At 41.6% G+C, this 72,089-nt stretch overlaps 2 protein-coding genes across 6 annotated transcripts in view; both read right to left on the bottom strand.

Annotated features, from left to right (window-relative positions):
- Window positions 1–3,911, bottom strand: part of MMAA (metabolism of cobalamin associated A) — a 9,381-nt gene extending 5,470 nt beyond the window's left edge. The window contains exons 1-4 of the mRNA XM_041411882.1: window positions 3,718–3,911; window positions 2,643–3,118; window positions 1,501–1,623; window positions 268–438 (exon numbers count right to left, since the gene is read on the bottom strand). Of these exons, the coding sequence (XP_041267816.1) occupies window positions 268–438; window positions 1,501–1,623; window positions 2,643–3,118; window positions 3,718–3,911 (964 nt within the window). The remainder of the gene's footprint in view (window positions 1–267; window positions 439–1,500; window positions 1,624–2,642; window positions 3,119–3,717) is intronic.
- A 16,100-nt stretch (window positions 3,912–20,011) lies between these two features.
- Window positions 20,012–64,586, bottom strand: SMAD1 (SMAD family member 1). 5 transcript variants are annotated; one of them, XM_041412158.1, is made up of 7 exons: window positions 64,424–64,586; window positions 43,520–44,143; window positions 31,362–31,619; window positions 28,639–28,755; window positions 24,874–25,095; window positions 22,629–22,885; window positions 20,012–21,231 (listed from the first exon to the last, which is right to left on the bottom strand). In XM_041412158.1, the coding sequence occupies exons 2-7, from the start codon at window positions 43,917–43,919 to the stop codon at window positions 21,088–21,090; spliced, it is 1,398 nt and encodes a 465-aa protein (XP_041268092.1). In that variant the 5' UTR covers window positions 43,920–44,143; window positions 64,424–64,586; the 3' UTR covers window positions 20,012–21,087. The 5 variants fall into 5 exon arrangements, with proteins under 5 accessions (XP_041268092.1, XP_041268093.1, XP_041268094.1 ...); XM_041412159.1 differs by lacking the exon at window positions 64,424–64,586 and adding an exon at window positions 64,169–64,298; XM_041412160.1 differs by lacking the exon at window positions 64,424–64,586 and adding an exon at window positions 64,173–64,288.
- Window positions 64,587–72,089: the final 7,503 nt, after the last annotated feature.

Raw genomic sequence — 72,089 nt, 5'->3', positions numbered from 1 at the left:
AACTTTCAGTCCCATTAATGGCAATAATTGTGACAGATCCCAGCACTGTCCCACAAACAAATCCCACTAACAAAACAAAGACAACAGGAAACAGAACAGTTTAGTAAAAGACATACAGGACTAGAAAACAAGACAGAATGAGCATTTGTGTTCAAGCAGTTACCATGTATGAAAACATGGGTAAAAATCAAGGCAGAGGTATGCAATTATTAGCACAGCTTATTTTCATATCACAACAGGACATCAAAGCAAACCCTAAGCACATACCTACTGTTTCCACAAGAACAACATCGTAACCTCCTCCTTCACAGAGCAGAATGGCTTCATTTGTGGTCCTTGTGACACCTCCCAGTGTCCCACTGGTTGGAGATGGTCTGATGTATGCATTCATGTCCCTTGACAACTCAGTCATCCGTGTTTTATCACCCAGCAGGGAACCTTAATGTTAAATTATTTCAGAAGTACAACAAAGTCAAACTCCCCCTGCTCCCCACCAACAAATGAGTGAGAAAAGACAGGTCTCTTGTACAAAGTCAGCCAAATAAGAATATCCTATTCTTATATCAGCTGCTCAAGACTTAGCTGAGGACTAGGAAGCTACTGTCTGCTTCTTCTACTTCTCAGAAGCTGGAAAGGCCTCACAGGCAGACCCTACTGCTACCAAATATGAAGAATCTGTGCTAGGTCAGAATGAATTCCACAACTCCTGAATGGCTTTTTGAAGCCTACACACATCAGGCCACGCAGCTGACTCTTGTCTGCTCCTGTCCAAAGGGACAAATCTCTGCATTATGATTCTGGCTTGCCTTGATGCAGGATGTTCTGTTTTAAGGGAGCTGACATGTGTCCCTGCCTTCCTTCTACTCAAACAAAGTAGAACAAAACAAAAAAAATCTGCAAATCAGATTCAGCGAGATCTACACACACTCCAAAAGATGAGAGATGCTCAATTCACCCAACTGTTGCAGTCTTGCTGTCACATTTTGCTCCTCCTCTGATGCATCCTGAAGGCATGCATCAAAGAACACAGTCCATCTTAGCTCCATGTCAATGCTCTAGTTATTTCTTTATAAATAGTTACACACCTCTAACAGCACAGAAGCTGGAAAAATTAATGCCCCTTATGGAAAGATCAAAATCAAGATTGTATTATTTGTATCAGAGATACCAAGAATCAGGTATGCTCAGCTTGTAATTTCCCTACAATTTTTTACTGGAGAGTTACAGATCACAGTAATTCTGAACAACTTCAAAAAAATTCAAATTTAGCAAAATAAATTGTAAGGCAACATTTGAACACTGGAAAAGAAGAAATCCGAAAGAATTACAACACTGATACATATTTTCCAATTTTGTATCACATACGAAAAAATATGAAAACTTGATTTGTTTTATATTTTACTGTTATGGGCACCAAATTTTCTTCCACTTGGCCCAAAGAGATACCTCAGTAGTTAACAAGGTATTAGAAACTTGACTCAAACTTCAATTCACACTCACCACCACTTGTACTAGAGGAAGGGTCTACAGCCAACACAGACACTTTGTGGTTTCTTTCCGTAAGCATCTTCCCAAAGCATTCTATGAAGGTCGACTTTCCAGCACCAGGAGGACCAGACAACCCTAACCAATCACATTAGGAAGAAAAAAACATTTTGTTAATCAGATAAATAATACATCTCATGAATATCATCAACATCTAGTTCATAACAATTAATACTTTAACACAGCATCACAACAAAAGCAAATAAAAGCTATGCCAAAACAAACTAGGAGCTTGGCAACACAATAGCACTTCACCACCCCTCATCCTATTGACACTAACATAACACTGGGTTTATTCACATCTATTTCTTCCCCTCCAAATAAAATTACTTCTACTGTATGACTTATCCTTCAGAACTTTCAAAATGTTATACACTAGAATTGGATTTTTCAGATTTACTACAAAAGAAACACTCCAAAAGGAAAAAGCAAGCCTGTACCTTGAAGAGCTCTTCTTTCCAAAAAATAAGGCCACTTATTTGCATGTCAAAGCTCACAAACTAAGATTAGCACCAAACTTCTCTCACTCCCATGCCCCAGTTCTTGCTCTTACTACCTTTGAACAGACAGGAGAGATGACAGCAGGGCATGACACATGTTAGCAGTCCTTCGCTTTGTAAGGGAAAAAATATTTTACGGCTTCCAGGAGAAGCAGGTTCAAGTCTCCTTCAGCTGAAAATCAAACTGCTTAACAGAGAGCCATAAAACAGGAAGGTGCATGTTCTTATGAAGACTAAAAAAGGGATTCAGGAAGTGTTCAAGAAAACACCTTTGGGAAAAGACCAGGTGTGCTACACAACATCTTTCCCTAAGTGCAGGTAACATCTGCATCAATCTGCAAACTAACTAATGTTTCACCTTATAACGGTTGCACAACCGACCCTGAATAACACACTCCCAAGAAGCAATGATAATTTCTAAAGCATTTTCAAAAGCATTTTTCATCTCAAGCCATAATTCCACCGGACAACAGAAGTAATCTAGATTGGTTATAAACCACAAAAAAATAACAATCCAAGACTACAGACCACAAACAACAGTGATAATAAAAGGTGAGGAGAGTAAGCAACTACTAGACAAGACATAAAAGGACTAACCCACTCTAAAGGCAAGTGGCTTTCCTTGATTTAACTTTTCTTGTTCCCTGTGGTAGGATAATACCTTCTGAAGGAGCACCTGGGCTACTTTCTTCTTCCTACTCTGAGTTGATTCTATGAGTGTAATGGCTTCGGCTAAGCAGGCTCTGTGGCCCTGGATTAGCCCCTGGTAAAGTCTGTCTACAAGTCTCTGCTCCCGGTCAGAAAGTCCCTCTGCTTGCTGCTCAGGGGCTGCTTGCTGGCACAGCGCTCTCCTGCAAGCATTTGATGAACAAATCCATTTTGTATGACAGCCGTGCACTGGCCCAAGAGACTCAACGCCCAGGAAACCTGCTCGGGAAGCGAAGCAAAAGTTCATGAAGTAAGTTCTTCTGGAGAAATAGCAATGAGGGAATCTCAGCAGCAAAGAGGGGATCTTCATCTTGTTTGGAGCTAAAAATACCAGAGCTGTCAGTTCAATTCTGTTTGCAGACACCCTGAAGAGAAGGAAAAACATTTTTACTTTCCTCAAAGCACTTGTGAGGACTCAAATTAAATTTATGCACACCCGTGATCATCAGCTTTATCTGTACCCACTGCCTCCAATAAAAAAGATGACCGTCCTCTTTTCCCACCAACCAAGACACAATAAAAACATGCTACAGAATGAAAAGCACAGCATCTCTTTATTAACATACTTCATAAATGAAAATATCAAAAAAGCACTTTTAAATAAGCCTCTGAGAGCACACTACAAATCCAGGAGCAATTAATCCTTACGCTTATGGAAACCGCGGTACATTCTAGTTTGACGGGCCATTTTTAGGCCTGTTTTTAACAATTATTCGGGATGAGGGCATTTTGGCACTTATATCCATCAGAAGGAGGAAAAACGGTGGGGTGGAGGAGAGCTCGGACACAAGAACATTTAGCAATAAACAGGAGGAACTGAAGCCTCCCCGAGGCGCCCGGGCGGCCCCAGCCCCGCTCCCGCTGCGCCACCTCCGCCCAGGGCGGCCGCTGAGGGGACCAGGGCCCGGGAAACGCCGCCATTCCCGGCCGCTGCCCGCCATTCCCAGCCATTCCCGGCACCTACCGGAGCCGCCCCGCTCCGCCCCGGGAAATGACGCCCTCAGGCTGAGCCGGAACCAGCTGCCCCGCCGGGGAGGGCCGGGAAAGGCGTGAATGCAGCCGGGAAAGGAGGATGCCGAAGCAAGGAGGGACCCCGCCATTGCCCGGCCTCCCAAAGCGAGGGGTCAAGGCCTCAAGGCTCGGGTCTGGCCATTCCATGAGTAACGCAAACTTCCATGGCCGTGGAGTCACAGTCTGCCTGCCCTGACCTTGCAGTGATCGATGTTTTAAATCATCTTTTCCCTCTTGATTTAGAGGTATCCGCTCTGAATCCAAGCATGGCGATTACTAGTCCTCCCCCTTCGTTTCATACACCAGGAAGGGAGAAGAAATGCTTAAATCCCCACACGTGCTTATTTTCACGTTTATTTTCAGCCTTATTAAAACCTCCTCTTTAAAATTTAGTTTCCTGTCGTGGAAGGTTGCTTTATCGTGAGACGGGGTTTGTTTTGCTTCCTTATTTTTTTTTTTTTAATTATTACTATTTCTCCAGTCATCTCACAACCCTTTTTTCTGTCCATCTTCTTGTTACACAGATCTATTTCCAGTGAATGCAAACACACAGAATCCACTGGCTGAGCTGTTCCCAGTGCCTTGCACTGTCCTGCAAAGACTTTTTCAGTGTCATCACAGGGGCAGTGAAAGTGACAGAGTATTAAATAGCAGAAGTTTTATTCTGAACTGCTGAATGCACAATTTAATCTCGCTGCTGTTATTCCGGTCCAGAAGATGATGATACAGAGAGACCTGAACGCTTCAGGGCTAAGAAAATATGCAATTTTGTGTGTCTGTCAGCATAGGATGAAACGACAGCAGAAAGAGACAGGAAGTTCAATTTCAAAATACCCTCATGAGGTCTTTCTGTTTAACCAGGTCTTTATTCACCAGAGTTAGCCTGGATCACTATAATCTCTTCATTAACGAGCTTTCTAAGGCTCTCTGTTTCAAGTGCTGCACTTACACCTGGGTAGCACGTCCCCACTACTATTTTAATAACAGCAGAAACAACAAAAAACCCATTCTACTACTGCTTAGTTGATCCTTCAGTTTATGCTCCTTTGTGTTCTCCCAAATTGAATGCTTTTGTCAGTGACCTTCATGAACAGGCATGGAAAACTGCACATTTCATCAGTGCTGAAAAGGAGAGGGGATTGTTCAGTTCTCTATGATAACCTTGTGGACCGGAATAATAGGAGTGAGATTAAAGTGTGTGCTCAGCAGTTCAGAACAAAACTGCTGCTCTTTTATACAGCCCATCAGCTGTACTGCCAATCTGATATGGCCACAAACAGGCATGAATGTGCTGTAGAGTCATCTTCCGGCAAGAATAATTTTCAAGACTTTGCACACTGGTGAGGTCTGGAACTCCAAATTGCTCAAGTCGTCCTCTTTTTTGTTCCCCTTTCCCCCCAGCTCTGTTATTCAACAAGTTTGCTTTTCACCAGTCAGAGGCTACAGTCTCCAAATGCCAGATATGAGAGGAAGACTTCCTATTCTCTTGTCAATTATATACACCCTTTCTTTCAATAGTCTTTCATATATCAGACATTATATAGATCTGCTAGAACTATGTGCACTTCTACCACCTCTGATTTTCTTTTACTATGACCTCATCCAAAATAGGCAAAATACTCCCTTAGAGGCTGGATCATATCTAGAGTCTTCTTAATCTACATCCTGCCATACTATACAGTGTTCTTGCATTTCTCCTATGGCCTTTTAATGTATGCAACCAAAGAGGGGGGTTTTTGGTTGTTATTCCACAAAGCCCAATAAATTTTGGTCAGACTCATTGTATTTGTGCTTTCTAATCTCCAACATACAGATTTCTCTTGGCTTCTGTATTCTTTATCCCTTCATCATTAATTTACTTAACATTGTTGCTGAGCTATTCAGGAGGGTAATTCAGTAGCTTTCTGCATCAGGCTCTGTTTCTCCTTTTTCTTAAAAATTATCTTTCAAATTTGGAGTGGGGGGAGTGTGTTAGTGGACTTGAGGAATTTTAATTTCAAAATTAACTCATATTCTGTGTACGCTTTGCTTCTTTCCCCCAAGGGTGTCAGAAGAATAAAAATGCATCCCCCATAGTTATTCCATCACAGTCTGCAAACTTCTCAAAAATTTAAGAAAATTATCTGTTTTAACCTCCTTGCTGCAAATTTATCCCAGTGTTAAAGAAAAGGGTACTGCTGGTAACTCACGAAACAGCAGTCTTCCTTCTGAGCCAAAACTAAATCAAACATCCTGTAAAGTGTTATAAATATTGTGCCATGAGCTAAATGTGCAGGGAAGCACAGATATTCAGGCAAAATGTGCAAGCGAACCCAGATCATTACAAAAGAGTAGAAAAAGACCCTTCTGTAACTTCTCACAGCAGGAATAGTATTAACACTAGAATCTGCCAAATTCAACCATGCAAATTTACATTCTGTCTAAGTGGCTTCCCCTCGCAGTTTTAGTTGGATTAGCTCATTCTTTCTTTCTCTGGCAACACCGATTTCCTTGCTCTGTTCACCTCCTCTTCTTTAAGAAGACCCAAAGTAATCTTTGACATAATTAATACAATGATATTAATTGTCATCACAGACATTTCTCTACAGCAATGTGCTGTAAAAGCCAATACAAAATCACAGTCCCTGCCGTGGTACAAACTGAAACTACAGTGGTGACCAAATGACCATTTGCCCTTTATTTCAGAAGGCACCCCTCAATTTCAGTTTTCACAGAAGCGGAGAAGTTTGATCCAACCTCCTCTTCAAATCAAAACACGAAGCAAGGTAACTACTGATTACAGCCTTCCTTTCAAGAAGAAAGGCTAAGCTCTTCAAGGACAGTTTTAACACTCCAGACAAAATATACCTCCTGCCTTATCCTAAAAGATAATTGGACACCTGAAATGAAGTCACTGGAAAGCATATTCACAGCTGAACGTTTGCCTGTTGAAATGCAACTTGAGCCCAGGCCTCAGATCTGCAATCGTGGCTCAGGCAAGGAAATACCAGAAAAAAGGCCATATCCCCAAAAGCTCTGCAACTGCTACACCAACAGGTGTTTGATGACTGTGAGCATCCAAAGGTTTTTCTACAAAGGCCAGGACAGAGCAGCAGGACAGCTGCCTGGCTAGGTGTGGGGAAAACAGCCTTTCCACAGCTTCCCAGGGTCAGCCACCTACACAGCTCCATGGCTGAGCAGATTCTCTGTACCTGTGCTCCTGAGGAGCCATAAGGCTGTCAGGGCTGCTGGACCCTGAAAACCTGGAAGAAGTTGAGCTTTGGCTGAGAGACCTACAAGAGAGCATCTAAAGAAAGTAGTAGGAAAAATTATCTTAAATAATTATTGTTTTGTATTTGTGTAACATTTTTATAAACAAGGGAGGTGAAGTTTCTTCACAAAGCCTTAGAGCAGTGACTTCAGCGTTTCCTTGTTGGTATGAACTGAGCAGTGATTGCACATCAGTGAGAAATTACATCAGCCATTACAAGAAAGTTTTCTACTGCTTATGCACAAGCTTTTTAATTGTTAATGATGCACTGTCTGATGTGAAATGATTTTTAAGGGGGACAGATAAAACCATCTTTTCTTATAAAATCAACTATCTTTTTTGTAAAAAAAGGAAAGACATTTACTATATAGGCAAAACACCCAAACATTATTCATATACAACTACTGGTTGTAAAAGCCATTTAAATAATGTTCTCAAAGACGTATTCATTGTTAAAATTATAAACCTGGAAGAGCAAGTCACTTGCCAGTAAAATATTATTTCTTTTTCTTTCAATTAAAAAAGTATTTAAAAGCTTGGCTTAAAGAGTATGTTTTTCTCCATGGCCACCAATGACTCATGATATCAAAATATTTCTCATGTAGTTCATTATTACACAGTTGAAAAGGAAATCATTAATTGCTTCCAAAAATTTTCTTTTTTTTTTTTTAATACAGCAATGAAACCATACCAAGCATATTAGTAAACATAAATATAATACAATCTGACACCTGACTTTGCTGAGACACCCTCATTCCCAACTACTTTTTGCTTAAGGAAAGGCCTAATTGGTTGCAGTTTTTAAGTTCTGTAGTTGCCAAAAACTCATGCTGGAAGTCTCTGTTGTGTGGGTATTTGCTTGCTTACTCTCCAACATGCCAACAAAAGCAAGACTTTGGTCTTACAATCGAAAATTGTGTGCAAGCTAAATGTCCCATTTTTCCAGGCAGCTGTAGCAGATGTGTGTGAAAAGGACAAAAAGGGAAGATTCTGCTAAGATTCAGTGTTGTATGATCAACCCGTCCAGAAACAGAGCACAACAGCTTTCTAAAAGGCTGACTGACTCAGAAAGGGCTTGCTAAAAAGCCTGTTGGATCATACAGCGTGTCATTGCTTTACACCACAAAGTAAACAAACGCCTTCATGTAAGTACACCCTACATTTACAGAGCTTAGCCTAATGATACAAAATATTGTACCACAGAATTAAGATCAAAGAGGAATCCTTAAATAAGACAAAAAGGGAAGCAAAAAACTCCTGTGTCCAAACAACAAACCCCACTGCAATCGTAACTGATGCAGTTGCATGGGGAAAATTAACATAGAGCGTATGGAAAGAAGTCAAATATTTGTTTCAAGGACCAGCTAATAGAGGTCCAGAAGGGAAATCTGGAATCTTTTTTTCAGAAGTTGGTATTTTCATCTAATTGTTTTCCCAACTAGGTCCATGTTTAGAAAAGAATTCTACATTCAAGCAGCAACCCCATCTCAATACATCATTATATTATATTGCAAGAATAAAAATGCACTTCCTGCACTTCCCCCCCACTGGAAGTTAGCCATTAATTTATTGTCTGAAAATTTGTGTTTATCTTTGGTGCGGAGGAATAAAATTGAGAAGTAATTCCCGTGACTCTCGCCATGAGGTTTCCCTTACCTCTTCTGGCCAGAAGGGGAAGCTAGCGCTATGCGGCTGAGTCACACAGCCCGGATGGATTCTGAACACACGGGAATTCAGTTCACCATCACCATCGTAAATCTGCCCTGTTTGGCCACCTGAGGAACTTAAACATACTGAACATATATTGAGAGTGCATCCAGGAGGTTTCAGAGTGTAAAATACAAAAGCCTCTCTGCAAGCATGGGTTCCATCTCGGTTTGGAAAATTACTCACAGAAGACCAGGAGCAAGTAAGGCTGTAACCCTGTTTAGGAGTCCCTCACAGTGAGTTTTTGACTTCCAGCAGGATTTTGCTGCTGCCTTATCTCTGGTCAATGCAGCAAGTCAGGGATCTCTGGGTAACATAAGGCTTACATAGCAATGTCATCTTATTTCCCCATCTAAACCAGAAACAAAATACAAAGCATACATTTTAACCAAAATTCTGCTACTGTGTTAAAACACCTGCTCAGAGTATCAGTGTGGGAAACAAACAGAAAACTTTATAGGACACATATGAATAGTTGCATTGTTGCATTAATATTACAGGTTTTTTATTGTCTAGAATGAAGACAAGAAATCTGCAGTACTCACAGCTCAGATGGTTTGTGATTATCAGCATCCTTCATCCTTTTCAGAGCAGATTCAACTTCATTTATTTCATGTCTTGCAAGTTTAGTATGGAAGGGGATAGACTGAGGGTTTTTTGGTTTTTTTTTTCCTGATCAGCTATTCCATTTCAGTTTCTCAGCATTAAAAACCCAGCTGTTTATCTTACTTCAGCTAATCTATCAGACATGTTAGATGGCTCTTCCCACAGGGCTGTGGAAAGAAACAGCAGCAGTCAGATGCCAAAACTGTAACTAGATCTGTCCAAAATTTCTAGTTTTGTGTCTATCTGCATGTCTCTAGCCTGGCTTAGACTCAGGCTTTCTGCTATTTCTGGAAAGAAACTTCCAGGAATACTTCACTTCTAGGAACTTCCAGGAATGCTCTCTCTTACTCAGCCAGAGGCAGACTATTCAAATGGTCAGTGGATGAAACATTAAAAAAATGAACAGTCTTGAATACAAGTCTGGGTAACACACACACCCCATCCCTTGTCCCTGTTTGCCATTTATTCCAAGAGAACATATCCCTGGTGCTACCTTCTCATGAAGCAAGACAGATGCTAAAACAGATGCTGAGTATGCCAATGAGAGTGCAGTTACCAATAGTGGAGGTCTGACAGAAGGCCTTACAAGCCCATTAGTTTTTAAAAATAATCTAAAAGGACGGATTAAGCAAAAAATTGATAGTGTTGCATTAAAAGTATTCTAGGAGGCCTCCCGTGTTGCAGTCTCTCCCCATCACCATCCCTTTCTGCTGCTAACTTCTTGTATGGACTTAGTATAAAAAAAGAATGAGTGGAGACTGAAAGGATTAAAACAGCAAGCAGCAAGTAGCTACGTGCAAAATGAGATGTTTCTTGAAGGGAAGGGATGTGGATTTTGTCTTCTCATATTTTATACCAAACACTCAGCTATAAAGAATTTTTTCCTAACGTCACATCAAAAAATGCAAGAAAATTACAGCTCAAGTCAGAGCTCTCAGCCCTTACTCCATGTTTCAGAATCACGTGTCAATGACATTTCACCTTCCCAGTGCTCCTGTTCCAGTGAAGGAAAAGTCTGCAGTCATTCAAATCCATACTTCCTTTAGCTGGTGTTCTGAAAAACAACATTTCATATGTTAAAGCCTCATGATCTACCCATCTAGTTGTGGGAAGCATAAAAATTCTGATATCATCTCCTCAGAGTGAATCCATTCTTGTAACTGAGTTTATGAAAAGAATAAAGGTGGCATCAACAATCTGTTTTAATGACAGTGTTTGTAGCATTTCCAATTACACAAGTAACACTTCTCCAAAGTCATTAGTGCCCTGCCATTATAGCTGTCACTGCTTCTTCAGTCTTGCTGCTCTGAGAGCAAAGACTCTGTAGGTTCCTGTTAGGAATATTGATAAGCTTCAGGAAAAGCTCTTTTCCAGATTGTATTGTATGAGGCATTCATACTCCAGCATTCCCAGTGATGGTTAAATGCTTGTACAGAGCAGAAAGTGAGGTTTGTTACTAGGATAGCTGTGCAAATCAATACATTTTTTAGCTGCAACTCATCCTTAACTACACAGACATACAGAACAAGGAGAAGAGGGGGAAAATAGTTTTGCCAGCTTTATATTAAATCACTGTGTCTCAGTAAGTATGAAAATATATTCGGGTGACAAAGGCATCCTCAACATCTCTGAACAGAATTCAGCTCTTCAAAGTTCAGACCAAGCCCTAAACACAGCACACAGCAGGAAAGCAGCCAAGAAAACATCAAGAAGACCTTTCCTAGTCCTAATATGCATTTTTCTAACCTGTCATTGACAATCTCCAATGACCAACTCTCCAAAATCTAACCATATAACTTTTTAGTATTTAATATCTTAACTAACTTAATATCTTAACTGACACAAATTTCTTCTCCCTGCCCCTAGTATTAGACTCAGTTTTATTCTGTGCAGTTTAAGACTGCTATTTCTTGTCCTATTCTCTGCAAAGCAGAGAATAGGAATTTAACTCTCTTTCCCCAGAGTATCTACCTACACGTGCTTCAAAACCTCCAGGTTTGACCCTTTCAGTTAATTTTAAAGCACATTTTATTTATCATGATGTTTTAGAAGAAACTTAGTGAGCAGGCAGTTTCCTCACTTGATTCTGCCACCACGCACACGAACACTCCTGCATTAGTTACTGATGACTGCAGTGTCTCAGAGGCTCAGACAGCAGGGCAGCAAGTAATTCAGCAAAGGTTACTTCTGAAAACCCTTTGGTCAGCTTTTCTGGAAGAAGACTACAAATATCTAATGCTAGTTATCTAACCACATACTTTCTTAATTAACGCATTCTAAATAACAAAGGCCACATTTTAAAGTCTGACCTGTAAAAGAAAACTCTTTTTGTTCATTGTGATCTAAGAAAAAGATGACAGAACATACTTTTTTTTTTCATTGAAATAAGACAAAATGAAAAAATCCCACCCAATTTCTGCCTCCACTTTAAGGCAGTATTTTTAAACAGTAACTCTCAGATGCTTCTTGGATGAATGTTTTAACTCTTATTTAAAAAAAGAAGAGTGAATACTTAGCAAACAAGCAAACAACAGTTTTAAGAGTTTTAGTGTTAAAAAGTGTCAGAGAAACAGTCAAAAAAAGAAGGGGCAAGAACAAAAATAATAGTTTAATCCAAGGGGATAATCTTTATCAATTAGTTTAACTAATCTTTTCTAGCACTAATCTGGACATTCCACACGAGCAATTTCTAGAAGATATAAAATCTGCAATTTTTAGCTTAATTATGTAAGGGTCCTGAGATTAGGCCAACTTTTTCATAGAATCATTGCTCATTCTCACAAGAGCCTTATGAAAGCATCGTGAAATGAAGAATGCCTCAGGATTCCCAGGAAAACATGATGGAAACCCGCTGTATTTCTAGTGGAGTGACAATCACTAAAGGCAAGTGCAAAAGACAATATAAAATACACAGACATAATACATAACTATAAAGCAAACCCATTTGTTAGAAAGGCAAATTTTAACCAAATAGTAGAATAAACATTCTAACTACAAAAGTATTTACTAAGTGGAACAGGGTATGTAGGGAAGCTGTAAAATGCCTTCTAAATTTTACTTTAATCCTACACAGAGCTCTTCTGACCATCCCATACACCACTGAAAGGATGTACGATGCAGCCAGCCCCTCACCAGCATTTACTGCACTTCTGCATGTGCAGAACATGTACAAGGCTCAAATATGCTTTCAATTCAGCATTCCTGAAAGAATTTCTTGCAAATCTTTATGCACCCAAAGTGATGTTTTAGTTTTTCAAAGTTATTTTCCCTCCCCTCACAGCCCTCCAGCTTTTAGACTGATCCTTTCAGAGGCTGAAATTCATAATTCATCTGAAGAACACAGCATCTGTTCCATTGTGAGATCTCTCCCTGTGGCTGGGTCAGCTTTAGCCAGAGGGAAACCACATGGAGCAAGTCCCTCCAGATTTTTCCCTTTCCTCCCACAAAACTACAGAAGAATAATTCATTTTGGGGAGGTGGAAGGGAAGAAAGTGAAGCAGATCCCTGTAGTCCCCCTCTGCAGGTATGAGGACTTAAATTTCTCACCTGTTTTTATCCAGCTTTCCAGAAAAACAAAAGACAAAAACCCAACCAAAACTATTCCTTCAAAGCAGGAATATTATCTTACAGAATGTGCTTTCTCTAAAAAAGGGATATTTAAATTATTTACAATTCTATAATTTGTACTTTAGTAACAAACCTACAATACCAGGTTAACCATCTCAGACTTGTAGTCTGGAAGATACATTTCTAAAAAAACCCACAAAAAATAAACAGGATACTTCAAAAATGCCCAAAACAACAGAAATTAAAATATCCCCATACAACTGTTTGTTTTTCCAGGTGTACACTAAGTATCTTCTCATGGTATCACATGAGCTCATACTCTACTTTTTTCAGCAACCAGCCTTTTTACTGTGCTCTCCAAACTTCTGTAAGCATGGTGGAAAGAGGGAGCAGGCTACAAGTACTGAGAGGTAGGAATTTCACAAGGAGCCTTCTGGTTCTGCATGTGGAAAACTAAAACCAGACACAGGATATAATCCATAGCCCATAAATTTGAAAAGATGGAAATTAAGAGTGCCTAATTATTACATATGCCCTAAGAGGATATCATCAGTTTATTGTTACATTCCATGGTGTTCTTTTGGAGGAAATGAGGCCAGCTTTCACAGACATACTAGCCAGCACTTAGGAGTACACTGCATTCCACCTCTGACAACTGCATATTTAATTTGCTACCTCTCAGGTTTTTACTGCTTACTGTCATCAGAAACTTCAGATGACCAGAGAAACCTCAGCCCTGCTTCCAGTGGTGCAGGTCCAGCCTTGTTCCTGTGCAAACACCAAAACCTTCACATGTGCAGGCTTTCACCCATAGAACATTTGTGTCTCAGATGGAATTTAGAGAAAAGGAGTTGAATGTATAAGGCAACATCTGGTACCCGCCATTCATCCCACATGTGGAAGCCAGTCACAACCACGTTTTCCAAACTTGTGTGGCACTGAAAGGTTCCCAGATGGAGATGTTATTTGGGTTAGACTTTCAGCTATGCTCAGTCCCTTATAAGAGCTGTTTCCTGTTTATGTGATGGGCAATGTCACATTTTCCAGGCATTTTAGATACAGTTGTAGACAGAATGAATTTTGACTGGGTTTCTTGTATACCCCACCTGTGTCAGGTCATGGTAATTCCCAACACAAGGAGACACAGTAACGTTTTACAAAACACAAGGGGTGACCAGAATGTGGACAAAAGAGAGGAAAGCCCACATATTCTGCATATCCTTTTATCCACCTTACTATCAAAGGAACAAGAGTGCAAGAGCACCCAGACAACTTTGAAACAACAGTGAAATAAACACCAAATACAACAAGAACATTCATAGTATGGTCAGATGATCCTTCCCCCATTCTATCCAACAAAATGCTCATATGCAAGACCAGCTTCCACACTCATTCAGTTGTCAAGTTCCAGCTCTGACCATGCTTGGGATAGTTCCATGTAATGGCACTGCCACACCTCTGTCACCCACCCACTGCTGCTGGCACAGAAATGGGCATTTCCTGTACTTTCTCAGGCGATGGTAAGAAAACCTGGCTGTGAACATTCCTTGCCCCTGTACACACATGGATCTGTTTCCATCGCTTCTATTGATCACTCACAATATGGATTCATCCAGGGCTGGTATGGTTTCAGCAGATCCTGTGAGGGAATGCATGGCCCCTTACTCAAAGTATGCAGTGTCAAATCAGGGTCCCCAAACTTGAGGTTCCCACCTAGAGGTGACAGCTCAAACTGCTGTACGTGCCCTTGCCAACATTAAGACATCCCAGTGCTTTCCTAAGAATCTTTTTGAAGATGGTCAATTTCTAGAGAGTTTAGTGTTTTAATATTTTGATTGTAAGCTGCTTTCTATCAGTGTAAGATCAAATTCAACCAAAGATCTACCACTTTATCTGTTCAAACTTGCTCCTGTGACCTGGTGAAATCACAGGGACACCTGAGGCAATGACATGATTCCTGAAAGACCAAGAGCAACACAGTGGGTCAGAAAATGGAATGGCCCCAGTGCCCAGAATGTATTCTGAATTAGAGCCATATCAATCATTAGCAGTAGGGGTACAAAGAAATCCCACACTGCAATTAAAAGCTACCCCATGAAAGAGTATTTACAGAACTGCTCTCTTAGCACAAGCTAAAAAGCCAATTCCTGGATTCTTGAGCCTCCAGCGCGTGCAGATCAAGGTAGCTTCTTTCTGTGCTGCTTGAGAAAACAGCATGGCCCAAATCCAGCATACAGAGGGATCAAGCTGTGTTTGAGAGGTTTGAAAAGCGTTTGTAGTCAAACCATTGGCTGAATCACATTCAAAATGAAGCCATGCTTGGATCCAGTTTCTAAATAGTGCTGTTGCCAACACTATGGCCTATGGTGATTTTGACTTGAGGAGACTGGTCCACAAACTTGTAGAAATATCTGATGGGACAGCAGCCATCTTTCAGTCTCCTCATGTAGATCTGAAAACACTCAAGATTACCAATCCTTAAAGTCTCAACAGAAGGCAGAAGTGAAGGGCTCAGAGATGAGACAGACCCTGCTCTCCTGCCAAGAATCAAGTGCTCCAAAAAAATAGTCAAGTGTTACTGCAGCACTACACACATCAAGTCTCATTTTCCTGCTTGTTCTAAGCTTGGCTCAGTAATCTAAAGGAAGAGCATACCGAGAAGTTCAAAGTTATATTAGGAGAAAGGGGAAGGCAAAGTTATTCATACCATTTTTCTTTATAGAAAACAATGTTTTTACAAGTTACAGGGACACTGGGGAAAGCTGCAACAGGAAAATCAGAATGTATTTTACAAAGGCAACTGTGCTCTTCCCAGCACATCTAAGCAAGTGACCACTCCACATAAACCCAACTCTGAGCAAAGAAGCCTGTAATACAATTATAGCTCATTTTCTGTTTACTACAGTACACAACTGTAAGTGGCAGGTCTTTGTCATTGCTATGAGATATCTTAATGCCTGTCTACAATCTGGAGCAAGTGACAGTGCTTACTTCTTCAAAATTAAACTACAGCAGCCTCCTCTGAGCTTTAGAGACTCAGATGAGCTGGCAGGATCATGAACAGAACATACACATTTCTTAATTTATGCCTTAGTGGTAAGATAAAAAGGGAAATCACAAGCCAATTCTTAAGAAAAAATGACCAATCTGCACACATTAGAATAAAAAATCTTAACATTCCTTAAAGATGATTGAATCAAATTCCAGACTTTTGGATTGTTTGTAATATTTGGGGGTTTGTGTGACATTACTTTTGATTACTTCAGTCACAGAAGATCAATTAACAACATACACTGAGGATCATTTTTAACTGCAAGGCATTCATCAGACCTGCATAAAAACTGCACCCATCTTGCCCACTGCCTGCAACAGACCCACTCAACTCTGTAACCACATCAAGCCCAGTGGATGCTTACACTGTCAGCCTTACTGGAGTCACTTTTGTGTTTGCAACAGGCTTTGATCAGGAGGCTGCCTCTCCATCACACCTGCCTCAAGAAAAACAGCTCACCACACACCCCAGGGGACACAGCCCTCCCTGCTGAAGGGACTGCAGGTGGGGTGAATGAAACAGGAGCCACCTGTCAGGTACCTCAATTAAACTGAGCAGAAGTGGGGAACCAGAGCCCTCTGCCTCAGCAGCTCCCAGCACATGAAGACACACAGACACGTGACTCACAGTGGCACAGGGACAGCACCTCCTGGGGATGACAAAAAGCAATTTGCAGAGTTCAAAAAAACAAGGCAAGTCATCCATAATATGGGAGTCACCAAGGGGAGCTTAAGGAACAGAGAGGAGAGAACATCCCCCGAAGGACAACATGGCAAGGGTGTCTCTCTTCACTGAGTTAAGTCAAGGACCAGAGAGGGCCAGAGGAAAATACGAGCCATTTTCCCTTCCCTCCTGCACAGAATCACAAATGTATTTAAGAAAATGAACTGTGAGATGATGCGTGTAAAAAACGTACTGCTCCACCATTGCTGGTGATGGTAGAGTTATGTTGTATATTTAGGCAAGCGTCCAGAAAAAGGTGACTGCCAGTTCATGGCCATGAATCACAAATCTCAAGAGCACACTAAGAGGCTACAGTATGCTTCACAGAACAAACCAGCAGCAATTACTAAAGAGAGCACCAAAACACAGGTAACTTCCAAGGTGTTCATCAAAGGTTTAGAGTGGGACAAGGCAAATGAAAAATCAAGGATAGGGATCTTTTTTGATGTGCCTATCAATTTCAAACACCTCTACACTGATTAATGTCTTGAAATAATGATACTCACACCTGTTGTTTAGAGGCTAAAAAGGACAACTATAGTTGTCTTAAGACAATAAAGGACAATAGTCACAGTAGCAAAAGGAGTGATTTAGCAGCAAATGGTTTTAACAAAGTAGGCAGCAATACCAGGTTAGCAAGCATTACAAGATCAGGCCAATGATTGTGATACAGGATATGATAAAAAATGAATTATTTTTTCCATACCTTCCTAAACCCGTACAGGTAAGCATGACTACCTCTCTCAGTCTTCAACAAATCTTTAAAGTGTTCAGCAGATCCTCCTAAATGATTAAGAAGTCATTTCCACTCAGGGAGAGTTATTTGATTTCCAGCACTTAAAAGCCAAAGCAGAGATTTCAAAACACATTCAGCTCCATGGAATTATTTGTGTCCACATATACTGCTTTTCCTCAATACAGATATCGCTGTCTTTTCAGTTTCTCCTAACAGAGACTTGTCTTGGCTTTTAAGTAGCATCTTCTGTGTTTAACTCTTGTTCAGGAGATTAAATGGAGGAAACTATGAGGAAATAAAACCAAATAAGCAACAGGAACTTACCTGGTTACAGAGCTGACACTGTAGGCTCTGTCCATGTTTTTTTTTTTCTCAGCATTCTCTGTTTTATGAGAGGTCAGCAAGAAACTCTTTTCCTTTTCTTCTTGTCATTTGCCTTTAAAAGCTTTCTGACTCCAACTATCCAAAGCAGGGCAAATCAGAAGGAAGACTTCTTCAAAACTCTTCCAAAATTTTCACAACAGCCTGAAGCCAGCAGTTGCTTCCTCCCAGGTAACTTCTGTCCTACCTCCTGTGTTTCTGTCTGTTAGTCTGCTGTGGTTTAACCCCAGCTGGTAACTAATCACCACTCAGTGGCTGCTCCTTCACTCACCCCAGGTGGGATGGAGGAGAAAATTGAAAGAGTGAAAGTAAGAACACTTGTGGGTTGAGACAAACACAATTTAATAAGCAAAGCAAAAGTTGCACACACAAGCAAAGCAAAACAAGGAATTAATTCACCACTTCCCAGGGGCAGGCAGGTGTTCAGCCATCTCCAGGAAATCTGGGCACCATCACACATAACTGTAACTTGGGAAGTCAACTCCATCACTCCAAACACCCTTCCTTCCTTCTTCCCATTTTACATGCTGAGCATGACTCCATACATTACAGGATACATGTTGGGTCAGCTGGGGCTGGCTGTCCCAGCTGTGTCCTCTCCCAGCTTCTTGTGTACCCCCAGTCTCTTCACTGGTGGGGTGGGAGGCAGAAAAAGCCTTGAATCTGTGCAAGCCCTGCTCAGCAGTAAGGAAAACATCCCTGTGTTATCAGCACTGTCTCCAGCACAAATTCAAAACAGCCCCATACCAGTACTGTGAAAAAAAATTAACCCAAACAAAAGCACCTGAGAGTCTAGGGTGCTGCTCCAATCAACTCATCTTATTTAATGAAGTGCAGCTGAGCTACTCTGTGCCCTCATATGAAGGTACATTTTTCCCTTGCACCTAATATCACCACAAGCAAAAAGCTGGATAACAGATAATGAAAATATTATGTACCCAGCACTTCAACAGTATTATAGAAAAATTAACAACAGAAGGAACTCAGAAAAACTGGGATCCTGCACATCCCACTTAATTCAGATTACCGCTGAAAGTTTCTGAGGCACTGCTGAGCTACTATTTTCTAATTTTAATCCCTATTTAGGAAAAACAGAGAGGCATTACAGCCCAAAATATAAAAGACAGCAACATTCAAAGCAGTCACAACATAAAACTGTCTTTTCTTACTCCAACGCTTTTTCAAAGTTTATCAAAACATGCACAGGATCATCCAAATAGGAAAACATCCAAGTAGAAACACTCCTTAAGACTTGCATGATGGATGGTTACAGCACTAATTAAAAAAGAAGTCACTACCTCACAGCTGCATTCCATAAAAAGCAATGAAACTGTTGGGAACAGCTGGGAGTTTATGCAGCAGGGACTGAAGATATCAAAAACAAAGACAGTGCCTGAGCAGCAAACAGTATTCTTCCACTTTTTGGTCACGTCTAAATTTTATTTAAGACTTACATTTTTGCTATGACCACTTCTTTATGAAAAAGATATGTCAAACTGAACCTGAAAAGAAACCAAAAAACCTGTTCTTGGAATGTAAAAGTAGCAGGTTCTTCTCAATTTTTAGTCAAAATTTCTCAATAGGGAACTTGTACATTATGGAATTTTTGCCCCTGAGCAAGGGGAGTATTTTTAATTTTTAAATTTAAAAAAATGTATATACTGAGCCAAGCTATGGAATTAACTACAAAAAAAAAAAAAAAAAAAAAAAAAAAAAAAAAAAAAAAAAAAAAAAAAAAAAAAAAAAAAAAAAAAAAAAAGGAAAAAAAAGGAAAAAAAAGAAGATAAAAAGGTGGTATTGATTCATACTCCAAAAAGGGCTGTTACTCAATTACTTATTACAGAGACAGACAGATGAATTCTGCGCCTGGCTGAACACACACTGAGCTCTGCTGCTCAGCCTCCCCTTGCTCCTGAGTTTAGCAGGGCTACTAACCTGTACTAATCATTACATCTAAGCCCAGCACAACTTCATTTCTAGTTGCTCCTCCTCCAAGACCACACCTTTATCTGGTTTGTTAAGAGTCTGCTAAGAAGTGGACAAGACAAGGTTTTAATCAAATGAAAGCAGTAACAACAGGTTTTATTCAAAATTTCCAGTAAAGAGGACCCACTAGTTTTGGAATAAAAGTACTTGAAAGTACTACAGCTTACATGAATATAAAAGAGCAAAGAGAAGAAAATAAACCAAGAAAAAAAAAATTAAAATATATATATTTTTTAACGTTTGAAATAGACCCCCACAGGGATACTGAAGTCCTCCAGACAATTAACAGTTACTAGGTTTGGCAAAACAAGATTCTCTCACAAAATTAAAGCCTACTTTTGTTACATAAATTGTATAAAACTGCTCAGTAGTTAAAGAGCACTCTGTACAAATTTGTCTTGAAATACATAGAGCTACAGCCTTCAAACTGCAGTAATTAATAATTTTGTCCTCTTCATGGGTAAAAGAAGCTGCACAGTTGCTTTGGGGGAAAAGGAAGAGGCAAACATAATCAGAACTAACAAGATAAAGCCACTATGAAAACAAAATGCACAACAAAATTCAGACCTCAGTTTAAACTAACAAGCTATGTTTACAATATATTCTACATTTCAGCTGTCATTTTCCCCTCCCACTCCCACCTCCCCCCATTCAAATATTCCTAATTCCTTTATGGTCTAAATCTAATTAATTTCTAAACTTTCAAATACACCATACATACATTTAGCAAAAGAACATACCTAACATTCTTACAGCAGTATGGTCAGGACACAATTTCAGAGATAGCACACAGTTATTGAGATTAAACCTTATGCTTGCTTTTACTTTTAAAGAGAACAGCAACCATCAGTGTAATGTTTCCAAGAAGTACTGAAGAGAGGCTGCAAAAAGCAGACTTGGCCAACATCCACTCTTAGCTCCAGATGACGTGGGGGAAACCAGTGAGTGCTGAATGTAAGGAAGGAGAACCTTAAGAGTGACGGCTGCAGAAAAATCCTTCAGGAATTCTGTCCAGCACACTGAGTTTGGCTTTGGCTCTGTTGTCCCTCTTGTACTAAGCCCTGTAAATCAACTCCACAACAGTACATTACAATGTAAACTAAAATTCTTTATACCAACAGTATGTCAAAGGGGTTTATTTATCTTTGTTTTCTGAACCCAGCAGTTGGTCACAGAAGTCAAGTGTTTTCATGGCTCTTTTTCAGCTGTTGCCAGCTGAGGGGGGGAAAAAAAATAAAAATGTGTGTCTGACTCATACATCTTTCAAGTACATGCAAGGCTCAACTGTTTCCAAAATGCAGGAGCTTGGGACATTTTAAGACACTGAAGAAATAGGATTATGAGGAGAGCCCATCTGAGTAAGTACTTTATCCAGCCACTGAAGGGGACCATGGAGATGTATCTCTATCCAACATGGAGTGCTCGTTACATCCTGGCGATGATATTCGGCTCCCCAACCCTGGAAACAGAATCATAAGTGGGGAAAGAAAAAACAAATCACTTTATATTATAATACTAAATACATGAAAAGTGTACTTCTTACCAAAATAGCTTTCAACACTCATTATCAGCAGGGTGGCACAGCACCCATAGCACCCACCAACTACTATCATATTTCAACAAACAAATCAGAAGCTAAAAAAAATAATAAATGTGGAAAACTATAATTTCAGATCTCTTGGAATGGAATTCTTTAAGGACATAACTTGTAGCAGTGCAAAATTTCCCCATACATCACTGCCAGCTGCCTTGAGGTCCCTATAAAGCCTCAGAAGAGGGGGATATTCAAATCTTCTCTGCCAAGACTGAAAATAGAACAAACTGGGTGGAAATGCTGCCAAAAAGATAAAAAAAATTAAAATATTAAGTGATATGACTGATGTGGAAATGGGCGTGAGGCATCTGTCTGACAAGAACTGAAGTATCATTCTCAGGATGGGGATGATAAACCGAGCAGTAAGTCAGAAGCATTTCTCCTTGGAGAACAAGGCATGGTTATCCCCCATCAGGCTGTTTCTCTACTTAAGACACGTTTTGTTTCAGTTCATACCTCATTCTGTTACAGTAATTGCCAAAGATATGAAGAGATATTTAAAAGCATTCAAAATTGTTTTTTAAATGAACCACTTTTGGGGCAGGTCTGAAGAGAAGACTATGGCATCTGTAGGTACAGTTTGCTCTGCTCTGTATTAATCCCTAAGAAAGGGATTTCCCAGCTCCCACCACAGCTGGCAGCAGCTCTGAACACTGTGCAGTGCAACTTCCAGTACGCAAGAGGTCCTGTGTGACTGTTTAGGAAATACTGCCCTACAACTCCGCAGGATGCAGAGCTGTAAACAGCCTATTCCATTTTAGGAACCCCTGTCTTAACACATCTGAAAGCTCTCATCCTCCCATCACGGAAAGGACTGCAGCATATCACCATCTTCATTTGATTACTTTCATTTAAGGACCAGCCCTTTCATATCAGTTCCTATGTTGACACTCACACAACAGCCACATCACAAATCCTGACCTTGCATGCCTTCCTAGAATAGAAGGGTATGCATATTATTCTAAATAATGACTGCACTCCTAATTTGGGAGTTGCTGGTCAAGATTTAGAGGACTTATGTGAAGAAGTATCTTCTGTAAGTCACCTCAAGCTTTCTAAGTATGTGGGTCAGATGGTTTTCTGTCCACAAATACTTCATTTCACTAAGATCTGTCTTAGACTTAACAAGCAATTCCATCCTTAAAATTCAACAGCCATTAAGAGGTCATTGAAGGGACTTACTGAACCATTCAAAATCACTGCACTAAACAAAAATAATTTACTTTACTTACAAAATAATCTCAAGCAAATTGCCCACATACCTTTACAAAACTCATGCGGAGAGTGCACATCTTAGTAAGCTCATACACCGTCTCAAAGCCATGGTTCACCGACTGAGCCAGGAGCTGAGCAAACTCTTGGTTATTGAAAATCTTCAGACTGCAGCCACTGGGGATTTTGCAGACCGTGGTGGGATGGAACCCGTGGTGGTAGTTGCAGTTCCGACTTTGCACAAAGATGCTGCTGTCGCTCAAACATTCAGCGTACACCTCCCCTCCAACGTAGTAGAGATGGACACCTGCGAGGAGAAGGTGGCAAATTCACACTCTGTGTCTGTTTTCATGCTCTGTCTCCACAGAGATAGGCTTCTGTTCAAAGAGATAAACCTTAATTACATATCAGAGTATCATCTGTCTTCATTCTTGCTTTTCTCTTTCATCAGCAGGCAATCTGAAAGAAGAGTATGTATGTATGCATGTATGTATGTATGTATGTACGTACAGGGAATCTGCATGTTGTATATTCAACAACACCAAACTAGCAAGCACAGTAGTTTTGATGCCTTCCATTGGACAACCTGACCACTTGAACTTTTCCTCATTATATTTAAGTGAAGCAGTAACTGGGAATGCAAGCAGAGAGAGCAGAAACCTGCTGCATCATTTGTAGATATTGAAGCAGCCCCAAGCTCGATTCTCTGGAAAAGTCTTGAATGCTAACTTGGGTAGCCTGAGTTTTGTCAGCTAGCTTTAATTCCAGAAAGCTAGGTGGGAAAAAAAAGGCTTTTGTATTCCTCAGACCTATCTGCCAACTGAGGGTACACACCAATTTTACAGGCCTCTCCCCATCTAGTTCCTGCTCCTTCACCTGTCATCCACAGCAGCAAAGCCCCAAAAAAGTAACTTACAGAGAATCTTTGTGTCAGTAGGAGTCAATTCTAAAGGTTTTGAGAAAGCAAGAAAATTTACCTTCTGTGTTTAAAATGGTTTATTTGTTACTTAAACCTTTCACCTCCCACAGTGTCACAAATCACAGAGGTGAACATGGAGAATTAGAAAACTTGACTGCAGTCCAGTAGGAAAGCCTTGACTGTGCTCTGTCATGTAAGATTTTGCCACTGACTGTGTGGGTAGATACATACTCCCACCTGATCTGCAAAAACATTTATGGCTATGTCTTCAAGTTTGGGATTTACTCCTCCTTTCTCAAAGACTAACAGTTCTACATCACCATTACTTGTACACATTTACTTATTGAACTGCATCCTTGTCTCTCCCACGCTCTGCTTTGGTACACACGCAGTTAAGTGCTTCAGCAGAACTCTGCCTGCAGCTGGGTTACTCCTAACAGGAAAAATGAATGAGGTGTTAAATAAATATCCTGATACTTGGGAAGATGGATGGGGAGGAAAAGAAGGAAGAAATATTAACACTTGAGTGGCACAACACAGGTGTGCACTACTGAGAGCGGCACAAATTCTCATGAAGAGAAAAGCTCTCCAGACTGGGGGCTCAGACTTGAGGATCTGACAGTTCTCTTCAGCTTCAGCTCTTTCCTGCTCTTCGTGAACTGGCACATCTACCCCACTGCTTGGGCATGCTGAACCCTCAACTGTCTCAGAAAATTTACAGTTTACTAAAAATGTAAATACCTAAAAAATGTGCCTTGCGGAATGGCCCCACTGCAGGGGGCAACGTCAGCTTTGCCGGCCATTTGCATTACAGGTGAGTTCTCAGAAAAGAGGACTGTATTAGTCAGGTATAAAGGTGAAGAGTTTCTCTTTTGCAAGACTGTCACAGACACAGAAGGGAAGCACAAAATTCCCACTGAAGCAATCACCAGCCTGTGAAAAATGCATTTGGAATAAACTGTTTTAGCAGGTTATCTCCCAAAATACATGTTAGAATAGCTAATTTACGTTAGAAATAAGCTAAACTAGCTAAAACATTTGGTGCCAAGAACCACAATTTGGATTTCCATATACAGCAACAATCAAGATAAATCAAGACATTTCATTAGACAAACTGCCTTAACCTCTAATTTAGATTTCAATAGCCTTCAGGCAACTAAAAATTGATTAAGGGTAAAAGCTTCCTGTAATTACAAACCAGGTAGGAACAATACTTTGTTTATAAGACTAGGCCAGAAAATTACATGTTTACCAACACAAGCACTTCTCCCACATGCTAAGGAAGAGCAGTTTACTCTTGAGGGAAGTGGCCCAGGTTGTCATGTCTCAGGAAACACCACCCCCACCCAGAATGGATGGCCAGATCCCAAACTCACCTTTGCCAATGTGCCGCCTCGTGTTCTCAATGGTGGAGTTGCGGTTGACGTTGGAGAGCAGCCCCAGGCAGAACCTGTTCTTGTTGTTGGAGGGGTCAGTGAAGCCATCCACCAGGATGCTGGTGGAGGACGCATGGAACGCCTCCCCCACGCGGTTGTTCAGCTCATAGTAGACAATGGAGCACCAGTGCTTCGGCTCTTCGTAAGCAACGGCCTGGACATCTGGAAAGACACAACAGAAACCTTACTATTGGCATTTACCAATATTGTAGATGGGATGTGCCTTAGCTTGTCTGGCCCCTGCTGCTGAAACAAATAGCGGCAACTGTGGAGTTTCACCCCAGAGACACCTCTGGTGAGCTGCGAGTCACAGCTGGGCATGGAGAGACAAGTCCGGGCATGCTGGAGCTCCGGTGGAGGCGGGATGGAGCTTCCTCTCGTAGAGGTCCGCCACTCAGGTTTTCCTGTGCCAGAGAAGCTTTAAGGCAATGGTGAAGGAAGGAGTCAGTTCTGATGGAGGGTTTCAAGCCAGAGTTTTTATTCTGGCCCACAGGCCTCTTAATCTAGCAACAGCTCCAACAGAACTGCTGACCGTGTGTGGTCTGCTCACCCTTTTACCCGGGGAAGAGGGGGAGGGAAGGAATACGGGGACCACTGACCAGGTACAGGAGAGGAGCTCTCAAGGGACAAAGGACACCTGGATGGCCCAAAGCCCCCCAGCAGTGGGGGCACCTTTTGAATCTGCCCAATCACTCAATGCCCTTCTGGAATTCCAGGATTGACAGACAGTACTCAGCAGGGGTCAGGGTGGGGAAAGGAGAGGTGATTGACACACCTGAGGAAGGAATCTTCAGAGAGAAACCCGGGGTATCTGAGGCAAACCATGACATCACACCACAACACCTTACAGCCTAACAGCGCTGGAACACAGGCTCGAGGAGAAAACAGTCCTAACCCGGCTACATAGAGTAAAAGAATTTCAACTCAAGACTCAGAGGAGACAAAGAGTGGCACTAGGTACAAACAGAAAAGTATAGAAAGCTCCTGGGCACATCCCAAGCAGTGCCCCAATACCCTTGCCCCGTTTTCTTACAACATGCTACACTGCAGGCCCAGACAGCAGAGAAATGCTGTAACTGTACAACTCAGCTTTCTTTCCTATTCAGTAGATGGATTTTTACTTCAGTTCATTTTACTAACTACAAGTCACCTGTTTGCTAACTGCAAATTTGTACAGCAACAGGAAGAAACAGCATCACATGACTGCATCAAAGATCATTTCTCACTTTACAAAGAAGTACAGCAAGGCAGCTTAAATATACAGTCAGCAGATCAATCTTCCAGCATTCAGAGCATGACCAAATCTTTCTCCTTTGGGTTTTCTGGGAGAACAGTAGGAGACTTCAAAAAACCCAAAAGAGATTGATATTTGTCTGCAGAACATACATGAAGCAGATCCAAATAAAAGGAGGCTACTGAGGGGTTGTGGTTGCTTTATGTGTGCCTTCTTTTAAATGAAGGTCACTATTTCACTACTAAGACTAGAAAAGTTGGACTTGCTGCTGAAACACCAACTTTGCAGATCCCACTACAGGGAAAAGTGCTAAAATGAAAATCAGACTGGTATTATGGGAAAACTTGTTTTTTTCTGGCCAGAGGTTTCCTTCTCCCAGCTCCAAAATTTTACTGGTATCAATCAACTAAGATTAGTGTTCATATTTTCCTCTGTTCACAGATCACACCACTACGAGTATCTGTTACAAAAACAAAAAAACCAGAAGTCCCCTTCAAACCAGCACTACACAGTAGATACAAAAGGTGGCAAATAATCAAGAGCAGAATAACACATCCTACATCACTGTGACAAAACTTCTGAGCATAGTGTTTACTCCTAATAACTTGCTTAAAAACACTGGTAAAAAGCCGATCTTTCCTGATAATCTGGCACTTTCTATCCCTTCACATCACTGTTGAAAAGGAAAAAAAAAAAAAGAATAAAAAACAGTCTTTAATTATTAGTAAGAGGTTGCTACATTTTTAATTCCCATAAAGATGCCAGCAATTATCAAAGCTGCAGCTTTGCCCCAGTTCTCAAAGTCAGGAAGAAATCTTGCCAGCTGGCCATTCTTACAGAATTAATCATATCTCTCTCACACAGATTTCATACTGACTTCCTTACATTTGCTTTAAGTCATGCAGAGCAGGTGCGTTTAGTCTCTCTATTCCCAGCATGGGCCAACAATGGAAATTACCCAACTTCATTGACAGGATGCAGCTTGTTAAATCAAATCTCTTAAGACTAACAAATCACCACGAAGAACACACTTCTACAAAGTTTGCAACAAAAATGGTGCAGTAAGTTCACAGTAAAATCTTTTCTTCTACAACCTGCACCAGATTTTTTTTTAAGTCCTGCTATCACAGCATACGTATGTGAATAAAAAGTATGTGAAGGCACCAAAAGTCTTTCTTTTTAATGAAGGGACAGAGAGGAAAATCCATTGTACTAAACTACTAGAAGGGAAAAATATCAGTAGACAATTTTTATTTTGAAATGGCTGAATGATAAAAAGCAAGAAGAAAAATGTAAACCCTCTTTTCTCTATCATCTCTCATGTGTTAGAGGAATTCTGTAACACATATTTTGGGAGAGAGACACACATGCAGAGGTCTGCAGTTAGGCATAAAGTTTGATAAATGTATTTGGGGGCAGTAAATTTCTGGCCCAAAATTCCTGCAAACTGCTCATACCCTCCAAGTATAGTCTGTGTGATCAGCAAAAACTGAAGTGCTACAGATTGAGTTTATCACACGCAAAACTCACTCCAAGCAGAGACTAAATGGGCTAACACGTAAGCCATCCAAATTGTGCTAAGAGGGCAGATATACTACCCGAAACCAGACATTGAGCTTAGCAGCAACAAAACTCACTCCAAGCAGAGACTAAATGGGCTAACACAAAAGCCATCCAAATTGTGCTAAGAGGGCAGATATACTACCCGAAACCAGACATTGAGCTTAGCAGCAAAACAAGTACCAAAAAAAAAAAAAAAAACAACCCCAAAACCCAAAAAAATCCCACCAACACCAAAAAATCCAAAACACAACAGTTCAATTGTTCATGTGCTTGTGATCTTGATAATCGTTCTGGCACAGCATCCAGCTTGCTGCTCTTTCCTGGCATGGGCCACAAGTGTGTAAGCTGAAGTGTTCTCTGAAGGGTCATTTCTCACAATGTGATGATGAATGCACCGAATCCTTCGCTCAGCAGCCACAGCCGCTGCTGCGGCTTTAACGAGCAATGTGTAAAAAGATGTCTGTGTCACAGTACCTAAAGCAATAGGCCTTTACTTCATACAGAATTTTAAAGTCCCTAGCAATGCCACACCTCGGGCAGATTACTCTGTATTCTGCAGCCTCAGAGGAGTTCTTTCCATTCAGAGATTAGTGGAAGTTCCCAATAGAAAACATAAAATTGCTTTGGTCTTTGAGTTGGCTGGGAGAAAGAAAGTAATAAACCCCATATATTTTACATTTTTAAAGAGTCATGGGATAGATTCCTCTCTTAAATAAATATTTACATTTATAAATAACCTCCAGCTTTACTATTTCATCCCTTACAACAACAGATGAAAAATTACATGGCCCTTTTTTTTCTTTTCCACAGACAAAAATTTTCATGAACAACATCCATCCAAAATTAAAACTCAGTTATTACTCCTAAGTTCTGGAAACTCTTAAGAAGTGAGCAGAAAACGTTCTTACCTCCTCTGTGCACGTCAGGGGGAATTGCAGGTGCCATCATGTTGGTATCCATGGGCTGGGAGGTATCGTGTGTCATCGGATCTTCCGGAGGCAGGTAAGTGGGCGGGGGAGTATCAGCTAAATATAGAAAAGGCAGATACATGAATCCTTTCCTCTCTTTAAAGCACATCTACATATCCACATAAACAGTTTGAGCCTGGAAAAGCTTCCAGCCTGACTCAGCTATAAACTTCCACCCACCAAAAGTAGAAAAAGCAATCATGGACCTCGAATAAGGAAAGCAAAGAATTACTGTGTATATTAAGCACAACTGCAATAAAAACAAGTCACTTCACCCCCACATAAAGCCACAAAAGAAGGCTCAGCTGTGTTTCCAACCCACAGTTCTGCAGGCTGAAAGTGCCATACAAACATCAGGGCACAAAGAGGTCTCAGGGCCCAGCCAGCAGTAGATACTGAATATGTTAGAAGTGAACAGAAGCTTTTCTGTTTCCAACACAATTCTACCAGCAAATTATTTAAACATCCCAGCTATATCCAGGGTCTCATCATTGTCAGTGCAAAGTATTAGCTCTGTTTCCCTAGACGGGGAATAGTAGAAAGTGTTCAGGAACCCACATCCTACAAAAGTGGCCTTATGGGTCTGGAATTTCTCTGTCAGTGGTTCTGTCCCGTCCCATTCACGGCTGCATCACCAGCACAGGAGCCCATGCACAATGCCCACACTCATTAACATGTGGCTGTTCAGCTCTGTTTGAAGTGTCCCAGCCAGCTGCCCTTCAGCTGCCTATTCCACTCCTGGGAAAGCTTCCCAAAAGATTTCCTGCAAGCTGCAGGAAGTTGCCAATGTCACCATTTCCCAATAGACCAGAGGACACCTTCCTCCAGATCAATTGCAAAGAGGTACATCCAAGAGCTAGAAACCCTTGCCTGATCCCTGCAAGCTTTCGCTGCAAAAGTTGGGATTAGATTACCACTGTGATGTCTCTGCTGCTGCTCATCTCACATTTATTTCCATTACTGAGAGTATGGATTGCAAACTACCACAGCAAATAATCACAGGGGATTCCAAAACTCTGAAAACCAAATGAGCATCAACAGAAGGCAGGAGAGGGCTCTGCAAGCTTGGGTTTGTTTTTTTGTTTGTTTGTTTGTTTGTTTGTTTTTGTGGAGTGGTGGTTTTGTTTGGTTTTTTTTTTAATGTATTTTTAAAGAAAACATATGTTCATGAAATTGACTAACTTATTGTTTAACAGGTATTTTTTATTGTACATCTAATGCTGGCAGGTGCCTGGCTAATTCTGTTACTTGAACACATTCAGCTGGATGAGAAAGCAGCAGAGAAAGACAGAGATGGCAAGAGGGTTGCATTAAAAGCTTATACAACTGCACTGGATTTTGAATCTCATGTTCTACTAAGCCTTAAATGCTTGTGTGTGTGCAAACATGACGTTGATCATGCACAAGATTCCAAGGCCACGGGCAGCAAATTAAGCATAACTAGAAAGTTTTCAAAGCTAACTGCTTTGCCCCTTAGTTTTTGTATTTTCCAGATGTCAGCCTCTTTCCCCATTAGTGCAAGATGGACAACTGTCCAGGGCTAAGCATCAAGGACATCAGTATCCTGACCTCTGTGCTAACTCAATTTCTTCACTGCAGCTGCCAACATTTAAGGGCATGTGGGCAGAACAGACCTTCAAAGACCAAGTGAACTTCCACAAGCCAGCATTCGGGAAGACCTTGTTAGGTCTTTATCTCTGTTGGAAGGGCCCCAACCACAGCAATCATGTTAAAAAAAAAAAAAAAAGAAAAAAAAGACAGCTGGTTTCACAGCAAATTCTCACATTTTTTAGAAAAGCCAATACAAACTCTTTCCTTCCTTCCAGCAAATTCAGTAGTTTTCACTCACAAGAGAAAAATTTGCAACAATTAGCAAGAGAATAAATCTATGGATATTAATTTCATGTAACAGGAAACAGATTTTCACAAATCTGCTGCTTTGTTTACACATACCCTCCCCTTAGCCCCTGAAGGAAATAGGCAAACAACATCAGTAATAAGCATTTGTACTGCATCCTTCTCCCAGCATTTAGATCAAGAAATCCAACACAGATTGCTTCTGCAGTATTTTTATCCCGCTGCACGTAAAGAGCAAAAAAGGTAGTTTCACGGAATTTTCTACAGACACCAGTCAACAAAGGAAGGCTCTTCTCTGACTGTAGGTAGTAAAACAGCCTGAAGAGTTATTTTAAGGGCCTGTTTTTCAGTTGAAGCTTCTTGGAATTACACCACCCTGAGAAGAAATTGTGTATCAAGTAGCAATAACGTGATGACCTTGAGAAATATCCCTTTTCTGCAGAACTAAAGTCTTGTGCTGAACTTATGATCATAAGCAAGGATGATCTCTAGTACCACATTTCTGGTGCATTGAACGCTACACTTTGTGGGCTAAACTGCTGAACCGGTCCCCAAAACATTTTGGATCCCTCCCCACACCTCACAAGAGTTCCACTGTAATGTTTTAAGTGTGTTTCAAAGAGGCACAATATTAAAGCCTTCAATATTACCACACCAAGAGATTCTATACTCTTTATTACCTTACATCTGTTAGCTTGCTATTAAACACAAGTGTTGGCTGATCATTTGGTGTTACTGAGCAAAAAAGTCCATGACAGCAGTGATGTCCAACCACCTTCTCCCTTCTCAAGGGAAGCTGACTGTACCTGGCATCTGGAAAGGACTTCCCGGGTCTGAGCTGGCTGGAGAATGCGGGTAGGTGCTACTGCTGCTCCCAGGAGAGTTAGGGTAGCTGCTGCTGGGCGACTGGGGGAACGGGTGGCTGTTGGGCTGCTGGAAAGAGTCCGGGAAGGTGGCGTTGTGCGGCATGTGGGGCTCGTTCTGCCCCAGGTTGCGGAACTGCGCCAAGAGGCTGTGCTGGGGGTTGTACTCGCTGTGCCTCGGAACCAGCACCGGGGGAAGAACTGGAAAGGGAAAAAGAGAGAAAAGCCACAGCGTTAGAAACTCAGTCCTGAAGGTGCATAGCCATATTTTATGAAAAATTCTTTGCTAGGATTTTTTTTCCTGAGGCTGAGGAGCCTCAGGAAAGAAATGCAAACAATAACTATCTGCTGCTGTGGAATGCAACAGGTGCAGCTGTGACTGGTGCATGTTGGTTGTTTCTAATTAATGGCCAATCACAGTCAGCTGGCTTGGACTCCCTAGGAGTCAGGAGCCTTTGTTATTCATTTCATTCCTGTTCTTTCTAGCCTTCAGATGAATTCTTTTCTCTCCATTCTTTTAATATAGTTTTAGTATATCATTTTAATATAATATATATCATAATATAATAAACCAGCCTTCTGAAACATGGAGTCAAGATTCGCATCTCCTCACACAAAGCATCAACCAAAAAGGTGTACAGGGGAAAAAACCCCACATAGTTCCCCCGTCCCAGCATATCTGCATGTGCCTCAGAAACAAGGTAGTCAAACCTAGAGGCACATGTCCAAGCAAGAACTCTTTCTTTCCCTCACATCCGGTTATTGCACAGCTCAAATCCGCAGCTCCCTGGTTTGCCAGATGGGAGCCTGTTTCCACAGAGGGCCAGTGAAGAAGAGCCAAGAACAAACCACAGGTCTGTGTTTCAGTCTCACTCGCACGAAGAGGTGCTGGGAAGAGCCTGACAATGCTGACATGCAGTTGCTCCTGCTGCACTTGTCATCTGACTAATCACCTAATGGCCTGTAACCCAAACCCTAGCTAATAAGAACTTTTTTTTTTTTTTCTGAAGAAAATACTAATAAGCCTTGAACTCAGTCTGGTCCCAACAGCTGTAATTTTATTTTTAATCTAGACTATGTTCTTACAAGTTTCTATTAAAACAGTTATTAACTCTTCAAGTCAGTTTACAAACTGTGCAATTTAAACAAAATGATCTAGTTCAAAAAACCAACTGAGCAGCGATTGAGCTGCAACTATGTGCCACTATGTGATCAGAGAAACATCAGAAACTACGAGTCTCACCACACTTCTGAAGCCTTCTCAGCTGTGAAACAGAGGTCTCTTTCAAACCAGGAACATGAACATGATACCAGATACACTAAGATAAAAGAATCAATTCTTTTTCCAGTTCCTCAGCTTTTATCTTTGTATTCCTCACAGCAAAGTCCAAGCTAACTGAAAGATTAAAAGCTCTTCTTTCCACAGAAATTTTTGGGTGATGGATAGGAGAGGAGAGACAAGGTCAGGGAGAGGGAGGTCCACGCACATTGTAGTGGAAGAAAAATAAAAAAGCAAGTCCTCTTCACATCTTCCCCCTTTTAACCTCCATTTCCCAACTCCACGTCTGAGCAGGACTGGAACAAACCCCCCCCCACCCCAGACAGTCTGCCTTCAAGAGAGGATGCCAAAAACCCAACAAAACCCAGGAAAAACAAGCCAGGACTACTGCCCCCTCTCCATGAGACTCCTGCTCTGGCCTCAAACCTGGGCACCCAGAAGAGGAACAGGAGCATGTGCAGTCAACAAGCCTACACAGACATTTCTATCATTCAGATTAAGAAAGGTGTTTTGGAGACAGCTGCTTTATTAAAAGCGTGAATTACAAACTAATTGCAAAAAAACAAAAAAAAAAAAAAAAAAAAAAAAAAACACCAAACATTTTCTTCACATGACAAACAGGTTCTTCCAGGACACTGGGGCATCTTTACTCTTCCAGCACTTTGCTGTTACAGAAGCAGCACTCAGGTATTTACTTTAGTGTCCTAGAGTCCGAGAGTATCAGGATAACCACTCGACACATAGACCAGGTCTGAGGTCTAGGTTCATGCTTAAAAGGGATATAAATGAATGTCACACTAAAATCTCACTCTCTATTCCTAAAGTCATAGATTAACTAAAAAGAAAAGAAGTAGGTTTCCCCGGCTCAGATTTTTGTTTTTGCAAATACCTAAGAGAGTAATTAAGCTCCCCTTTTTGCCTGCTAGTGGCATTAATGCAGGAGCAGTCGGATCCCAGAAATCTTCACTGAACATACACTGAAAAAACCCCAGACCCTTATTACTGAAATTTAGGGTGCCCAAGCAGAAGCAGGTTTTAAGCATGTAATCTGATCTCTCAATTTCTTAGAGCAATTTCACTGAGATTCCAAGAAAATCGCAAATATTTGAGGCAGATGTCACCCTTAAGTAGATTTGTTTAGATGTCAAAAAACCCAACTCCACTTTACAAGGCATAGGCAAAGTTCCTAATTATGATGTCTTCTGAAACAAAACACATCCATCTGTCATTCCAAGGAAGTTCTCAACTACAAAACACCCCAGGAGAAGCTGCATCTCCCCCAGCTGTGCAGACTGTTTCCTGCTCCAGCACAACCATTCTGACATGCCACTGGAAAAGGCTGTTAAAAAAAAGTTACTCAGCACTCAGGTGGACATCACAAATCCCTCATCCTCAACATGTCAGAGCCAAGCTCTCTGAATATTAGGGTTTCTCAGAATTAAGCTTGTTCTGTTAAACCAAGCAGTCCTTTTGCAGCTAGGTCAAGTACTATTTAATTGTCATAGTCAACATTTGCTGAGCTAATAAATTATCGGTGAAAAAATTAACAATGAGATAATGTGTTAAAATGTATTTTCCCTTTCCTGTCTTTATGATTCTTCCTTACTTTTCTAAGCATTAAAAACACAGCTTTCCTATCTCTTCCTTTCCTATGGATGAAGGTCAAACCATTAACTTTTATGGAGTTAATTTGTGCAGAAAGTACATCACCTACCTTTCCCATCCCCTACCTCACATTAAACAATGACACACATGACATCAGAGGAAGCCAAATGATTTACAGCATTTTAAAATAGCAGGAGAACAGGATATTTTCTGTATGTTTTCTGTAATTAAATTAATGCAGTGCCAGATTTTCCCAAGGTATATATACATGTTTTCTCCTGTTGGACACAACCACTGGAAAAATTTAGAAGGACTTGAGATAAAAACAAGTCTCCTTTTCCCAGGTGTCCTTCATGCAAACCCATCCTTTTTATCCAACTCCGCCTACCTCAAGTGATTAAATGCCAACTATTTCAAAATGCACATGGAAAAGGGGGAAAAAGAATACAACTGGTATTGATACAACACAAATAGTCTCAAAAACATCACTGCAGCATTTATATTAAGTGCTGCCCCTAATTCACATCCTCCCTGCATACACAAAACATTCAATGAGGAGGAAAAGCCCTGAAAGGCCACATCAGGTAGGACAGAGACTGCAGTGCTCCAATTAGTCCAACTCCAAGTCACTGCCAGACCCTGATCTCTCTGCAGCTCCCGGCTTTTTTGCAGGGAAGCTGCTCCTAGTGGAGCCACAGAGGAGTTAATTTGAGTGCTGCTCACTCAGGAGCAAAGACACGAGCAGGGACTGGGCCCTTTGGAGCATGGAAGGCTGCCAGGAGTTCAAACCATCAAGGGGGAAGCACACCCTTCTTGCTCCCCTCACCCCTGTGTAAGGCGCTGAGCTTCTGGTCAGGTTGCAGACCTCAGCCACATGGAATAACAAATTACTGAGGCTCAGTCCAGCAGGGGAGGAGGCTGATCTCTGCTGCAGCTGCCAGCTCCAGGAAGAGGTATAATTGAAGGGGAGAGAGCATGAGAGAGTTATTCGGTGCTAAGCCAGCACACCTGTTGCTACGGAATAACGAAGCAGTGCACATCTTTGCTGCGCAGATCTCCACAGGATGTGGCTCTGACCATCTGCAAACACAATTCCTCCCTTCCTCTTCAGCGGAAGGGAACACTGATACAATAAAAAAATCATTTTCTTTTTTTTTTTTTTTTTAATTTAACATCAGCATCATCAGCATATATTTAAAGGAAATGTAATATTGAATACACTGTTGTCTTAAAAAGCTGCTGCAACAGATTTGCCAACTCAACCTCATTAAAGTTAATGGAGTGGAACCACAAGTCATCCGACAGCTTGATTTCTGTAATTCTTCAAACACCAGATTAAAAGGTTTTATGTGCTACATTGTGGCTAAATTTTGCTCCCAGGTTTTTCTATCGATGTGGACCTGCAGTTGAGAGTTAATACAGGACTACTGCCAGTAAGGTTACTAGTAAGGAAGAGGGGGATAAACCCCCAGGAAGCAGGCTGGGTATGTTTATGGAACTGCAGCTGAGATCCCATGTCTGTCAAGCCAGCCTGGGAATTGGGGAGCTTGTTTTTACCATGCAAATAAGACCAAGTATGCCTGCACCAAACAAGAGGAGCTATATTAAAGAAATTAGAGCTATAGGGCAATTTAACCCACAGGGCTATTTCATCTAGGAGGCAAGAATGCCAAAAATACAGAAGATAGACCAAAGGCAACCTGGCTGTTCAGATAAATGTTCTGACTAACCACACCAAGGAAGAAATGCTTTTATGAAAATGTAATAGTGGCCTTTGAAGAAACTAACTGATCCCTACTCTTTTTATCTCCAGCATGTCATCCTGTTCTTCTTCAGAAAACTAACAGCTGTGCTATCCTAAATAAAGATCTTCTTACTTTTCTTTTTTGTTCTATTTTCACATTCCAGAGATAATGATTTTAGCAAACACAGAAAGTATCCAATTTATGAACATAACTTCTTTTTTTTAAGTTTCTCTATGAAAAACCTCAAACTAATCCAATCCAAAGGACCTGCTGTACTTTCAAAGAAGCATATTTTCTATCCAGATGGATTTTGATTATTTTACACAAGGCCCAGATGACAGCTAGCTTCCCTCAAGGGCTCATTTTTTCCACACCCTTTGCATGTTATGTGAAAATTTGGGTAGATATCTTTCCACATATGGAAATTGAAAGACCATGTAAGGAAATACAAGGGGCCACATACAAGAAAGCAGATTTTAATCCACTTTCCTTGCCAAAGTAGATTGTGCTTCTTCTGTAAAAAAATATTTATAAAATAAATGAAAAAAAGAAAAATATAAGCAATTGAAAAAAGAAAAATATAAGCTACACTTAAAAACCATGCCTTGGCTGACATATGTTCTGTAAATGGGTTTGTTCCACAACAGGGCCCTCAGTGCTAATGAAGACCTGACAACACTATCATTAGTCAGAGTGCTTTAATTTCCAAGCATTAAACAGCTGTATTTTCATCTGCATTTATGCAAAGCCACGTATGTTTTGCCAGAAAAACAGAACTGCAGGTTGGGAAGGAAGAAAATCCTAAAACAAAAGTTCAAGCTATCTGGAAATAGGAAAATCCTGCAAAGACTAAATTGCAACAAAAAGGAAGAGTTAGGAGAAGGAAAGAAAAAAAACCAAAAGCAACAAAAGACAGCAGCAGTGTTAAACTAATAAATTTGAAGCCTCCTGAAGACTCCCAGCTTAATTTCCTGCCTTTGAGGTCACAGCAGCTGAAGCTGGCTGTGCATCCTGATGAGCACTCCAGTCCCACGGTGGGAACAGAGCAGGTAGCAACACAGGCTCAGCTGAACGTGCTGCTCTCTGCAGCACCAGGGAGTCACTGCAGCATGCTGACTGCCAGGCCTTGCCAAGATCTTGCTTGTAAACAGTAAAACACTGGGTGGAGAGAAAACTTTTCATGTCATTAGGTTTTCTCATGTTGCCCGAGTTGTTCTTGGTTAAAAATAAAAAATTAATAAGCATTTTGTCAAAAGCAATCTCTGAGGATCGAACTACTTAAAGCTCTTCCAAGAACCCTCAGCTGTGGTATCACAGTTTTGCTTTGCTGGTTTCTCAGAAGGAGAAATGCCAGTCTTTGAGACTTTCCCTCCAAATCTCTGTTCTAGTAATTGTAGCTATTCAGCAATCTGTTCTGGGTGACAGAAAGACAAACTTTCTACTCCAGAAGAAAGCTGACAGCTGTCTTGTTTTCTCAACTCTTAATTTTATTTTGCAGTTTTGGGAGACCCCACAGCTTGCTTTATCATTTTGTGTAGTTATAAATGAAGACTCTTTGTCTTAAAAAAAAAAAAAAAAAAAAAAAAGGCAAAACAGTTGTTACTTTACTGACTGCTTTTACATCAGACATCTGGTCCAAATGCATTTGACAAGTAATATTAGGACATTTCCTGCATTACAATATTCAGCTAACATTAGATTTTATTTGCGGATGCTCTGATAAGCTGCCATTCTGATTAAACTGACATTTGCCAAGGTCAATTTCAGAATTTAGTACTAATTGTATGCACATTAGTGAGGCAGTTCTTGTAAGCAGATTTGGTGCAGGAGCAGTCACAGTGACAGTGTGTATTAACTCAGACATTTACACAGACCAGAGTTCAAATTACCTGTACCAAAGCCACAGTCACCATCCTACTGAGTAGGTTAAAACTTGGAAGTCTGGTCTTTCAAATCAGAAGGAACATGTGTGTCTGGTTAATTTTGAAGAAAGAAAACACACATAGAATACGACAGAAACATATCTTTCTTGACAACTTTTATCCCTCTACTGCAGTTTCTTTTTCTGACACGCGGTGAGGCTAGACAAGGAAAGCCCTGCTGTTCGACCATTCTCTTCTTCCACTTCCTCACTTCAATTCCTCTCCCCCAGCTCAGCTCTGGTGGGGAATTTTAGAACTGAATTCTGCAAAGCCAAAATAAAGGAAGTTTTATTCTGCTTGCCAAGCAAACTGACAGTTGCTTTTGCTATTTCGGGGAACCATCCTATAATTGTGCCCACCTGTTGTAGCAATGCTATTTTTAAAGTCACACCCAAGTGCACACATGGCTGCACAGCAAAATTTCTCAGGGATGACACTCTGCTCCCTCACCCCCAGCCTGCAGAGGTGCAGAAATCCTGCTATGGGAACCATACAGGAGCAAGGATTTTTGTAACTTGGTTCTGCATATTAACTCTGAAGGGACGCAGCAATTTTGCCCTCCCTTACACCCCAGCTCAGCTTCCCATTCGCCTTTTCCACTCCTCCCCCTCCTCTCCCCTTCTCCCAGATGCCTGGCACTGTTGGCATTATCCTCCACCAGGCCTGGTTCTGTGGGAGCCTGCAGTAGGTGTGTTGCCTTTCACAGCCTCACTGAGAGCAAAAAGCAGAGGAGATCAAAGACAAGTATGAAAATAATCATGTTAAAGTCATAGGCAGAGAGTCCACACCAAGAGCAAAAGCAGCATGACACACCTACCACTCTTCCCAGAGCCTGGGGACCTGGCCTGTTCTTGTGGCAAAAAGCAGCTGTACATGCAGGTAAAATGTTTCCAGCCAGCAACAAGCTTGCTGAAGCAGACACACACTTTGAATTCATGGTTATCATTGAAAGGAACATCACGGTTTTCAGCTGTGAAAATTCAACTGTTATGACACTGTATTTGTCTGTGTCACCAAAAAGCCAGCACTGGTTGCCCCCAGTTTGGCTGGAACACTGGCACCATCAGCTTTGTAAAGCCAGCTCTCTGAAGAAGAGAAGATTAACAGAGGAAAACCATTCAGCCCTTTTTATCTATGTTTTATTGGTAATTGCAAAAAAATAAGGGATAGCCATCTACAGAAACACAGCACTTTCAACCACTTCCACACCTTAAACATGAAAACAAAGTTAATTTCTCTTTTGCCTACTTTGTAACATATTATAAAGTCAGAACCTAGCAGGACAACAGGGGCAAACACACAGTAGAGGCAAACACAAATCTGCATCAGAATGGAGGAGAGCTAGTATTCACTAGCACTTTAAGAAAATTAAATATTCAGTTTCTTCATCTTCCTTCCTTCCCCTTTAGCTAAGGCAAAAGAACTGAACCTCCTCCCCTAAAGCCACATTAGAGGTGTGACTTATTATTATTATTTTTAATAGCAGTGGCAATTTCGGCACCTCTTCATCCTCCCTGTTCCGTATTCCATTCCTTTTGTTTTGCTGTTAGAGCAAACAGGATCCAGGCCTTTTCTTCCCCTAAAATTCTGGATGATAGCTTTCATCTGGTCCCATTGCCATAACTGAGGACAGAGGCAGGCAGCAGAGACTGTACTTCCACAGAAACGCAAGGAATAAGAGACTGGAAGGAAGTGTCTCAGGAGGGACACATTCTCCAGCAAACCCTTCAAGGCCATTTGTGGCATTTTCAGAGGGATGAGAAACAAAGCCTGATGTGTCAGGCTTTTTCCTCCCAGCCTCTGTGTATGCAGTATGCCTAATTATTTAGCAAGTCTTGATCATACTTAAGGACAATCCAAACAATCTAAACCAAAAAATAAAACTGAGGAGAAGCAGCAGATTCAGCCAAGCAAGCACATCAGTTCAGCTAAGTTCAGCTAAGCCAATTTTTAAGAGGCATCAGATTCAGACCTTGCTCTACTTAATTAAAAGCTTTGCTTTGCCTTGCCAAGGGAGAAATCTGACAGCCATTAACTACCCTGCTCCAGAAATAATTCTGCACACAACAGACCTAGGGAGCAGCAGCAGTGAGCTACTTTAACCCATCTTGAGGAGCTATTTCTTCCTGGCACTCAAAGTGCAAGGTTGCATTCCCACCCCCAGCAACAAGCCTCTACTTTCTCCTCTCATGTCCCTCCACCTCCACTCCTTCACAGATGTTCTCCACAGGGCTGTGTTGGTACAGATGTTCCTGCAGCCAGAATGAAAGCCCCTGTGCTGCCCTGATCAGCCTGAAAGATAACACAGCAGGGAGGGGAAAAGTGCCTGTGATCTGGTTCAGCACAAGGGAACTGTGGGTTTGCACAACACAAGCAGCAGGAGCAGCCCGTGCCCCCCACCACGGAGTGCAGCTCCATCAGCTCAGCTCGCTGCTTCCAGGCTGAAAGTGTCACAGTGTCACAGGAAGGCCACCCTTCCTCACCTCCAGCCTGCGCCCCCCTGCTGTTGTGCCCCCATCTGGTTCCACGTGAGCGAGCTGAGGGCACTGAACTTGCCTAGTTAACTGTGCCAAAAAGCAGTTTTCTGTGAGTTTAGTTTTCTTGGATCAGAAAGGCCCCTGTGCCTGTGCAGAGCCTCCTGGCCAGGTCTGGCATGAGCATGGTGCTATCATGTCACACCCTTGTGCCTGCCAGGTTCCCCTCCGTGTGCAGGGACACTGGGAGATTCCCTCTCTGAGACTGCTGATAGTTTTCTGCTGCCTCTCACTGTTTACAACCTGCTCCTACCCAGGCTGGCTAACAGGAAAATCTCACTTGGATTCGGGTGTAGTTTTGTAGCTGGCAGACACACCACAGAGTGCCAGTTCTCATGCTTTCCAAGCTTATCTTCACAGGCTAAACAGTGAGGATGGAATAAGGTGTCAAGGTAGAAAATCCACTCCTGCCTCTGGCACTGTGGAAACTGAGATGTATCCACAGCACTGATTTCCCAACAAAGAGCATTACCTTACTTTATATATTTGAGAATTTACCACTAATCCATTCCTCAAACCTTACACAACACTGAAACAAATCACACAGCAATCAGCAGAAGAATGAAGGAATAGTTGCCATCTCATGCATGGATCATACCCTTCAGATCTCCAGTAACTGGTTCTGCACAAAACAGTTAAACAGTGACCCGGCTGTCAAGCAGAGCCAGAGCTTCAAGACGTATCTTGCACACAAAACATGTATCATATACAGTATAATCTGAGTTTCCAATTCTGCTTTGTCAAGAGAAAGCACATGTCTAAGCCTTCTGGGAAACACAAAGGCTGTGTTTCCCAGATATCTGCTCGAGTCCATAGATTGTTGTAAATGTCTCATGCATGAATTCCCACTACCCATTAAAATCTCAAAGCGTAAGCACTTATGTGACAATAATGGTGTTTTAATGTCCTGGCAAAAATGGGGAAAAATGGTTAGCAGAATTTGGGAGTGACTGTCACAAAATGAAGACCATGTTTGGAGGACACTAAGAACAAGAAAGGGACAGGAAAAGAGAAGTCAGAAGTTATGGAGCACAGCTCTCCAAGCCAAATGGGAGCTCAGCTACCCCCTGTTTCCAAAAGCTGTTTTCCCACTCAGCTCCATGCAATAGCCCTCAAAACAATCTGTGGCTGACTAAACACAAACCCCTCCTACATTACATACCCAGCCAAAAACGTGCATTTTAGTTAGACATTTTTTGAAAGTTTTATTCTGTCTTACATAACTCATTGAAGTGAACACAGAATATGGACAGAGTCCCCAGCTGCACATGGGGAGGTTTAGGTTGGATGTTAGGAAGAATTCCTCCACAGGAAGGTTGATCAGATGTAAGACTGGGCTGCTCAGGGAGGTGGTGGAGTCACCATCCCTGAAGGTGTTTAAGGAAAGACTGGATGTGGCACTCAGTGCCATGGTCTGGTTGACATGGTCGTGTCTGGTCAAAGGCTGGACTCAGTCATCTCAGAGGTCTTTTCCAACCTAAGTGATTCTGTGAAGTGACAGGATATTAACAAATACCTAGTTTTAAATGTGACATGAATGGTCCATATGACAATGTTCTCAAACTCAGCAGCTGTTTTCAATACTAAAGCAAAATGAGTTAGAACACATAATCTGGCATTACAGTAAGAGCCCAGCTGTTGCCCAGTCAGATAGAAAGAGAGGTGTTTCAGGAATCTTCATTTTCAGTCTTTGAAATACTGAATGCAAGCAATCAACCCAGACATATGCACACAACTAGCAGTAGAAGTACATGACTATTTTATTATCCCTCTTGTTCTTAACAAGAAATTGTTGAGACTTTTTTATTTTAAATCTTTTCAGAGCTGTTTTTCCAGAGACTAGTTCCTTTGTTCAAGCTGCTGCTGTGTAAATACACACATTACGGGTATCGCATCTGCCATTCACATGATTTCCAAGTTAATACTAACACAGCAAAGGGAAGTATTTAACATCAAGATATGCTCTGTGCATTGCAGATCCAAGACAAATGCAATTTCCATCCGCAGCAAAACAATCTTGCAACAACCTCATTTCCATGATGGTTCTGTGTATCCTGGCCACTCTACAGACAGCTGCAGAGTTTATGAAATGGCTAACACTGATGGACTTCCCATACTTAAACCAGGGAAGTCCACCCATGCCTGCAGTGCATTTCTGCAGCTGTCCCTGTACACCCTCACAAACAGCTGGAGACTAGTGATGACACATCCAAGCACAGTTCATCTTAGTCCCTGGAAGTATTCCCTGATAATAAACTTGCATGAGTGAAATTAAGCACAGAGTTATCAAAAAGAGGTTTGGCCCTTGAAAAGGAGACTGGACAGAGAATGAGCGGCACCTTAAGAAAAGAAGTGATGCAATTGGTAACAGGTAAGCAAACTGTGTTTGCAGAATGGCTGGCAGTAGAATTTCACATACAATCAAACAGTGCTATCAAAATTCAAATTGAGAGGATTATAACCTGCTGTCTAAACTCAAAATCTTTTTAAAAGGCAGTAATTGTGAGAGACAGTATAAAAAGTATTATCTTCTGTAGGATGAAGAAACTGAAGTGATAAAGTGAAATAATAAGTTGAAAATACTACTACTACTAATACTAGTGGTATTAGTACTTCTGTGTGTCAGAATAGTTTTCAAGTACAGACAATGCAAATAAATCCTTATGTTAGCCTGCAATGCTTCATACAAAATCACAGATTTGCACGGTTGAGTAAACAACAAATTAACTGAGGGATAGTGGGTACCAACATTGCCAGATGATACCAGGCCCAGCAGCCTGAGAGACATACTAAGACTACCTCTGTGTAGTGATAGAACATCTACACAAGTGAAGCATTCACCCCTGTAAAAGGGAGAGCGGCTAATTAATGCTTACATCCAGATAAACTGCAGAGGAAGAATCTGACATGTGCAAACAGCCACTTTTGCTTATTTAAGCCGATGAGTCACATAATTAATTGCCACACTTTGCATTGTTCAGATAAGGTGTAAAGGTACAAACAAGGAAGAACCTACCAGGACTTTCCACCCGCTTGTAGTGGTAGGGATTGATGCAAACCTCCTTCTGTTTTGAACCAAAGGGGAACTCACAGCACTCCAGAGGTTTCAGTTCGTGATGGCTCTGCAGGTCCGGCCAGCGCCACACTCTGCAGTAAATGACGTGCGGGAGCCCTTTCCGGTGCGACACCTGCAGCCGGCCGTCCAAGGAACGAGGAATTGTGACACAGTTGCTGGGCTGACCAGGACAGCTTAGTGCTTTTTCCAGCTCCTCCATAGCACCTTTTTTCTTCTTCAGTTTTTTCACTAATGCATCAACAGCTTTCTCTGCCCACTTCTCTTCTTCATCCCCTTGCTTCCACCCCAACAGCCTCTTCACTGCTGGGCTGGTGAAGGAGAATAAACTTGTTACATTCATGGTGACCCTGCTGTGGTGTTACCACAGAACCAAGCAGGAATGACTGCCCTGTTCTTCCACCACCACCAGGGTACAGCAGATTGAGGCAGCAGTCAAAAGCAGCCTGGATCAAACAGTTCTGGTCCTTTCTCTCTTTCAATCCTCCAGCGCCAGGAAGGCAGCGCTGACATCCCCCCTTGATGGTCACAACCTTCTCATTATTCTAAATCCTTCTGGTTGACAACCTAAAGGAGAGTATTAGAAAGAGGAGGAAAAAAAAAAAAAAAAAAAAGGATTTTACCTTTCAAGTTAACATACAGCAGTTAAAAATATCCCCCACCTCAACCCAGAAGAGTGGTGTGGTCAAAACACAACCAACAAAAAAACAACAAATGCCGACAACCTCCAGGACTGGACTCAAGGCACATCTGATGAAAATTTAAGCAGCAGGACCTGCTGCTGAGCCCAGTACATCTCTATATTAGAAATGTTAAATCTAGCCTAAAACAGTCCCTCAATTTAAATTTTTCACTCTTAAGTGTGAGTACAATCTGCCTGTCAGATGTTGCAACCTTAACCAGCAAAACATCCCAAAGAAACAGTGCAGGATCACCAGTGCTTTTTTTATTATTTATTTCAGAGAGCAGCTGGAAGCAATATTCCTCAACAGCAATGTGCTGCCCAGCTCTCTCCAAAACTGCCAGGCCTGAAGTTCAAAAATCACTGCACTAGACCTGAGCATAACTTAATCTGGGAAAAAAAACCAAACCAAACCAGTTCAGTTTTACCTACTTTGAGGAACAAATCAAAAAACAAACAAAACAAAACAAAAAAGAAAGAAAAAAGTGAAACTGGAAAGAAATATCTTATTCCTCACTCACTTACATGAGAAAGAAAACTGCATCTGCCCACCCCACCCAAGAGCCCTCAGAGCTCCTGAGCTGCCCGTAAGGGAAAGCTATCACGAACTTCACTGATTATCCACTGACCCTTCGTGCTGCAATGTCTGCCTGATATACTCAAGGACTCATAAAGGAGTGGGAAGGACAAGGAAGTCCAGATAAGAGGATTCTAGACAGCACAGTAGTCCTCAAGCTGGGAGACAAGGAACGGGACTGAAGAGATGGGTCAAGAAGGGGAGGAATGCCACATCTGAAGGAGTCCCAACAGTGAGCATCAGGGTTTGTCCTTGTCCAGGCTGGGAGCAGGCAAAAGGCTCTGGCAAGGGAAACAGAAGAGACCCAGGACTAGCAGTGGTGGGGAAATGAGACAAAGAGCACCACACCACTGATTTTCAAATAGACAGACAAGACAGGAAACATATCCTGGACTGGATACCAACAGGTTGCAGAGGAAGGGGGAAGGGGAAAAGGATATGAATGTTTTTGTAGCCATCAGAGAAACACAAAAAACACCCAACCAACCAGCAATCTATACACACAGAGAATAGAAGGTGTCAGCACACCCACGTCACACAGGATTTCACAGCTGTACCAAGAAAAGATTGTAGACCTTAAAACTGCAAATGCTATGGCACACTTACCCTCTTGACTGTCATACACTACAGTGGTTTCACAGTATACCACTATATTTGAAGAATTTTAAGCTGAAAACCATCTACTTGATCCAAATTGTCACTAGAACAGTTACGTAATTGCAGAGGTTCAGTTTTATTAGGCTGACTGCAGAAACTACATTTATGTGAATAATGATTACAGACTAAGACACAGGCCACATCTACCTACACTTCAAACTGGTACATCCCATTTCTTTTATGCTAAGAACAGTATTTGAAATAATGTCAATGCAAGGGAAGATTTGCATGAGCCTGGGGCAAATTTAAGAATTTGTTTTGTTACATGGGCATGTGCTATACTGTTAAATGAACTGAAACTCCATTACTGTCACTGACTGTACTCCAGGTATACTTTATCCTTACATGCACTGTAAAGTGCTCTATTAAAATGCTGTGCTAATTTAAGAACTGAATTACCAGAATCCCAGTGCATGCGCTTTAAATGTTTCTTACTGAGTTATTCCCACTTCATATATAGTCTGTATCTCAATCAATATTCTAAGTATCTTTTTTCACACAAAAGATACAAGTTTCACACACAAAAGTTACAAGTTCCAGTAGTTTATCAAGTAAAGCTTTCTCCTTCACTTCCATTTGAATTAAACAAAAGACATTTAAAAGACTTGAGTTGAGGCTCTAATAAAGGAGGAAGTACAAAGTCTACATTTCCACCCGAGCTTCATTCAACATTGACAGTGTTTGCAGATGTGGTTCTACCTAGGTCTGACCCATTTTTCCCCCAGCTACTTGCTGTGAAAAAGGAAAAGTCCTGTCTGTTAAGGCTGTATGTTCATACCAGTGCCTGAAAATACAGCCCTAACACAGGTTAGGACACGGGCTCTGCACAGACTGAGATGACGCTCAGATGCAGCCCCAAGCAGTCAGACCAAAGGAACAGATTCTCTGAAGTTTTTGGATCAAATCCTGCAGCACACACATATCTACTCCCACAATCATGCACTCCAAAACAAGTTTCACCCTCACCATCAAAGCTATGGTGGCATCTCTGTGGCAACAGCTGCTGGGAGCAGGAGGAACAGCATTAGGCACAGTGCTTGGAGGTGAGCTTGGAAATAACTCAGCAGGACCCAGCTGGGCACCAGCCTCCAGCCAGGGGATTCCTGCTGCAGTCCTGCCTCCAAAACAAAGCCGAAGCACACCCCAAGCCCTGAACAAGCAGCAAGATAAGGGAAGGGGGACAAAACTCACAGGCTGCTGTACACTAGTTTCTCTAAGCTCCAAAACCAATATTAAGCTTAAAAAAACCCCAAAAAACAAACAAACAGACAAAGAAAAAAACAACAGCAAAACCAAACAAATAAAACCCAAACCACAATGTATGTGGAGATTTTTGTTTCCAAGAAGCAGAGAGCTTGTCTGCAGGGCTGAGCCCTTGCCAGTACATTCCATTTCCCTTTCTGCCACTCTTGGTTTCTGCACTGCATCATTTCCTGTATTACTTCTGCACAAAGTGGTCTTATCAGCTGGAAGTGCAAAATAAAGATTAAACCACGAGTCAGCAGATGACACAGTCTGCGTGTTTCTTCCCCAAATCCACGTGCCCTTCTGGGAAAGTGGGAGTTAGTATTTCCAGCAGTTAAGTGACCAACAGCCCTGGAAGGGTCTGTTGATTCACGAGGCAGGGATGAAACAAACCTGGGCCAAACAACAGAACACTCTCCAAAAGGCATCTGGCATCAGTTTAAAGGAAATGGAGTTGTTACCCACTTATCAGACGCTCTCTACACATCCAAGCCCATGCACTTTTTACTATGTGCTCTGTCTGCTGATGGATGTGTTGGAATCAACAAACTCCTTTCAAATCCTGATGTTGTTTTATTTGTCTTCCTTCACTGCTGTTGTCTTTTTTGTAATCTTTGGATTAACACACAAACCTGTACACAGCCTATAAAAAAATGAGAGTTATATTTCTATATAGATATATATCTGTTCAGCCAGCCTTGTATTTAAACAAACATATTTAGGAAAATGCCTAAGACTGAAGTCCCATTTTTCTAGCCCTCAAAGAAAAAATAGTTACTCCATCAGCAACATGAAGCAGACATTAAAATATTCAATGAGAGTGCTTTCAAATTCCCACAGGAGATCCCATAGGAAACTGTCCCACTTTGCATAAATGACTGTTTTTGATGGGTGGAGAAAGGGTTTGGACAATTAGATGATCCTCTCCCAGAGGGGTGGATGGGAGAGGAAAACAACTTCTAACCCAAGTTTCAGGCAAACAAGAAATAACTCTAACTCTTCTACTAATTTCATTATTTGTATTACAGGCTCAATGATGCAGGCAAAAAGGATCTTATTAAATATTTTTAATATATACTTAGCACAGTTAGACATAAAAATGGGCAGGAACCACAGTGAGGATAATTGTTTATAGTGAAAACTGTCTAGTCTATGACTACATTTTAAAAATTTAATTTATCTTAGTCAACATACCTCTTCCCAGCATCCACTACTTAGTAACACTATAAAGAAATAACAAGCAGAGAGATTTTAATTTGTTTCTTTAAAAATATTTACCCTCTCTCAGAGACACATATTTTCAGCAACTCATGTAATCAGTACGATATTTAGACTTTTTTTAAAAAAGAAACAAACCCAAACAGATTTTGACATAGAAGGCAGGGAGCTGTCTCTTTATTCCAGCAGGAATAAATACAATTTCCATGTATTACTAAAAGGCATGAAGTCTAAGCAGCTGCAATGCTAGAATGTGTAACAACATATTGTGCACTAACTTAATCTAGCTCCCTATTCTTGGAGCAAGTAGCAAAAAGTTTCAATTTCTTTCTTCAAGCAATGTGATTTGTGAAACAGAAAGTCTGGAGTCTTCAGCTGAATTACGCTTCTTTTAGTCAACAAATTCTTTCTTTGCACCTTCTTATGGCAGAAGATCAGATCTTGCTCAGCTTGGAAAAATGCACTAAACCTGGTAGAAACCTCAGTAACATTACAACACACATGCAAAAAGAAAGCACGTTTCACATCAGAGTGCTGTAGAACTCATTAGAGAGCTTGTACAGAACCTGACTTGGCTTCCTTCATTGGTTTGGAAAACGACAAGAAGAAAAAGAAAAAAAAATTAACTCTTTTATGTTCTCTTGGCATGGTAGAAAGAATTTAAAAAACCACTGAAATATGTGATCCTGTGTTCTGATATACAACACATAATTCAAGGAAAGAGGTGTACACTGGTGTTGAAAATACCTCATCATACCTAACAGAGCAGGCAGGGTTTTTCCTGACACTGTACTGGACTCCCTTCCTTACTTGGACCAAGCAAGGGCCAGGAGGATGGGTATCTGCAGCATGTTCTGTGAAGTAACCTCTGTTACAGCCCAAAATACCCATTCTGTCAGAACTCCTCTTGGGCCATCCATCGAGCTATTTGGCTGAGGGACTGCCCTTCCAAGAAAATCTCCCGTGTATCACTGTACAGCTCATGGGGAAAATCCTGTCAGACACCCACAAGCACCCTTTAGTTCAGCAGACTCGGGGAGACCAAAATGAAACTGTAGGGGCAATGTAGGATTTACCAGTGGAAGGGAAGAGGGCAACAAAAACCCAAAAAGCCCATTACCCTGTTAGTCCAGAGCATGAAGTGATAACCTTACATTATCAGGATCTGCCAGCTCCTCCCCAGTGCTCCCCAAATTTCAAACCAAGAACACAGTGTTCGGCCAGTTTCTACAGTGAACTGCAGCTTCTCCTCTGCCCGCCTCCCCACTTGGCTTCTGGCAGACAAGGCACTGCTCCTTGCCCTTGAAGTCTCAACTATCATGATAGCAGAATAAAGAAAACAGCAAATTCTTACAGGTTTTCTGGATTTGAAGGCACCAGATTTGCCCGATTTATAGTAATTTCACTGTTGTTTCTCCAAAAAAAATACCTGCTTTCCATGCACATTAGATACCAAATCCTGTGTTAAAATATAACTCACAGAAGTCTTTCTAAGCACAGAAGTCTTTCTAAGCAAGTATATCATTGTGAGAAAAGAACATGGCAAAGGTTCTTTCTGAGTTTTAACAGACATGCATCAACAATTGGATCTGCCCTTGTCCTGGTTTAGAACAATTCTTCCCAATACCTTTGCAACTGTTTTGACCTACTGAAAACCATACTCCTGAAAACAAATTTAAACACCATATCCTTCATATGTTTTATCTCCACCGTGTTTACAAAAAACACTAACACAATACAGCCTCTTAAGTGATCACCAGATCCTCAAACCCTGCCTTTTTCACCAGAGATGAGAAACACACTGCTGAATTTTACTCATTTCTGCATTCAGATGCATGTGCGATTCCACAGTCACAAAACACCAGCTCCTCCTTTACCGCCTGCTGGTCTCCTTGCCGTGCTTATTTTATACTTATTTTATATCGCCAAGACTACAGTTACTCATTTCTGCATTCAGATGCATGTGCGATTCCACAGTCACAAAACACCAGCTCCTCCTTTACCGCCTGCTGGTCTCTTTGCCATGCTTATTTTATATCGCCAAGACTACAAGAAAAAACTAAAACCAAGTTTGCCAAGATAGTTGTTCAGGAAGCTGGGTAAGCCTGGTGCACAGCAGGGCTAGTACAAGCAGGATAGATCAAAACATCCACCCAGGTGTGCACAAATCCCTTCTGGTGTCGGCGAGCAGTCGGACTGAATCGGATGTGCTTTCAAAGATTATCTCTAAAACCGCAGCATAGTACTTCAACCAAGGTCAGGAAGGAACTGTAACTTGATGATTCAGTCAAAACTCTGGCACAGATGGGATTGCAAAATATGAACTTCACTAAAATAACCTATATGATGAATACAAGGCTGCGAATCACAAAACTTGCCAGAATAGCGCTCATAAGGTGTTGGGGTTTTTTTCCTAAATGCTATGCAGGAAGAGACTCTTCATTCTTCACTGTCTCCAAGCTAAAGGCCTCTTAAAGAAATCCTCAATCTATGACAAGACATTCAGAAGAAAAACATATCCAAAGAAATAGTTGTCAAAAGACATTATGAATTACCAGCTATCAGAGTGGGATTTCATTGTGCATCTTTGGGGCAGGTTTATCCATTTCATTTGTGCTGTGTTGTACTTAAACTCCACACATTGTCCCACCAGGACACTAAGAGCACTCAGGAGTACAGGAGCAGCCAAGGATCTCAGCATTGTTAGATGACACAGGCCAAGTCCTGAAAAATGCAGGAGAAACTCTAAGACCAGTCTGCAGCACTGGCCATGGCTTTGTGAACACCCACCTATCAAAGTAAGTTAGGCGACCTTTTCTAAAAGGTGAAAAATCTGGGGAAAACAGATTTTTTTTTTTCCCTTTCATCATAAAACTCCTGTGTAACTCCCTTTTTCCACAAAGACCATTCCCTTTCCTGACTTTTTGAACTGTCTTTAGAAAACAGGTGTTGTTTACAACAATAACAAACACACATCTGTGTGGGTGTGTTAATACACACAAAGGCAGGATAACTGAAACCTCTTCCTATATTTAGATCTGTCTGGTCAGCTCTAATTGCATAATTTAATCAAAACCCTCTCCAAGGGAAACACATCCATATTCATCACAGGCATCAAAGGAAACATCTTTACAAACTATATCCTTTTGCAAACCAACACATGGTCCCACATCACTTGTCCAATTGTTGAATTCCTCCTTTGGGAAGGGCACGGAATTTTATTTCTTTTTATCAGCTGAAAAAAGCATTTCCCTCCAATTCATCAGCACAGGGCGGGAGGAACTTCCTTCACAGGTGAGATGCGGAAAATTTACTGACATGCCACTTTCAGGGGTTTTTTTAGGCAGTTAAAACATACATCTGCAGCATAAAGGAAAACCTTTAAATCAGAAAAGAAAGAAAAATGCCCATCACCACTCAGGCATCAAAATTTTTGAGTGAAGCTCATAAAATGCAAGATGTGTTTTCTCTTCAGAGAACAGGACAGTCTAGCACAGACTGCATGAATTTAAAAAGGGGTTTGTCAGCCCCAGGCAGAGCAGTGCTCCGACAGGGTCCATTTTAAGGAGGGGAACCCCATCAAATGCACTCCAGTTATGCTCAGCTGAGACAAGTCACTGCTCCTACAAATGATTCATTTCACCAAGAGCCTGCACCAATACAGTTACATCAGCTGCATTAAACCACTTCTAAAGACTATGACCTGGACCTCATTTATCAGAGATTAAGTAAAGATGTTAAATTACAACTCAAGATCCCCAGCTTTAAAGCAGAATCCTTCACCAAATCAAAAGATGACAAAAACTGAGAAGAAAAATTACTTATTCACTAATAACAAAGTTATTGGGTCAAGCCTCAGCAAAGCAGAACAAACTGATGAAAATTAAACCAAAAAAAATTAATGCTGTTAAATTAAATAAATCTTTCCACAAATTAGTCCTCCACCCACCATTTATGCACCTTAAATAAGAACAGTCAGTTTGCCAGTGCTGAAGACATTTTAATGCATTTCATGAGATGCATGCTTTACTTTTTTAAAGGATTCCTCCAGCTTTCCTCATTTTAAAGGATTCTTCCAGCTTTCCTGGTTTTTGCCTTATCTGTAAAAACTAACGAGCTATTTTTTTGCCTTTAAACAACTTTTAAAACACTGTACCTTCATGTCTTTAAAATGTCCATGTTGAATTTCATCAAGCACCCTGCAATTCACAACTACCATTCTGAACAGAGAAAGTGTTAAAAGATGACAAAGCTTTCCAAGCCAAGTTTATACAACTCAGACACAAACACCAATATTTGCCAGACTTCCATGGTCCAATGAAATATTATTTAATTACAGCATGCCACGAGTGACCCACTGAAAACCGGGACTGGACTTCAGATGACACAAAGCCCAGTGCGCTCCAGGTCCTCAGACACTGAGGAGCAGCTGCACAACCCCATCACAGCAAATACTCCCTGGCAGTTCCTTGGTATTTATCAAGCCATCCTAAGTCACAGACCCTTAAAAATGGAAGATCACAGTGTTTATAGATGCCCCTTCAGCTTCCACACAAGACAATTAAACTCTTTAAAGTATACGATTTACAGGCAAATACAAATCAGGGATCCTCTTGAGACCAAGTCAAGGACACTTTGGGTAAACAAAGTTCAAAACACACCCACAAACACACAGAAAGGGTTGATTGCAGCCTTTACCTGCAGCTGAGGTACAACTCTGAGCATGTCTACCCCAAAAACAGACCCAGAAATCACAGACACCTTTCCCCTCCCAAAAGGGCAAAACAAGGGTGCAGACATTCATGAGGAGTCAGAAAGATCCAAAAAACTGTGGGATGAGGCAAAAGCAGCTGTCAGAGCCCTGTGCCAGAACATCTGCAGAATCTCACGTCAAACTGTTTTCTCATATTCCTGAGATCAAGGCTTTGGAGCGTTCTGTACAAAGGCTTCAACCCACAGATAGGAACTGATAGTTAATACAGCAGTTGGGAACAGCATAGCCTGAAAGGAAGTGGGAGATATCCTCCTACACTGCTTACTGGGAATACAGAGGTTTTATAACAGGAGAAAAGGGCTGTAATCTGTCTGACTCCCTGGTTATCTGTAAGCTTTTCATGACTTTTGGAAGAGGAACCAAGCCACATAAAGAATTACTCAGTACCCTTCCCTTATCTGCAAGCTTTTCTTCTTAACAGAGCTTGTATGACTGCATATGGCAATAAGACAACATATTAATCACTCCAGCATAATTTTTGGAGACCAGTTTGAAGTTTCAAAAGTCAGGTTTTGCAAAGTTGCAAGTCTCTTACAGCTGAGACACCAAAACACAGCATTTTCCAAACACCCCGTGCTCTGCAAGGTCAGCAGCAGGCTAGCTTAAAACAGCCATAACGCTTCCAAATTTTCCACTGCTGCCTGCTACTGCACAAACAGTCACAGCTGGCCTGGTACTGAGGATGGACAGAAAAACTCCCAGTTCCAAAGTCACTTGCCAAGACTACTTACTTCTAGGCTACATGCTAGGGCAAGGAAAGAACACACAAAGATTTCAGACTCCTTGTCTTTTAACTATTCCATAGATGTCTTTAATTCTGGGGCTGAAACCAGCACTCCCCAGCTCCCAAGATAAGACGTCTTTAGGCTCAAACAACCCTGACTTCTGGCTGGCCTGGAAGACAGAGTCCTCGTGTCCCAAATCAGTGAAAGCAAGAAAGTAGGCAAAGGTGTGATGGAAAAAATCAGGAATATCAGACGAGCCAAAGCAACCGGCCACCAGCACTGCCACTTCTCAACTGCTCTCTGCTCAAACCACAGGAGATGCATTGGATCTGTCCATGAGCAAGAGTCATTCCTGATAAACTGGTGGGGAGAAGGGCAAGGGGAATAGATATCCAGTCAACTGCAGTAAATAGCCCTGGAGCATTTATGCCAGTTACACTGTGCTTTCTGCAAAGAAGCCTCTAGCCAAGCCAGAGATAAAAATGAGAAAGATGTTACAGTCAGATTCCCATGTTCTGGAGAGTTCCCCAGCACAGCAGAAGGCTACAAGGGAATTCAGTGAGTACCTCGTTCCAGCACTACGAAAAGTAGTAGCTCCTGCTACTAAGGAAATACCCACAGTTTGTATTTTAAATCTGTAGATAGTCTAATTCCTTAAAGTTAAGAAATATACCACAAAGATGCAAGGAACAAAAATGAGTAAGGGCTTTTACACATATTTATCATATAGCACCAGAACAACTGCTTTCTAAATTTCTTTTGAGAAAAGTGGATCGAAAGCCAAAAATTTGAAAGTGATTTATGCAGTGGTGCAGAACCCAGGAAAGCTACAAGCACTGCACTGGCTCACAGCACAGATCAGCTTCAGGTGTCCTAAATGTCGTCACTGGCAGTGATTTCTGGTAACACCAATCTGCCTTTACAGAAGGGTTTTTAGTGGATTTAGTATTTGCCTTTTCTCTGATTTCTTGATAATGCTGCTAACCGTACCCAGTTTGCCAATTGTTTCAAGTTATTTCATCCTCTAAAGAGGAAAATAAAGTTTCTACTACCAAGAAGTTAAACTTGGACATTCTTTTCCTCCTGAGGAAAAACACTTGTCCTGTCTCACACAGGACATGCACTAGATGTGTTGTGCTCATGCAGTTGCATTAAACTAGAAAAACATCTCTAAGACAGCTTGCAGTTTATACTAGCAAAACAACACTTGACCAGGAAAGCCTGTTCAAGTGCTGCTGCTCTCCATCCGTCCTCCCTCGCCCCCCATAAAAGACCCTGCGCCATTAATCACTGTCGTTTTCCTGCCAATGGAGCTACACTGGGGCTTTGTGGCTGACGTAACTGCTGGCAGTCAAGTCTCTCCCCGCTAATCACCAACATAAGTATCTGGGAAAAAAACCCTGTAAATTAGACCTTTCCTTGGCAAGCACTTTAAGGAAGTCTTCATATGGGAGTGCTACAGCACTCCTGTGCCTGGCTACCTCCAGCAGCTGCCTTGGGCCAGCAAGGTCACAGGTCCACAAGGCAATGAGCAGCCCCAAGGGCTCGCTCCCATCCAGAGAGAAAAGGTTTCCCTTTACTCCCCTGTGCCAGCCTTGATACTGCAACGTAACTTCCCCTCTACCTGCCAGTCAGTTCATCCTCCTAACCTGGCAGAACCAACATAAACCAAAAAGCACCTTCTGTGGGATCAGCTCAGAGCTCCAAAGTCACCCAGGCAGCCTATGCGAAGAAAATCATGCCTGGGACTGAGAGAAACTCAGCTCTTAAGAGTTCTTTCCATCTCAGGGAGCAGCCACCCTCAAATTTTAAGTGACATCCAGGTCAAAGATGAGCTCACATTCAGACACGAGTACTTCAGCTGATTTGCAAAACGTGCTCTCATCCCCAGAGCAAGGAGCCCTGCCTTGGCTGGTTCTGAATAACCAAACACTCCAGCAAGAAATTCAAACCCCCTCCACTGCTACTGCCTTCTGCTCTAGGAACTACACTGCAAACTTGGGGAAAAAGAGCAATTTCATATCCATCTATCCAAAAATACCACACACTGCAGAGTTTTAACCCAAGAGCATTTGTAAAATATTTTCCACATGAAATATAATACGACACATTACAGAAACTGTAATTGCATTATCCTAAGTTTTAAGCTAATAAAGACAAAGACTTTCCTTTGGCTACTACATCCAAGAGAAAGCACTTAAAACTGACACTAGCTAGCATGGATAATAAAGGGCCTGTTATTAAATATGCCAGACTGTACAGCCAGCAGCAGGCAAAAATGCAGAACAGGAAACTGCAACAGTCAAGATGGCAACCTATATGTAAGTCAGCTGTTTCAAGACATTCAGCAAGGTCAAAATTCATATTTTTCAGATTAGTATACCTCATCACTACATTTACCAGGCAATTAGCAGAACTAAGATGATGACATAACCAAAGTCTGTTCTATCTATCTATCTATCTATCTATCTATCTATCTATCTATCTTCTTGGTGATAAAAGAAAAAGAAGTGTCTGACAAGAGCAAAGAACAAGAGACTGTGTGAAGGCAGGTGAAATTCTGGTCTTGAATGTTGGAGACTCATGGTAAGACCTCAGTAAAGCCACTCAAATTGGGTCTCTGTCCCTCCATCTCCCTCTTCACACCCTGTACAGGGAAGCAAGCACAGGCTTTAGATGTGTTTGGGATTCCTGGAATACTACCACACATTTGAAATTAACCAGTGTAATGGCATTATGCATGTAGCAATCCCTGAAGCCATCATGTACATGTTGGCAGGTCTTTTGAGGTTGAAATAAATCTCAAATCTACTTTATTCACTGTTGGGACAAAACAACAGAACAGTTGTCATGCAACTGGAAAAACAAAAGTCATCCAAATATGGTCCTGGGCAACCTATATGGCCATGATTGAGCAGGGTGCTGGACCAGGTGACGTCCAGAGGTTCCTTCCAATCTCACCCAATCTGTGATTCTGTGAAGTTCTCAAAACAACCACCTGACAATTAATTTGGACACACTTTAGAAAAGCAACTGGTTCAAGAAAGCTGGATAGAACTCCTCTTGCCTTGGCACAACTACAACAGCTACTACACTGAGGAAGGGACTGAGCTCTGCTTGCTGTGCAGAGGCAGACACACAAGAAAGCTGCTTCCTCCCCAATTTTGACCACTTCAGAGAATCCAGAAGCCTTCTGAATTGCCTCACGCCTCCTCCCTTCATGCTTGTACTCTTAAGTTTGGCTTCATGTAAGGCTCTGTTCAATCAAAACACAAGTTCTCATCACCGTCACCTTGCTTCACATACATCCCTGGTAAGAAGCCACTTTTCCACCTGATTTTTCACTGCGTGTGAGCTACTGGAAGATTCTGATCTACAGAGGTTCCCATCCCATGCTCATCACTATAGCACCAGATACCTTAAGCAACCATGACTAAGCCCTGTCATGTTCACATCCTGTTTGTCTCCCAGCCTATCTTCAAAGACAGGATGGATTATTTTATTACATGTGGAATTAAGTCAACAGAAAAAAAAAAAATAATCATATTGTAGTTTGTAGTTTTACTAACCTGAATAAAGCCCTTCCTAGATTAAAATAAATCCAAACCCATCTTCCCCAAAGCATATTTCAGCCCAGAAACCATAACAATGGTAAAAATATGTTAAATTTCACACCAGAGCATTTAGGTACCAAAAGACTCTTCATCAAACAGGACTGTGTTTTATTAGCCAGCTTTAGTAGCCTTTCAGGACCTGGGAGCAGAATCTACATTCCTAAGCAGGTGCTAGTGTGTGGCCTAACTTGAAAGTAAATTTCTTGCTTCATGTAAGACAGCTCGGAAACCCTTGGAAAAAAGACAACTGGCCAACAGTGAGCAAGGGTGTTCTGCCAACTATTTTGTCCTACCAAACCACTAGCTGAGTTTGTTTTACAACATCTTGGGAGGGCTAGAAAGAAAAGGGCAAGGAGTTAAAAAACAATGGAGAACAAAAAAACTCAACCCATACATTTTTTGCTATTCTTCAGGATATAATTCTGGATAAATCACAGGGACACCCCAGAGAATTAAAGCATCAACTGAAAGAGCAGGAGATGTCAGTTCCACACCACCTTCCATGCCTGCTCTTACACATATTACCATGTTTATCTTGGCAAAATTTTGGGAGCTCTCTCTCCCCTGCCACAGAAAATATGTCCTGTTACAAGCTACATATTTTTCCCTCAACAGATCAGTTGAATCGAAGTCTTTACTAGTAAGATGCATGTAAGACAACAAAGGCACTTGATTAATTCCTCCCACATCAATATTCAAATGAAACCTAACAGATACAAAGGTGAAATACACTGGCAGAGTGAAATCAAACATGCAGCTCATTAACAGCATCTGACCAAACAGCAGATGTTTCCTCCTCCTATCACCCTTAGGAACACATTTAATGGGAAGCCACAATTTGTTGCAACATGATTCTCCAGTTATTTACTTCACCTTTAACCAAAACTGATTTTAAGCTTTTAAATGGCATTTAAGTATTTATATATAAATAGTTATTACATACACAGACCTCGATAAAGTTAAAGTTTTTTCTCAACTATATATAGGTGTAGCCTACCTTCACCTGATCCAAACAATTTAACTTTCAACAGCAGTGACTATTATTTTATTTGTGCACACACCCATATAACATACCTATCCACTTGAAGGATCCATATACACACCACTGTAAGACTAAAACATCTTCAAGAGTCTCATGCCCTGGTTTCAACATACTACACCAGACAGAATGTTGGTATCATTTTCAATGCCTTAAAATGCTTGAAATCACAAGTCTGAAATTATTTACAAGAAAAATATCTCAGTAATTTAATCTTTTGTGTCAACACAGAAGAATGAGATACCAGTTTGCAGTGTTGAACAAAGTGAGAAAGAAAACCAAGTAAAGGGATCATCAACTATAGCCACTGCATGCACCAATCAATCTGAACACACATGATTCTCTGAACTCACGGGAAACTTCTCAACCTGCTACAGGAGTGTCAAGTGCGTGCATGTATGCTTTTTTTGCTTTCATCTAATTAAATATGTCCTTAAACATGTACAGCAGTCTTGCCACCTCTGTAGAAGAAACTGTAATGCTGCAAACCCTGAAATCCAAGTTCTACTCAGGGATGAAATCTGCATTGAGACAAAATCTATATTTTCAGCTTCCCCTCAAACAAGTTCCAAGTACTGAAGGAAGCAAGTCCATCAGTCAAAACTGGAGGGTAGATGAGATTCTTACACCCATGCTGGGGAATGACACAACAAGACTTCAGCACTGCAAAAAATTTTAATGGCTATCTTATTTTCAAGTTACCCAATATTGGATTGATAGCCCATAGATCACTTTGATGTGGATTGGCATTTTAGTAGTTTTAATGACAAAAACATGCAACAAGTGATATACTTCTGAATACCATTAAGTGCTATAATTCAGACTGTCTACACTGGCTTAGACAGTCTCATCTGCTGCCATGTTGGGAAGAGTGTTCCCTTTATAAGTACAGAAATATGAAATAATGCTTCAGAAATCACTGGTGAACCACATTAATCATTTGCTTACATGCCAACTCAACATAATAGTTGGGTTTGGATGATACTACTTTGAACAGTGCCTAAATATAATGACTTATATAAAGACATGTTTAAAAATAATTTGTTTTTCTCCTTGTGCTCTAGACTTTGCCTGTGCATGCTGGAGAAAGGATGAGGGAAGAACCAAACGGGAGAGACTGGTGACATCTTTTCAAATATCACTCTCCCGAGTGGATAACACATATTGGAATAAAAGTAACGTAGTCCAGAACAATTACAGAATTACGTTATAACAACAAAATTGTGCAAGTGTCCAGAACAGCTCTACTGGTCAGCTTCCCTACACTGGAAAATGTAGAGACGGGAAGAAAAAAGCTTCAACTCTTGATCTAAACTCAGCTTCTACACAGCCTCCCAAGGCAGCAGTCACCAGAAGAGTACAACTGAGCAAAGCAATCCGTGCTTGCAGAAAACCCTTTGGAATCTAATGATGGCTAACCGAGCTGCTGTGTGGCACTACAGCCTCACAACCCTTCCACCAGAGCAATCCCACTGCCACAGTTCCTGACACATCCTTTCACCTTTCCCAAAATAAAAAAATAATACAAACAGACCCATCTCCACAGCTCAACGGAGTTTGGCGTTTCACGTGTGGAACACTCGACCTCCCACAGTCTGATCAGGAGTACTGTGCTCAACCTTTGGTCCCATTAAACTGGGAGGAACTTCCAGTGCCAGCACAAGCAGGTGACAAATGGATTCAGAGAGAGAATCCTGTGTGATCTGGGGTCATTCTAGATAATGTTTCATTCCTTGAAATCAGCATACTTTATGAAATGTCTGCCTTCTCTATCCCCTTAAAAAACACGTGGGACATCCCCCACTCAAATACACAGCTACCCGAAAAGCTTCTGTAATGCAAATTACCATTTGTCTGAGGAGGAGGATAGGGATCTTTGTGGCAGCCATTAGCCAAGGGTGTCCTCACCCCTCAATCCACCCTCTGTAAAGCCCTCCATAGAAGGCCCAATCCAACATTTTCTCTGGTTATTTCAAATCTTGAAGAGTAGCAACATTCTAATGGAAATAGTTATACCCCAGACCGCAGGGATGCAACACTAAAACTTTAAAAATATCAATTTACAATAACTTCCTTCTCACCCCAAGCAAAATCCTCCATTCCAATATAAAAATTGTCTCTGCTGTTCTACAGCTTGAACAAAATAGCTTGAGAACTGCAAAATGCCTGTAAGTCACCAGCATTTCAAACCTTGCCAAGCTGGGATTTATACTTTAAACTAGAATTCTCCACTCAGTACATTTCAAAGGAAAACTTCTAGCAACTGCATATCATCTTTTAATTATTAAGACTGGTTCCATTTTTACTACACAGAAGAAAGGCCAGTGGAAGAACATTAGTCTGCTGTTAATACAGGGAAACACAGTGAAGTTTTTATGGGCAGAACAGACCTTTCCCCACTCTGAAAGCAAAACTGAGCTGAGTTTGTCATGAAAACCTAAACCAGAATTTTAAAAAAATAACCAGAAACAAAACCAAGAAAAAACAAACCCCCCACACATCGGTAAGATCACTTCATTGACCATAAAGCAATTTGTGCAATCTGACTTTCATTTTCACAGATTTTATGGCTCTCTCTGCAATACAGTAGTTTCTTCATCTGCACCGACACAGCAGAAGACAGCTCCACATCCACATTTTAAAAGCCACTGCACTCCAAAGTGAGCTTTAATTCTTCTATCTGCCACTCAAAAAGCACCTTAGCTAAAGCACATACTCTTGAGGTGCAACTGAACCTGGAGACTAATAAATCTCTTACCACTAGTGACCATTTATTTTGTCTGCTTTCACTTGCATGCCTCAAAATTATTTTTTTACTTATATTTATAACTAAAAATAAGGTATGTTTCTTTCTGGGCTGGGAGAACCTCAGGAGATTAAAAACTCACACCACTTCAGGTATGAGGAGTTGGTTTAAACACTAACAAATGCAAAAGTCTCAAATCCCCAAGCAGCACAATGACTAGCAGAAAGAAGAAAAAAAAAAGTCGTTTTTGCAGGATTTTTCCCAAAACACATCATAGTGATTTTAGCAGCAGAAACAGCAAGACCTAAGATGCTGAGTACTTAGCAAACATTTTACTACCTGTGGCATGCTATTTTCTAGGGCTGTTAGAGGAAAACAGAAATCTGAATCTTCGGTTGTCTTCACTAAGAAAAGTGACCTATGTCAACTCATATTCAAAATTACAGTCTCTGTTCTAGAAGTTTGGCCATATAGTTCAAGAAATGACTAAAATGCTCTGTCTTATATAAAAACTCAGATCTTCAGAAATGTTTCAACAGGCAGGTACAAACTTCAGTAGGACAGAAATACTCAGGGGAAAAAAGCCAAACAATTGGCTTGTTTGCCTGTTTGTTCCTTTGATATCTGATAGCACAGTCTGCAGGTAAAGTCTAGCTGATCCTTGAGAAAAGATGTATAAATTTCAGAGATTCACTCACAGCCACTTCCCCACTCATACATCCCGTAGCTGCACATGCCCTCATCTATTTCATCTCCTAATGGCTGCAAGGAAGAGGTTGAGAGTCAACCTAAATTGGTTCAGCTTTTACTACTCACAGGGCCACAAACTTTAATTCCAACTACTCTTTGCATAACTTAAATTATACACACGGTGTTCTCTTTATTTGATTCTTAAACCAGCCGTATCTGAAGCACAATGGGACATGTCACAGACACTTGCTTTGCTGCCCTCATAATATGGTTTAATTATGATGACTGAACTAACAGGCTCACATCATAGACTTTTACAGGTTGACCCTGTGTCATCCTGATGTATCATTTTGCACCAGTTCAGTGCTGTAAATCAATTTAAGATCTCCAGCAGGTTGAAAAGGCTGGTAATGATGCTTTCTCTGCAGTCTCTGGGGACTCCACATTATACACAACTTACATTATTTATAAAGCTGAGATGATGCCTCCATTAGGCCTGTAAGACTACTCAAATGATATTTTACGCACACAGCTTGGGCTGCACAGAGCAGAATACTGGCAATATGTAATATCCAGTGCATTCATGCTTTAATTTAAATTAAAAAAAAAAAAAAAAAACAGTCATAACCTCTTCATTTTTAAAATTTAAATCTTTATAGCAAACAAAGAAATTCATAGTTTCATCTGAATAATTTCCCAGTACTCAGAAACACAAGTAGCACTCTTATTACCCTTTGTATTGTTTTTCTTCATGTTCAACTCTTTACTTCTGTTTTCAAACTACAGAGGAAAAGCAAACACCAAACTCATCAATTTTCAAATATTTGATTTGATAGTTACTATTTATATGAAAACAGAAAGATCTCCATCTGTTTACTCAGTCACTTCTCTCAAATGTATCAGATCATCACATCTTCAAGGGTACACAAAAAAGCAAGCTGAACAGAACAGAGCAGGAAAAAAATGTATTTGATTACATACCCAATGGTAATGGGGTCAAAACAGATGCAAGGACAAATCCCTACCCTTAGGGTAACCTGATCATGCCTTGAACTGATCATTTCTCGTAGCTGTGGAAGCCTTCTGGATCACCCAAACCAAGGGAAATTTCTCTCAAGTGCCTACTTACAGTCTGAAGTAAATGGCAAGACTTCAGCCCTAAGACCACAGCAAATACTCCAAAAAGGGCCAGATCGCTCTCATTTCCATACTGATGTTCTTCCAGTCTCAACAGAGAAGAGAGCACTCAAAACCTGCACTAAAATCCAATGAGAACCTTGAAAAAGCTTCACAGCACTGCTCTCTGGTTTAAGGAGGAAATTAAGTATTAATCAGCTGCAACTAAAAAACTCACATCCCATAATTCAGCCAAGTCATTACTCACAAGTAAAAGAAAAAAATAAGCCAAACTTAGGTTCCCTCACATGATTTGTTCCTATTGTTTGACATGACAAGGTGCATGCAGTCAGCCACATGAAGAATTACAGACACACACCTGCAAAGAAAAGTGTTCTCCGTGGGCTGGGTAAGCTACGATTTTTAGTCTTACTCCTGAATGCTGCTTAAAAATACATGTAACTATTGGAAGAAAAATTTTTAAACAAGTTTTCTTTTTCTGACTTCCCCTCTGCGTGCAAAACAGATTCAAACTATCAGCTATGACAGCTCTTTCCTAAGAAGCCTGTTAGTTTTAAGGTGCAGTATCTTTGAATACTGACATCCATTAAACACTGACATGTTTCAGGCAATGATCTTTTCCATTTGCCTGTATCTGAAATACACATCTACTTTTACTCCTCCCCATCTGGCTCTAACAGTACTGTTGTTATTAACTTCTGTTGAAAATACTTCCCCAAATAAAACTGTAGGCATGCAGTGAGCATCATGTTATCCTGAAATACACCAAAACAATTATTAATTTTCAGAATAAGCTGTTGTTATCCAGATACTGTAAAAGCAAACTGTAAGGTCGGACCACGTACCCTCTTCAGATTGATCTACTAACAAAAGAGCAATCACAGCAACCCTGCCTCGGTCAGAACTCCCTCTGACTTCAGTTTATATTAAAAAAAAAAAAAAAAAAAAAAAAAAAAAAAGTCAGTATTTGGCCCAGATCGTTTCGAACGCATGACTGAATATTTCCACGCCAGTAAATTTTAATAAGCTTTAAAGATCTATATTCAGGATAAGATTATTTGGCTGTGCGAGTATATGAAGCAACTATACCGAAGAGGGGGAAAATCTCAAGCATCCAAACCCCCTAACAGGGAAAAGAAAAAAAAAAAAAGTGAACTTTCCTTGACCTCTAAGCACAGATTTGTCATTAAAGAAAAAAGAAGGGGAGGGGAGGAAAAAAACCAAACAGGAGGGGAAGGGGCTGCGGAAAGAAAGGAAGGGGGAAAAGAGAAGAAAGAAAATAAATTAGAGGGAGAGGGACGCGGCCGGGCCGAGGCGGGAGGCGAAGGGCTGTTCCCGCACACACAAAGGCGGCCCCTGCCCCGGCCGGCGGGGCTCCGCCGCGTCCCCGCGGGCCACGCTGGGGCCGGGGCCGGGGAGGAGCCGCAGGACGGCGGCTTCCCGGCAGGGAAGGGCTCTGCCGCCCGCCGGGCCCGGCGCGGCACCTACCCACCAAGTTGGAGCCGGGAGCGGTCCCCGCCGGGCCGCCGCAGGGACGCCATCATGCCGGGAGGGCGGAGAGCGGGAGCGCAGCGCTGCCCGGAGCCGCTCCCGCCGCGCCCCGCCGGGGAGCACCGCGCAGCGCCGGGCAAGGACCGCGGGGAGGAGGAGGAGGAGGAGGAGGAGGAGGAGGATGCGCGGGCACAGCCGCCCGGCCCCGGGGCAGTGAGCGGGCAGAGGCGCGGGGGGACGCGAAGTTGTTACCGGCTGGCGGGCGGTGTCCGGCGGCCAGCAGGCAGCTCCTCTGCGCCGGGATCGGGATCGGGATGGATGTGGCCCGGCTGGCGTCAGGCGGCCGGAGCCGCCCCGCGCCGCTCACCGGCACACTCACACACACACTCACATACACACACGCACCGGCCCGGCCAGGGATCCTCCCCAAATTCCCGCCCCCGTCGCCGCGCCGCCGGGTCCCGCTGGGAGCGCTGCGCCCGCCGCCGGAGAGCGGCCCCGGCACGGCACGGCACGGCACGGCCGCTGTGTGCCCTAACCCACAGCCCGACCCCCACCCTGGGTGTGAGCCCCATCCGACACCCTCACTGCGACTTAAAGGGAGTTTCTGCCCCGCCGGAGCGGCTGGAGAGCTGCGGCAGCGGAGCTTGGGGGACAGCGGCGGATGCTGTCGGACTTGGAGTTAAAGTCAGTTCCTGATGGAACAGGATTATGTCCTGCCGCTTGCCACAGGCGATTCAGCCTTGACTTGTTCTAGTCTTAATACTGAAGTAATTGCTGTAATACCTCAATGACAGAGCACTCTCTAGCCCCAGGTGTTTTACACGTGGACATCCTCCTGCCCATAGGTGTTGCAGCACTTAGTCCTCACTCATGCCAGTAAAGCCATTACAGGGCGTGAGGCTTCTTGTGCAGTCAGAGCCACAGTAATGAAGCCTCACGCCACTGTCCCTCTGACTTGAACTCCATTTGGACTGCAAGTGTGAGCTCCAAAGTGGAAGTGGCTGAAAGTTTGGATCCCACATGTGGGACGGCGAGCCTCTCCTGCCTGCTCGCAGGATCTTTACAGTAGTCAGGTAAGTGTTGCACAAGAAGATTGAACTGAAACCGATTCTTTAACAAATACTTTGGCTTTTACCCAGTCATCATTCCTGGAAGAAGATTTGAAGCAATAAGTGCAAGATGTTTCTACGTGGCAAAATATTCTGATACATCTATACGCATAATTATAACCCTATGCTTAGGCCAGTAAATTTTCACATGTATAGGCAGTTCTGGTGTGACTTTAAATTCATTTTAAAATTCAGCAACACTGAGGTCTAGAGGACTTAAGGCCCTGAGAGTTTTACCAGGCGAACAGTTGTCCTGCCCACCCAGGTGCATTGTAAGTCTGAACACAAAGTACTGGAATGGCTTGCCCGAGGTCACAGAAGGAGCAGCAGTAAAAAATACCCAGGTCTATGCCTCTGAGGGTATCAGCGCTTCTTTCTAACTTCATAATCTAAAATTCATCCATTTCTTTGCCACATAAATGCCACATAAATATCACATAAATTGCAAACAGGTGAATTGTACTATGCTGTTAGGTATTATGCTACAATAATAGTAGAGGAACTCCCAGACAGGATGATGCCATAATATTGATGGGGAAAGACTGGAATAAAATTACTCTTCTACTACTTAAATTTTGAACCTTGAATGATTCAAGATGAATGAACTTCGGTAATCAGCTTTAATGTGTATTTTGTGCTTGCACTGTACACAACTACACTTAGCAATTAAACTTTTCTTTTTATGTGCAATCACAGATACAGTGCAGCACGGGATTGCAAATACAACTGGTAAAGTTTATCTCAAGACAAACTGAAAGGTCTTTAATTTTTGGCAGCGTAATGAAGACATTTGCAAGCAAGATACAGAAGAAACATGAAACTGATACTGGCTTTTGTACTGTGGTAGTGCTTAATCTGGATCCAGGTGTCCTGGATCAAGAGCAGAGGATGCAGCAGTAGTATCTGCCCCGAAAGCTTGGCAGCCTCGGTGATCCGGTCTCACACAGAGAAATACATGGAAAAGGCCTTATGTGTGCCTGAGCTCTGCTCTGCACCCTGACTTGGCAGGCACAAGCTCCATCCACTGGATCCTGGTTGCTGAAGTATCAATTCATGATTCACACTAAACAGATATGACAAGGAGATAATTAGGGAAGCACTGCAGTTTGTCAGGTGTCTTGTTAGAACTACGTTTTTACTGCTTTTGTTGTTGTTGTTAGGGTTGACCAGTTGGTTTGCTTTGGCATGAGAGAATTAAATTATTTTCTACTTATGTTGAGGCTTGGGGAGGATCACATTAATATGCTGCTTTCCCTAAAAAAGGCTATAAAACATCCTAGGAGAGTCTTTTTCTGATGTTTAATAACCAGAGTGGTTGTCCTGGAGAGGGCTGGGTAGCCTGGCTGCAGAAAGAGCAGTGGTGTGCGAAGAAGGCCAGCAGACAAGGCAGAAACAGTGTGCCCTGGGCAGATCTGCCTCGAGGCTTCCCTGGCTGGGCTGTTCTGGCACACTGGCCAGAACAAAATTTCAAGTCTGCCCCCTGCTTTAGGATGTGCAGGCAGAGCTGACTGTCCAAACCCATTACTCTGTGGGTGAGCAGTATCAGCAGTGTTCTACTGCACACTCACCACTTCTAACTCCCTTGGCTACTTCAATACCCTGAATCATTAACTTCTTCCTGCCTTTTCTGAATAACATAAAAAAAAAGGAGATCAGAGAGGTATGTACACCTGGGTATCAACCTTGATGCGCCTCTGCACTGGGCTGAATAACTGTGCTGTCTCAAGAGGCAACAGAGAATGTTTTTTTTCTCTTTTTGCTCTGCAACTACATGATCATTCAAACTAGTGCAAGCAAAACAGGCTGTGAGGCTGGGGCAATGAAGAAAGAGAAGAACCATTCCTTCTGTAAACTGCCTGGCTTTTCATCAGATTACGTGCACAATCTGATGGCACCATCAGTCATAAGGCCTGTGAACCTGAATTTTAATGGAGATAAATGTCTAATATGATTCTCAAAGGAAACTTTAATCTCACAGACACTTTGTGACATCTCACCAAACAGCTGCCCAATCGCCTTTAAAATCTCTGTCTCGGAAACTGATTGTCAGAAGGCTGGGTGTTAAAAGACATCCATTATGCTGCATATTTTATACTATTCTATTATGTAACAAGTATTTAAGAAATAGTACTACTACTAATGCTGTGGCTACAAGAACTATTGGCTTTTGATCTTCCTCCAAAATCCAAGTTTGTATGTAGGTTATGATTCGGTATTTCTTATTAACTTCAGCCAGGCTTCATCTGGCTTAATCAAGAGGTTCCAGGGATGGAGAGTGTCTTCTGGAGACAGTTTAGCTCCAAAGTCAGTAACTTTGCTTCACCTTCATGTACACCAGGTTTCTGCCAGAAATTAAAGAGTTTCATGGATAATTAAATAATTAAATTATATCAAACAGGCGACTTATTATTTACATTAAAATCACTGTAGTAATTTTCTTTTCAGCCATTACACTGTTGCTCTAGCATGGGAAAATAATAATATTTTCAGAGAGAAGAGGCAGTTCCCTCAAGAAGAATAGTAGCTTCCTAAGGATACTGGATTTCATTATTTCCTTCTTTCTTGGGCTGGCTAATAAAATTTATCACCCTCTATCCTTCATGGCTTGTCTGCTTCATCTTTGAGTAGGTGAGGTATTAAACAAGCCTCCCACCTCAGCATTATTAACATAGGATATGCAGACTGCTTAGCAACTACATAGATCTATTTGGGAAAGGTGCCTCAGGCAGAAGCCAGCATGTGGGAGAAGGTAAGGAGCTTTTTTAGCAGGTCATCATAACTGTGCAGCACTGCATATGGTTTTCCAAGCCCATCTGGATACAGGGTCCTGTATAGCCACACTACAAGTCCAGGAAGAAAGGAACTAAGTTGAGAAAGGCCTTGAAGGCAGCACTTGTGACTTGAGGGCTCTCAGTAGTCCAACTGTGGGGTGTCTGGCCATTTTCTAGAATGAGCCCTGCATGAGTTTGACTCTATATAAAGTCAAATATCTGCTTGGGACCTGCCTTAGTGTTCTGACTTACTGTCATAGGTAAAAGAACAAAGAATCAATTTCACTCTCAGAAGTTCTTCCTAAACTGGCCCACCATGATTAAGTGGCATTCATATAGAATAAATGTGGAACTTGATAATTTTACAAGGTTATTACATGTATACCTCTGTTATATTAAATAAGACTTCTGCCATAAATCTATCTGCAGATACCAGAAAGGTCTTTGATCAGATTGAGTGGTCATTCATCTTTTCCACCATTGGGATGATGGGAATCAGACCTAAATTCATTACTTTCTTAAGATTAATGTGCCCAGCTAAAGCTGCCAAGATCCTTATTAAAAGTTACGATTCCAAAACGTTTGGACTGAAACAAAGTATTAAGCAGGGCACTCCCTTATCTCCTTTGGTTGTTTTCTCATCAGACTCAGATGTAAGGACTTTGCTCCAACAATGTTACATTTCTGGTAAAGAAGGAAGGTTGCCCTCTGTTCTGACAGCTCATCACGTGCTTCCACAAAGCACAGGATTCCTGCCCACTGCACTGCACCAGTATTGTACTTCATAGAGAATGGAATTCTCCCTTTGGATCTTGCCTGAATGCACGTAGAAGCTTTTGAAGGTAGTTTCACTTTCTCCTGGCTATCACCTCAGCAAGGGATAATGGACTCGGTGCAATCAAACATTATTGGTTCTTTGAAAATTAAATTTCTCTTCAGTCATTCAGCTTAAAAAGATTTACATAACTGGAATAACCTAGCTCTATTGCTGGTTTCTTGGAAGACACCGCTAAGATTAATCTTATCTCCCACTTTAATTACTGTTTTCAAGTTCTTACAGTCCTTGTCCCAGTTACATCTTGTTGCGAAAACCACCAGAGAATGATATATTAAAATTTATTCAGACAGGTGGCAGAGACAAAATTAAAGCTAATAACTCTATGAGAAAAGAAATCAAAGGTGGTTTGGCAATCCTGAGGTGTTATTTCTTGGTCCCTCAGTTGCAGTGGCTGAACAAGCAGGTCCAAATGCCTGGGCTGTGCGAGTGGCTGTGTGCCACAGTTTGCTGTGCAGGACTTGGGACTGTCATGGTCACACAGCTGCACTAGCATCCATGGGATAAGGAGCCTTGGAGAGGGCTGCTTGTGGCAATGTGTGAAGGCTGGAAAAACCATGGTAATTGTCTCAGTAGAGGGGTCTGTCTTATCTATACCCAAAGAGGAGATCACTATATCACACCACTGTAAGACTAACGAAATGACACATACTGCATCTAAATGCATCCCTTCACTTCCATGTTTTGTTGATGTTTTGTGACAAAATACTCAGCCCATTTTATATAATGATTAAAAACATAAAAGGAAAAGGCTCTGAATTCTAAGTCAGGTTGCCTGAGCTCAGTGTCACTCTTGGCTGAGTAAGTCAGTAGTGAACAGTCCCACCCTCCCTCCTCCACAAGGGCTGCTCAGCCCTAACCCCGTGTCACCCACCCGCTCGGTGCTGGCACAGTTGTTGTGCAGCTGTGAGCTGAACAGGCCTGGGGAACTCAGATGGCTGGGGAGAGCAAATGTTTCAGGGGCCAAGCTCATTTTTAATTTGGATCAGTTTCCTGATCTGGCTTGTTGTGTGGTTGTCCAAATCCTTGTGCTGATCTTGTGCAGAGGCAGGACTGAGCTAGAAGGAAGGGTGAAACTTATTTTTTGATTGTGTTGTTGACTTCAGCCAGCTTAAGGTGGTTATGAAACTTAGTGATAGACTAAGCAAGCCTTTTTTTTTTTTAACCAAGGAAAAATACTTTAATTTTGAGCATAACTGCAAAGATGTTTTTAGAACTGCACTAACCATATGCATAGGGCTCACTGGTGAATAACAAAAGACAAGGAGAATGTGTGACAGGACTGAGAAATTCTGTGAGCTGATGTGATCACTGCATATTAGAAAAGGCAGCTGTTGGACATTGCACTACATGGTAAACAGAAAAGAAACCTGTGGCTCTTCTGCTGTTCATGAACCAACCAGAGGCCAAAGAATTGTAAGGACCCCATCAAAAATTATTAATTGACTCTTCAAAAGACAGTTATTCTCAGCTGGCTTAAAAGAAGCTGATAGCTCAGCACTGGGTATGCCTGCATTCCCATGGGTTTTTTCCTTTCCCATGTTCTCCAGAGTCTTCCTTTGCTCTTTGCTTAAGGCGTGGAAGAAACTGAACTTTGGAGAGTAAGTAAATCAGATTTAATTAGTCATCACAAGGCAATGGACTCTTAGTGAGTTCTCAATAGCAGACAACCCCGACAATGAATGTATGTGTGTTACATTAGTTTCCGTTTGCGCTTTCAGGAGGAAATTACCTTGCAGGTTTCAGACAACCTGGCAGTCCCACAAAGTGTTGCAAAACGTTGCCCACATGACAAAAGCTTTTAGACCAATTTTAAATGCCACTATTTTCTTGCTTCACCCAAAATTGTCACATTTTTGACAAACAGGCTTAAGCAGCTTTTAAATAAAAACTCTCCACGTTTCATAAAATGTTACATAAATCACATTGGTCAATCCTCTGTATAAGTAAATTTTTTTAAAAAATTAAGTTAAACACTTGAAAGTTTTAACCAATCCAAATTAGCACTGCTAGTATAATCTTAGTTAAGAACTCAGTTTGAGTGCATCCTGGTACCTGTCTTTAATTGAGTGCTCATTTATGTTCCTTCCTAAAGACCCTGTCTTATTCAGTGAACAGAACAAATAGTGGTCAAATAATGGGAAATTATTTTGTTTTCTCCCCAGGTTCATGCTGGTGCTACCCATTACAAACACTGGTTTTGCAATATTTAGTTGCAAAACTAAGACTGCCTTGCAACTCACTGCTCATCCTCAACACAGCTCATCCCTCATCTTTCCTTTCCCTGGCAAATTTAAGCTCTCTTCTTGAGTGAACAGGAGCATTAGAGCTTCTCAAAAAAACAAAAAAACAAAAACAAAACAAAACAAAAAAACCCTCTAGTATTTTCAGCCCTGACGAATAAATGCATTATTTTTATCCTCTTTTCAGATACACTTAAGCTGTTTCACTGACACTTTCTACATATACTCTGCCCAAAGCACACACCAAGTACAATTAGTGTTTGATGATGTTCTAAACACGTAAAATCAATATAGTCTCAATGGGGGAGGTACTGGGCAACTTGAATTACAAGTGATGATCTCAGTCCACTAATAATATAGTTTAAAGGACCAAAGCATCCAGCGCACATCCAGAGATCCTGCTGTTGTTGGAGGTGTCAGAGAGAAGGGAAAGGTCTACATGGCTTTAAATACCACGGTCAGTAGCTCTTTAGAAAGGGATGAAAATGAAAAAAAAAAATAAGGCTCACATTTCACATTTCAAAAAAAAATACAAGGCCCACTCTTTAGACAGAGTAGCTTTTAGTGTGAAGCATTTTATCTGGGTGTCTAAAAGTACCATATTTTTACAGACAAGGATCAAACATTCAGAATAAACATTACCACAGAAGGCCCCAGAAGAAAACTGCACGTGGCAAGGGGTAGCAGTGGCGCCTTATTCTGTCTGAAAACTGTAGTCAAAGAGGCCTCACAGCCAGTGCACAGCTGGTCCAGCCGCTACCATGTACATTTGCACAGAACTTGACAGGATTTTGGGGGACCCTATAGCTACTCCAACCCTGCTCATGTGCCCAAGGCTGCAGCACCTGGCAGACACTGCTGATGGACCACATTCACTTGTCAGAGAGCAACCAGATGGAGGATTGCAATTTATGGCCTGCAGGCTTGCACTGTGATCTAATCAAATCTTGCACAAAA

The sequence above is a fragment of the Onychostruthus taczanowskii genome, unplaced genomic scaffold (assembly GCF_017590055.1).
Source record: "Onychostruthus taczanowskii isolate IOZ18803 unplaced genomic scaffold, ASM1759005v1 scaffold38, whole genome shotgun sequence".
Lineage (NCBI taxonomy): Eukaryota > Metazoa > Chordata > Aves > Passeriformes > Passeridae > Onychostruthus > Onychostruthus taczanowskii.
This window is presented reverse-complemented; position numbering and strand designations above follow the sequence as displayed.

What these genes read in the sequence shown, in the direction of transcription:
- SMAD1 (XM_041412158.1), bottom strand. Translation starts at nt 43,919, where the DNA reads ATGAATGTAACAAGTTTATTCTCCTTCACCAGCCCAGCAGTGAAGAGG. An exon ending in CAAGCGGGTGGAAAGTCCTG is followed by an intron (nt 31,620 to 43,519) that starts GTAGGTTCTTCC and finishes TTCCCTTTCCAG; the next exon opens with TTCTTCCCCCGGTGCTGGTT. An exon ending in TCCGCATGAGTTTTGTAAAG is followed by an intron (nt 21,232 to 22,628) that starts GTATGTGGGCAA and finishes TTCTGTTTCCAG; the next exon opens with GGTTGGGGAGCCGAATATCA.